This window comes from Amblyraja radiata, chromosome 10 (genome assembly GCF_010909765.2).
Source record: "Amblyraja radiata isolate CabotCenter1 chromosome 10, sAmbRad1.1.pri, whole genome shotgun sequence".
Lineage (NCBI taxonomy): Eukaryota > Metazoa > Chordata > Chondrichthyes > Rajiformes > Rajidae > Amblyraja > Amblyraja radiata.
This window is the reverse complement of record NC_045965.1, coordinates 67,261,766-67,333,854: the sequence shown is the minus strand read 5'-3', so window position 1 is coordinate 67,333,854 and position 72,089 is coordinate 67,261,766. Positions and strand designations below refer to the sequence as shown.

Below are 72,089 nucleotides of genomic sequence, written 5' to 3'. Positions count from 1 at the left end.
AGAGCTAGATAGGGCTCTTAAAGATAGTAGAGTCAGGGGATATGGGGAGAAGGCAGGAACGGGGTACTGATTGGGGATGATCAGCCATGTTCACATTGAATGGCGATGCTGGCTCGAAGGTCCGAATGACCTACTCCTGCACCTAATCTATTGTCTATTGCACTTTCCAACCGAAGATATAAAAGGCTACGCAGTGCTCTCCGCCTCATCATTCACCCCAACTTGGACCTGATGGCTTGAAGAGATGGGTTTGCACAGAGATGGAATCTTACATTTACAATCTTCCTTTTCCGTGACTATGTTTTGCATCCACAGTGTGTTTATGACCAAAGTCAGCACTGATTCCAGTCTCCATCTCATCCTCTCTGTCTGACTCTGCCAGACCTGCTGCAACCAGTGTTTTATGTATGGTAATCCACTGAGAATGAAACCTCCGATGCCTTTCTATCTCTCTCTCTCTCTCTCTGCAAGTGACAGCAATGGAATATTGACGTCAGGTTCACGCAATCAAATGTAACTTTGCAGGAAAAGTGATTTCCTCTCCTCTCCTCTCCTGCAGCCTTGAACAACAGTCAGCACTGACTCCCTCTTTCATCTGACCAATATTCAACTCCAAGCCACTAATCCCCTTCCCTCACAGACTCGGGGGGTGTGGGGGGTGCCATGGAGGGGTTGAACTGTATTGTCCAAGATGCTCCACTGTTCGAGCACCATCCTCCCCTCCAAGACCACGTCCCATGAATCCAACATAAATAGAAACATAGAAAATAGGTGCAGGAGGAGGCCATTCGGCCCTTCGAGAAAGCACCGCCATTCATTATGGCTGATCGTCCCCAATCAATAACCTGTGCCTGCCTTCTCCCAATATCCCTTGATTCCGCTAGCCCCTCGAGCTCTATCTAACTCTCTCTTAAATCCATCCAGTGATTTGACCTCCACTGCCCTCTGTGGCAGGGATTTCCACAAATTCAGAACTATCTGGGTGTAAAAGTTTTTTCTCACCTCTGTCTTAAATGGCCTCCCCTTTATTCTAATTATTCTGGATTTGGATCAAAAGGAGAGACAACAATTGGGCTGCAAGATAAAGACAGGAGGGTATGGAATTGAGGGGGGTGTAACTGGGACATCACGTATCGCCGTTGAGCCCTCTAGAGATGTTGTGGCCTTATTAATGAAACGTCAAAGTAGGAGGGTGCCCACCTGATGACCCCGATGACGTACCTACCCTGCCTTTCACCAATCCCACTGCAAATAGCAAGAGTGCCAACTTATTACAGAGATTGAAACATCAAGTCCTATTACCTCCACTGACCTTCTGGATGAAAAACCAGTGATTACTGCCACATCCCGAAGGGTGCTGATGCTCTGCAGGACTGTGGATTTCTTCCTGCCGCTGAATTTCATCCGACTGATTTGACCATCTCCCCATTGACATTCACTATGGCAATGGAGCTCATTATCAGAGCATCAAAATGGGTTGTGGGAGGAAAACGGCTACAGTGCGGTCAGCGGTTACCACCTATACGAGCCTATATGGACGATATAACAACACTAACAATAACTATCCCCAGCACCAAGAGCCTTCTGGAAAAACTTCATCAAAACATCACATGGGCAAGGATGAAGAAGCATCTGATGAAGGATGAAGAAGCAGGAAGAAGCAAGTGCAGAAGCATCTCCATTGTCAAAGGTCAAGTCATTTAAAGTTAAGTTATTCAGAACATGTTTAAAACTGAGGCTGAAACTGAACTGTAGTGATCCAAATCCCTTCTTGCCTTAACTCTTTCATTTTTTACCAGTTCGATAGGGGATATCACAAGGTCTGGTACGATGATCCTGAGAGTATCTCAATGAAATCAACGTTCATGAAGAAATTTAAACTTCGAGGCATCAGCGTTTGGTTTGGAAACTTTCTGAACTACACTTCTAATGCACTAGCTGTCGTACAAAGCGTGGAAATGTGGAATGCTCTGTGCCCTCCTTGAGTGAAATGCCAACATCTTGTTTTCACTGAATGCCAAGCTTTAGATATACCTTGTAGACTGAACTAACAATTAATATTTTAAAATAAGTTGAGATGCATCTGTTCTCAAGATCTGGCATTTTATCTATCCAAACATATTTTAGCAAATGAAAGGCAGATGTAAAAATAAAAGTTGTTATTGCCAACTTAGTGGGGCAGTGGGTAGAGCTGCTGCCAAACAGCTTGAAGGCTTGAAGAGATGGGTGTGGATTTCTGCCTGTGAGCGTGTGGATTTCCTCCAGGTGCTCCGGTTTCCTCCTACATCCCAAAGACGTGCGGATTTGTAGGTTAATTGGCCGCTCTGTACATTGGTCCTTGTGTGTACAGACTGGATAGGAAAGTGAGATAACATGGAACTAGTGTGAACGGATCATCAAAAGTTGGTGTGGACTCAGTGGGCTGAAGTGCCATTTCCATGCTGTAATGTGGTCTAAAGCATCAAGCTGCATATACATACAATTCAACTTCAAGTTCAAGTTTATTGTCCCCTTCCCCAGTACGGTGAAGTACAGATACAATGAAAATCTTGCTTGCAGCAACATCACAGTCACATAAACATAGATGCACATAAAAACATTACAGATATACATAAATCACACGTTAAAGTGGAAAAGAAAGCTGAGCATAAATAATTTCATTAGTGCCAAATAAAGGTTAGGAAAAAACATGTCGAGGTTGGTGCTGGACCATAGTGTTAGACCATATTGAATGGTTGAATCACAAAAGGACACAAGACACTGGAGTAACTCAGAGTCAGGCAGCATCTGTGGAGAACATGGAAAAGTTACGTTTCGAGTTGGGACCCTTGTTCAGACTGAAGGCTCAGACTAGACTGAATCACACCTTGGTTTGGAAGCTAGAGAGAGTGGTGTACACATCCCGGTCCATCACAGTTGTTGAACCCGTCATTGAAGGGATCCCCAGGAGGAGCTGACTCAAAAAGGCAGCCACTATCATCAAAGATCCAGACGACACTGGCCACGCTCTCACTCGTTGCTACCATGAACAAGTGAAGAATGTTTTATTGTTATACTAGACTCTGGTTTCTGAGCTGTTGTCAGGAATGTGAAGTTGGAGAATGACCTTGAATAACATTATCAACAGCTGGTCTGTAACTGGGATGGAATTCCTTTACCACGGTGTTGAGGGTTGGCGTATTACTTTCAAAGCATATTTGGTCCACGTAGGGAAGTGTGTGGGAGGGAGGAAAGGAGGGAGGGGTGGTGATGATAGAGCGCCGCGCTGTGGGATGGCGCGAGGGAGCGATGGGTGGTGAAGAGGGAGCAGGGCGCTGTGGGAGGGAAGGAGGCAGAGGCCGCAGGCGCCACTCCAAGCTAGGCCGTGGGCGAGCGTGGACCCGAGCGAGGCGGTGGGCTGGCACCGACCCGAGCGAGGCCACGGGCCGACCTGAGCAAGGCCGCATCTTCAGTGCGACTGGGCCAGGCAAAGGGGGGGGGGGGGGGGTTCCCAGAAAATTCCAGCTTGGCTACCCCCCCACCTTGTGAAGAATCAATGCTTTATGAAGTTATAACCGTTGGGGAGGTGGAGAGGGCAGCGACCACTTCCTCTTGTGGGGGCATTGTGACGTCATTCGAAGCTGCTTGAAGAATCTGTGAGTTGTTTGAAAGGCCGTATTGGCTTTTTGAAAAACTTTAATGATGAATAACTTTTGAAATATTGCATGAAATGTGAAGGGAATTTGTTGATTGCCTCGACCGTGTTAATGTGAGTAATAATGAGTAAAAATTTCAACTCAAGTGCGTAGCGTTTTGACGAAGGTAGACAAACACATACACACACATGCATACACGCACACACACGTATACATACATACAAGATGAGACTTTTAATAATACACTAGACCAAGTGTAGATCTATTGGGTTTGCTCCCTCAATGCACCCGTTCCCTACCCATAGCCCCCACGGGATGCGTGGTCATCCAGCCGTTCCCGAACGTAAGATTCCAGCACTCAACTTACCTTACTCAGCAGTGATCTTTAGAAAAAAATTCAATTGCACGTGCCCTGCATGTTGCAATAGCAATTCGCCCTCCCCCTGCTAGTCGAGCCATTGTGACGTCATGAGTTGAATCTGGTCGGTTAAAAATTCAAAGACGTCATCATTTGAAGCTGGTCAGTTTGAAATTCAAGATAATTAATCAGTAATAAGCCGAGAAATAAAGGATAAAATATTCAGTGAAAATGATTTCTGTCTCGAGGGGAAAAATGTGAATCACAATATGTAAAAATCTTGCGAAAGTTGGCATTTTTAAAGCTTTAATCGCGAATAATGTGTCAAATATAGGATGAAATCTTCATTGACGCTGGTCTCCGCTGGCAGAGCCATTGTGACGTCATCATTTGAATCTGGTGGTTTTAATTTCAAAGTCTTTTGACTTTTTAAGACTTTTATTGTGTAATGAGTCGAGAATATGTCGAGAAATAAAGCATGAAATGCTCAAATAAGGTGATCCCGGCCTCGACGGGAAAAATGTCAATCGGAATATGTAAAAACGTAATCATTACTGCGTAGTGCTTTTGTGAAGATGTAAAGACAACCACATATACACAAACATATACACATATACACACTAAAAAGATCAGAGTTTTTTTTAATAAGTATATGATGATAGACAGATGTCCCAAAATGGAACAATGAAATTCTTACTTGCAGCAGCATGTGCAGGAAGGAACTGCAGATGCTGGTTTACACCGAAGACAGACACAAAATGCTGAAGTAACTCAGGCAGCATATTTGGATGGAAGGAATGGGTGATATTTTGGTTCGAGACAATTCATCAGACTTCAGTCTGAAGAAAGGTCTCAACCCGAAATGTCACCCATTCCTTCTATCCAGTGATGCTGCCTGTCCCGAGTTACTCCTGCATTTTCTGTCTATCTATGGATATGTAAACATAGTACACTGTAGACACCATATAATCAACAAAAAAGTCCAGTTTGCTGATTGTCCGCTATAATCAACGACTACATTTTCACTGTACCTTAATTGGTACATATGACGATAAACTGACCTACAGACCTTGACGTATTATCATTGTATAGGTAGCAGAAACAAACAAATGTAGTTGCTGCTCAATATACAAAAGGACACAAAGTGCTGGAGTAATTGAGCAGGTCAGACAGCATATCTGCAGAACATGGATAGATGACGTCACGCGTCAAGACCCTTCTACAAGCTCTCGGTCTGGAACTGGGCCTGGAATCCAGGTGAGTTGCTGGCCGTGGCTGGTGGCCGAGGGAGAGGCAAGAATCGGTGGAGTCAATGTCAGGACGACGGTACAGGAGCCTGAAAAACTGTGCCCTCAAAGTACATGAACAGCTTCTTCCCTGGAACCATCAGGCTCTTGAACACTGCACCAACCTCAGCAACTGTGATCTTCTGTAGACGCTGTCTGTCGTTACACTATAGACTATGAGATTTGCATTATTGTGGTTATCTAGTATTACAGTTAATCATTTATTATATTTTTTATTGTAATATATTTTCTGAAGGTAGCAATATGAGTACTCAGTGTAGCATGAGATAAGTTAAAGATACAATGCACGGTGACCCTATTGTTAAAAATAACGTTATAATAATAGAGGTACATAAGATGTGCAGGAAGGAACTGCAGATGTTGGTTTACACTGAAGATAGACACAATATGCTGGAGTAACTCAGTGGGTCTGGCAACCTTCCTGGAGAAAAGGAATAGGTGACGCTTCGGGTTGTCAGGAGAGAGGGGAACTGGAGGCCCAACTCAGCAGTACAAATATTGTTTCTCTAATTTCAAGTAACCCTTGTATTTCCTCTCTCTCCATCACTCCCCCATCCCAGTTGTGTTGACAGTTTCAGTGTCTACCTTCTTAGTATCACTGTTTGCATCTACTTGTTATCACCTTTTTCAGAGCCAACAATGGACCGTTGTGGGCTCCACCGTTCCTTTATCATCATTGTTGGCTTTGATTTGTTCTTTTCAGTCCTTTGTCTCATTCTTACATGGTACCTTTTCATCCCTCTAGTTTTTCTCTCCCCTGAGTCTCAGTCTGAAGAAGGGTTTCTACCCAAAATGTCATCAGTTCCTTTTCTCCTGAGATGCTGCCTGACCCACTGAGTTACTCCAGCATTTTTTGTCTATCTGAGGTATATAAGATCGTGAGGGGGGTAGTTAGGGAAGTTGCACAGACTTTTACTCAGAGTAGGGGAATAAAGAACCAGAGGACATCGGTTGAAGATGAGAGGGGAATGATTTAATAGGAAGCTGAGGGGCAACTTTTCCACAGAGGGTTGCGGGTATCTGGAGCCAGCGTCAAGGAGGTGGTTGAGGAAGGTACGATATCAATATTTGGACAGGTACTGGGATAGGAAAGGTTGAGAAGAATATGGGCCTAATGCAGACAGGTGGGACTAGTGCAGATGGGGCACCTTGGTCGCCACAGTCACGTTAGGCCGAAGGGCCTGTTTTTGTGCTGAATTACTCTGTGATTCTCTATGACTCCAAATGTGGGGAAGGAAAGATGCAGTAGTGCGCTTACATTTGAACATTAAGATGTTCAGAAAATAGGTGAAGAACATGTTGAATGTAAAATAAATGTAATAATGAAGGAAAAAAAGTACATTTGCTGGTTAGCAGGTCAGGCAGCATTTGTGGGGAGAAATGGCCCAGCAACATGTCATATCAGGGCCCTTGATCATAAACAGTGCATTTCCCTCCGCAGATGCTGCCTGACCTGCTGAGTTCCTACAGCAATTTGATTTTTGCTCCAGATTCGAGCATCTGCGGTCTCTTGTGTCTTTAATAATTATAGCATACAGTTCTGGTCGCCCCATTATCAGAAGGATGTGAAACCTTTGGAGAGGATGCACAAGAGTTTTAACAGGATGCTGCTGGTATTAGTTTAAAGAAATGTTGAACAAACTTGAATTGTCCAGCTGGTGCTGACCCCTTCAAGTCAAGTCAAGTCATGTTTATTTGTCACATACACATACGAGATGTGCAGTGAAATGAAAGTGGCAATGCTCGCGGACTTCATTGAAGCGATCCACAGGAGGAGCTGCCTCCTGGTGAGGCCGCATTTGGTGTATTGTGAGCAATTTTGGGCACAATGTCTGCGGAAGGATGTGTTGGCCCTGGAGAGGGTCCAGAAGAGGTTTACAAGAATGATCCCAGAAATTAGTGGGTTAACAAATGATGAGCATTTGACAACACTGGGCCTCTACCCATTGAAATTCAGAAGAATGAGGGAGGACCTAGAAACATAGAAAATAGGTGCAGGAGGAGGCCATTCGGCCCTTCGAGCCAGCACCGCCATTCATTGTGATCATGGCTGATCGTCCCCAATCAATAACCCGTGCCTGCCTTCTCCCCATATCCTTTGACTCCACTAGCCCCTAGAAATCTATCAACTCTCACTCAAATCCATCCAGTGATTTGGCCTCCACTGCCCTCTGTGGCAGGGAATTCCACAAATTCACAACTCTATGTTTCTATAAGATCCCCCCTCATCCTAAATTCCAGTCAATACAAGCCTAGTCTTTTCAATCTTTCCTCATATGACAGTCCCGCCATCCCAGGGATCAACTCGTGAATCTACGCTGCACTGCCTCAATCACAAGGATGTCCTTCCTCAAATTAGGAGACCAAAACTGTACACAATACTCCAGATGTGCTCTTACCAGAGCCCTATACAACTGCAGAAGAACCTCTTTACTCCTATACTGAAATCCTCTTGTTGTGAAGGCCAACATTCCATTCGCTTTCTTCACTGCCTGCTGTACCTGCACGCCAGCTTTCAATGACCGGTGTACATGGACGCCCAGGTCTCGCTGCACCTCCCCCTTAACCTAACCTAACCCCATTGATATAATAATCTGCACCCTTGTTTTTACCGCCAAAGTGGATAACTTCACATTTATCTATATTATACTGCATCTGCCACGTATCTTCCCACTCACTCAACCTGTCCAGATCACCCTGCAACCTCCTAAGATCCTCTTCACAGTTCACACTGCCACCCAGCTTTGTGTAATCCGCAAAGTTGCTAGTGTTGCTCCTAATTCCCTCTTCCAAATCATTAATATATATGGTAAACAGTTGCGTCCCCAACACTGAGCCTTGCGGCACTCCACTTGCCACTGCCTGTCATTCACTCCTATTCTTTGCTTCTTGTCTGCCAACCAATTTTCTATCCATGTCAATACCCTACCCCCAATTCCATGTGCTCTAATTTTAGTCACAAGCCTCCCGTGCAAGATACAGGATACACTTATTTGTCACATGTGCCAGTTGGCACAATGAAATGTGATCACCATACAGCCATACAATAAAATAAAGAAAACAACATACGATAGAGTTCAACATAAAACATCCCCACACAGCAGAATCAAAAGTCTCCCACTGTGAGGGAAGGCACCAAAGTCAGTCATCTTCCTCTGAAGTTCACCCATGATCGGGGCCTCCGGAACCCTCCGTAGTCACCGCTACGGGCAGCCCGCTGCTCAGGCCCGCTCGCCAGGATGTTGGCACTCCGAAGTCGGAACGGGAGGCCAACCTCAGCAGCTTGGACCTCCAAAACGGTCGCTTCCCACCGGAGTCCGCAGCTCCCGACATCCCCAGGCCGCGCCTGGCGGAAATTCAACGCTGGCGGCCCTCGGCAAAGGGCCCCAGGACTCCACGATGTCTGTCAGCGTCGCCCGCGCTGGGAGCTCCGCGAACCACAGCCCCGCAATGTTGGAGCAGTGGGCCCAACGCTCCGGAGCTGCAAACGACGAACCAGGTAGGTATCGCCCGCTCCACGGTGAATCCAGTGCTGCGCTGCCGCTGCCAAAGCTCTGGTCCGGTCCCCGGTAGGAAAGGCCGCGCCAATCCATATGGTAGGCCGCGAGGTGGGGGGCGAGGACTCGACTCGGAGAAATAGTCGCATCCTCAGCAGGAAGCGACTGGGAAGCGGTTTCCCCCTTACCCTACTCCCCTCCCACACATAGAAAAATTAAAGAATCCCCAAAACAAAACTGTTGATACAAACTAAAATGAAAAAAAGATAGGAAAAAAACAGACAGGCTGCATGCAGGACCTTATCAAAGGCATTCTGAAAGTCAAGATACACTACATCTACTGGCTCCCCAAGATACACTACATCCATTTTATTTGTCACTTCCTCAAAAAATACCAGAAGATTAGTCAAGCATGATTTCCCTTTCATAAATCCATGTTGACTTGGACTAATCCTTTTACTGCTATCCAAATGCCCTATTATTACCTCTTTAATAATTGACTCCAGCATCTTTCCCACCACTGAAGTCAGGCTAACTGGTCTGTAATTCCCCGTTTTCACTCTCGCTCCTTTCTTGAAAAGTGGGATAAAACATTAGCTATCCTCCAATCCACAGGAACTGATCCTGAATCTATTGAACATTGGAAAATGATCACCAATGCGTCCATTATTTCTAGAGCCACCTCCCTGTGGACCCTGGGATGCAGACCATCCGGCCCAGGGGATTTATCATCCTTTAGTCCCATTAGCCTACCCAATACTATTTCTCGCCTAATGAAAATTTATTTCAGTTCCTCTACCCCCTTAGATCCTCTGTCCTCCAGTACATCTGGGAGATTGTTTGTGTCTTCCTTAGGGAAGACAGATCCGAAGTACCTGTTCAACTCTTCTGCCATTTCCTTGTTACCTCATTGAAACATACCGAATAGTGAAAGGCTTGGATTGAGTGGATGTGGAGACTGTGTTTCCGCTAGTGGGTGAGTCTAGGACTAGAGGTCATAGCGTCAGAATTAAAGGCTGTTTCTTAAAGGACGGTTGAGGGGAGACCTGATAGAAGTATATAAAATTATGAGAAGCTTTCAAAGGGTGGACAGTCATTATCTATCTTGCAGGGTGGACAAGTCAAAGACTAGTGAGCCTATCTTTCAGCTGATAGGAGCAAAGTTTAAAGGGGAGGTATGGGACAAGTGTTTTACACACAAAGTGGTGAATGCCTGGAACGTGCTGTCAGGGATGGTGGAGGAGGCAGATACATTAGTGGTGTTTAAGAGGTTTTTGAATAGTCACGGATGTGCAGGAAATGGAGGGATGTGATTTGTTGGTCTTGGTGTCATTTTCAGCACAGATATTATGCACCAATGGGCCTGTTCCTGTTGTATTGTTCTCCGTTCTATATTCAAGTGAAATAAGAATTGGGGAAAGTGAAGAAGAATGAGACACATAAATCAGAGTCCAAATAATTGATTGAAGCAATCATTTGTGGATGCTGGAAAATCCAAGCAAAAGCATAAAATGCTGGAATTACTCAGCAGATCAGACAGTGTTAGTGAGGGGGAGAAAATTAGTTAATGTTTCAAATTAACCATCCTTCATTGCAATTGGAAAATGAGGAGATGAGCTTGCTAAGTTGCAGAGAGAGCGAGGCGTGGAGGCTCAAAGGTCGTTTTATGCTGAGCTATAATCTTCGTTCAAAACACAAAGTGGTGGAGTAGCTGGGCTGGTCAGGCAGCATCTGTGTCAGTTTATTGTCACGTGTACCGAGGTACAATGAAAAGCTTTTGGTGTGCTAACCAGTCAGTAGCAAGACAATACATATTCTGGTTTACTAAGGAAAGGTACAAAATGCTCGAATAACTCAGCGGGTCAGGCAGCATCCCTGGAGGACATGGATAGGCGATGTTTCGGGTCGAAATCTTTCTTCAGATTGATTGTGATGGGTGGAATAGGGGGACATGGAAGTAACTTGGAAGAGTAAAGAGGGCAGGACAAAGCCTGGCAAGTGACAGGTGGGTACAGGTGAGGCAGGTTTGATTGGTGAGCCTGGGTCAGAACACAGTCAAAGAGCAGGGGAGCTACAGGAATCACAGAGGGGGATGGGAGAGAGAGAGGGTCCCACTGTTCTCCTGCTCGCCCACCATGTTCCATCCATGTACAAATTCATTAGTTCCTCTCTTTGTATTGTGCTACAATTTATTGGATAAAACATTAAGCTGATCCAGATCTTTGTTTATTTCACCTCTGACGCTAGAAAGTAGCTAATTTTTGTACTGTTTCCTTGGTATGCTAAGCGATAGATTATACAGAGATTAAATGTTTGAGCAGAGGATGATCTTCATGGAGGACAGAGGGCATTCCACATTTCCTCAGCGTGTAACGTTGCCCTGGCGGTTCTGCTGGGGTCCATGTCACTGAGATTCATCACACCAATGCCACCGAGCTTGAGTTTCTTCAAGAAAGTTGACTTCATTGAAATGCTCTCTGGATCGTCATACCAGACCTGGTGGTAGGTTTTTCCATCCTGTCATAAAACCAGGGAGAGTTACACAGATAGAAGGCAAGGTTAGGTCCACACAATGCTGAAAACGGTTCACCACATCTGTCTGGACAGCACATTCGTCAACACAGAACACGGAACAGTACAGCACAGAAACTGTAGACCCGATGCTGGTGTCTGAAGAAGGGTCTCAACCCGAAACATCACCTACCCATGTTCTCCAGAGATGCTGCCCGACCCACTGCACACAAAACCTTTGGTCCCCGATGTTCAATCTATTGCATGAGGGAATTTTGTATTTACACTAGACTAAGTGGGGCCCGTTGGGTCCCAGTCAAATGGGATGCCTGGTCCCCAGCGCAACCCATTCCCCAACGCAATATTCCACCACCGTGGTGGGTGTTGGGGGGGTATGTGGTGGGTGTTGGGGGGGTATGTGGGCGGTGGGTTGTGTGAGGGAGGGAGTGTGGGGGGAGTGAGGTGTTTGGGCGGGACATAGTGAGCTAGTGAGCTCATAGAAAAGACAGGGAAAGAACCATGGGGGAGAGAGGGGGCATCATGGGGGAAGGGGGGAGGAGCCAGCGAGGGGGTAGTGGCTGGAATTGGCAGTGCGATGGGGAGTCACAGCGGACGCCGGTCGTTCTCCTCCGCCGGTATCAGAGTCTCCGCTTTCCGTTTGGCGACATCGGCGACATCTCCGACTCCGGGCTGGCTGGGTCTCGGACTCTGGGCTGGGCTGGGTCTCCGACACTGGGCTGCTTGGGGCTGGGCTGCTTGGGGCGGGGCTGCTTGGGGTCCCTCCAAAAATCCGATTGGAAACCTCCGCCGGCCATCCTCAGCACCAGTAAGAACGCGATGGCGCAGGAAGGGGCGGACCGTCCCCGGGAGTGACAGGGTAGAGACTAATCCGCGCTGCGCTGACTGGTAGGAGAAGTGATCGATCTGCGTACGCGCGGTTTTTGAGATTTTTAAACATCGCTAAATTTTATAACACTCAACCGATCGGAATGAAACGGTGCATTCGCAGCACAGGAGAACGATGAGTGAACTGGCGAAAACTGGCGCTGTTGCTGTTTTTACGCAAATAGAAAGACCACCAAACCAGAAGATAACATTAGATTTTTACTTATGTATAGAGAGAAACATAAACATAGAAATAGGTGTAGGAGTAGGCCATTCGGCCCTTCGAGGCAGCACCGTCATGCAAAATGATCATGGCTGATCACTCAAAATCAGTACCCCGTTCCTGCTTTCTCCCCATATCCCTTGATTCTGTTTGCCCAAACAGTTAAATCTAACTTTCTCTTGAAAGCATCCAGTGAATTGGGGTCCACTGCCTTCTGTGGCAGAAAACTCCACAGATTCACAACTCTCGGGTTGAAAAAGATTTTTCTCATCTCAGTCCTACATTGCCTACCCCTTATTCTTAACCTCTGTGACCTTTCATCTTTGCTTTCCCCAGAGATATTTTTAGCCTTCTGTTCCTTGTTAATTACAAAAAAAACGCACTCCCATTTATATAACAAATTGATGCATTTTACTTCGGAGTCACGTAAGTGACTACGTGAAGAACCCCGTACAGCCGCACGTGCGTCATTACGTCAGACGCGTTGGTGAAGGCGACCGGTTGGAGCAGCAGAACTCCTCCAGCGGGTAAGTTTAAACTTCAGGTAAGTTTGTATTTCTTACCTGTTTTGTTTCCTTGCAGGAACCTCTTGTTGCAGAGGTTTCCTGCCGGATGATTCGCGAGGACCGACGAGGGAACCAGCTATGGGCTGTGGGGAAACCCCGGTTCTCGCCGCGGAAGCGGATAGTTGGGGAATATTGGGTTTCGCGAAGTCAGTCGCTGACGGGCTGGTCCGTGACTTTCAGGCGCTCCGGGTGCCGGGAGGGTTTCCCTCCGATAGGCAGGTACACGCTGGGGTTCCCTGGGAGGAGAACTCCAGGTGCCGGGAGGGTTTACCTCCGATATAAATATAGATGCTGGGATTCCCGGGGAGGGGACAGCCAGCAGACCGGGTGTCGGGAGGGTTCCCTCCAGATATGAATATAGATGCTAGGGTTCCCGGGGAGGGGAAATCCAGTAGTAATGCGGCTCTCAGACCGCAGGGGTCCCCAGGATAGGGGTTAAATGGACCGCAACGGTCAGCCCTGGTGCCAGTAGGGGTTTTTCCCTCTGGTAATACATATGGATGCTGGGAAATCCAGCAGCAATGCGGTGTCCAGACCGCAGAGGTCCCCAAGATATGGGGTAAACCGACCAAAATGGTCAGCCCTGATGCCGGGAGGGTTCCCTTCCAGTAATGAGAAAATTTGGAGGTTGGCCAGGATGGAGCCCCTAATGGAGAGGAGGCTCCATCTAGATACACTCCAAGAGCAGGAGTTGTGTCAGTGCGGGACTATGGAAGAGTCCACGCCAGCAGCGCCTTGGACAGGGCTGCTTCAAGGGGATGCCGAGTCTATTGGCAGTGTTGGTCATATGGCAGAGCCCGCACTAGCAGCGCCTTGTAACAGGGCGGCTTAATGGGGATGCCGAAACTATGACAGTGCCGGCCTATGAGAGAGGCTGCGCCAGCAGCCCCTTGTAATAGGGCTGCTTAATGTATGGCAGCAGCACCTGTAGAAGGGCTGCATAATGTCTCCAGTGACTTCGGACTCGGTGCCCATAGAAAGCATCTTGGCTACTCCGAGAGTTGGGAAGGCCAAACAGAAGTCCAACAGGCCAGTTAACTCGGACGAGTCCAGTCGGGATGGTTCGCCTCCTCCAGCGGGGAGCGGCTTCGGACATCTATCCCGAATGGAGCATCTTGTGGAGAAGATGCTCCAGCATGATATACTCCATGCACAGGAGTTATATCAGAGCGGGTCTCGGGGGCCCACGGCAGCGCCTGGTGCAGGGCTGCATTATATCTCCCTGTCTAAGGAAGGTAGGTCAACAATCCTGGGCTGGCTCACACTACAGTGATATGTCGGGGGAATGCTCCATGACACAAGACCTGCGTGAAGCAGAGGTACCCATTGTGGTGTCGAAGTTTGCGATGCTGTCGCAAATCGGCGAGCCATTGGACGAAGAATTGGCGGTCAGCATCAATTAACTGGCTTCTCACCATCTACAGGAGCAGGTAATGATGGAAACGGCCATGAAATACCACAACCCAGCAACTGCGCCTCGCTAACAGTTCCTGCTGTAAATAGCTTCATTTGGAGTTATATAGGTGCAGGCATCAAACTCAGCAGGTTAAACTCCAAAGAATCCTGAACCTGCTAGCGTCCGGGGTCACGGCCTTCGCCAGGTCAGTGGACGGAAGCTCCCTGTCAGAGGTACAACACGACGCATTGGCATTAATGTGCAATGCACATTTTCAGATAAATTGCTTCCGCAAGAATGCCATTCATCCTGTCCTCAATCCCAAATTTGTGGGGTTATGCAGGTTGAGCAATATGCAGCCGCCCAATTATTTATTTGGGGAAGACCTGTCCAAACACGTTAAGGATCTGGATGACAAGTCTAAGGCTGTGGGGCTTCTCAGAGCTCCACCAGCGAACAGACCTTTGTCGTTCCAACGGCAGCACCCTTATTCCTCTACCAGCAGCAGACAATCTGCAGGTGCCAGTGCCAGCTCAAGGATCGAAAGAACCGGCCAAAGTTCTTTTTTAGGACAAGGCTCAGGCTGGCCGACATGGAAGATGCACAACTGGCGCACTGCAGCATCTCTACCCCTCAAACATCGGGGGCGGAAACTCACATCGCAAATCCACCAGTAACCATGGAGGTAGGTGGGTCTGGTTCTCTATGGAACATGCGGTGTGTGGGTCAATCACATGTTGGTGGGAGATTACGTTTCTTTTTGAATGAATGACGTTCGATAACATCGGATTTGTGTATACTGCACAGTATAAATGGGTTCCAAATTGAGTTTTCTGATTTACTTCCACCCACACAGCACACTCCAATCCGAACTTTTGATCGTTCACAACAGGACGGTTTGGATGTACAATTTGAAATTCAGTCATTATATTCAAAAAGGGTAATTGAGAAGTCGAATCATGAATCTCACCAATTCGTGTCCAATATATTTACAAGACAAAAGAAAGATGGGGGATGACGAATCATCCTTGACCTGACCCAACACAACTCCTTTGTGCAGTACAGACATTTCAAAATGGAAAATGTTGTTACTGCCAGACAATTAATTTCCAAAGGATGTTATATGGCATGCAGCGATCTCAAAGATGCATACTATTCGGTGCCCATTCATAAGGATCACCGAAAATACATAAAATTCAACTGGATGGGGCAGCTATGGAAGTTTAAAGCATTGCCTAATAGGTTGACTTCAGCTCCCAGATTATTCACTAAATTATGAAAACCAGTACGCGCTTTTACGAGCTCAAAAACACATAGTAATGGCATACTTGGACGATATCCTTATTATAGGCAAAACGTTTTCAGCGGTCTCAGCCACCAAGCTCTTGTTTGAGTGATTGGGGTTTCTCATCCATCCAGTTAAATGCAAGTTGACACCATCCCGAGTTATGGATTATTTGGGATTCACCATTAACTCTGTTCACATGTCTGTAACTCTGCCTTGGAGCAAGATATTGGAGTTAATAGAAGCCTGTAATTACCTCATAACGAAGCAGCAGCCTTCTATTTGACAAGTGGCCAGTCTAATTGCCAAATTAGTGGCTGCTTTCCCAGCTGCAAAATTTGGGCCTTTATCAACAATTACAACGATCAAAGGTGCAGGCACTTAAACACCATTTAGGTCACTTTGACAGGCCTATGCAATTACCGGCTGAAGCCATTGCCGAGTTACAATGGTGGAAGTCCAATATTCGGCATTGCTTTAGCGATATTTCGGTTGACAGTCCGTCAGTTATTTTACAAACTGATGCCAGTGCTCTGGGATGGGGCGCTACTGACACCATCTCTAGCTGCGGTGGCAGATGGTACATGCATGAGCTATCATTTCTTCAGTTACATGGTGTTAATTATTTGGAGTTGCTGGCAGCTCTCTATGGATTTAGGGCTTATTGCGGGTATATGCACCATCTGCATGTTCAATTACAGATTGATAACACCACAGCAGTGGCATACATAAATCACATGGGTGGAATCAAGTCAGTATCCTGTGATAAATTGGCTAACCTCATTTGGCACTGGTGCATTGCAAGAAATATTTGGGTTTCAGCTACCTACCTGCCAGGTAGGTTTAATGCGGTGGCAGACACCAGGTCACGAAAATTCAATGACAACACAGAATGGATGTTGAATCATAGAGTGTTTAATGATATTATTTCTAGGTATGGAACACCGGATATAGATTTGTTTGCATCCAGACTAAATCATCAGTTACCGAAGTATGTTGCATGGGAACCAGACCATGGGGCAGTAGCGGTAGATGCATTCTCGCTACATTGGGGAGGAATGTTTTTCTATGCATTTCCCCCCTTCTGCCTTGTCAGTCGATGCCTGCTTAAAATTAAGCAAGACTCTGCCTCGGGCATTCTAATAGTCCCTGACGGGCCCACACAGCCATGATATCCACTCATTCTGGGTATGATTATAAAACCCTTCATGGCGGTAACCAAATGCAGGAATCTGCTAGTTCACCCCATCACTGGGGAGGAACATCCTCTACATGATCGGCTAAACTTATTGGCTTGCAGATTCTAAGAAGACCTTTCCTCGGGCTTGGACCATCTGATCGCACTGTGGATGTGCTGACTGCAGCCTGGAGAGACAGCACTAAAAAACAATCCATCTATAAAGAAATGGGAAGTGTTTTGCTTGCAATCTAATATCTCGTATGACACAGCACACATAAACAATATTTTGGAATTCCTCGCAAAACTTCATTTTGATGAGAGATTGAGCTATAGTGCTCTAAATTGTGCCAGAAGTGCGCTGTCGTCATACTTGTTGCCGAGCTCGGGACACCACTCTGTTGGGTCTCATCCGTTAATAACCAGGTTCATGAGGGGTATTTTCAACTCGAACCCTCCCAGGCCCAGATACACGGAAATATGGGATGTAGGTGTGGTTCTAACACTGCTTCGCCAATGGGCTCCAGCAACATCACTGTCCCTACTCCGGCTCACGTACAAGGTAGTGATACTCATGGCACTAGTGTCAGCTTAGTCCAGTTGTGGCAGAAGCTACGTCTGGATAGGATGATCACTTCTGCCAGTGGTATAACCTTTTTTGTTTATGATCCAATCAGAGTAGACCAGGTACTTCCGGCCTTAAGCTACTATTCATGGCATACCGCTTGGACCCCCGGTTATGTGTGGTCTCACACCTCCAGCAATATATTAAGATCACCAAGGACCTTAGGGGGTCAGAACTAGCGTTATTAGTTAGTTACAAGGAACCACATAAAAAGGTTTCAGCTCAGACCATCTCCAGGTGGTTGAAATAGGTTCTGGCTGATGCTGGTGTAGATACTGAAATATTCAAATATCATTCCACCAGGGCTGCAGCTACGTCCGCAGCAAGGGTCATGGACTTCCCGCCGGACCATATCCTTGCGGCCGCAGGATGGTCCTCAGAACGCACGTTTCAGATGTGCTATAACAAACCCTTAGCCAGACCAAGTGTATTTGCAAACTCCATTTTAAGTTCCGTTTTATAGTCTCTTGGGTGAGAGGTTACTATTGTTATTTTGTCCATTAAATCTTCAGAATGTTAAATTTATGTTATATCTGAATACTTCATTTTCCACTTTTCCTTGGTCAACTGTGCAGTGTGTGACGCATGGACTCGTTTCCACGGCATAAAGTCACAGAGCTTTGAAATCTTCATGTAGTCACTCACGTGACTCCGAAGTAAAATAGTAAGATTAAACGAGAACTTACCAGTTTGAAGTTTGATCTTTATTTTATGAGGAGTTACGATGAGGGATTACGTGCCCTCCGCTCCCAACCCCTCCTCATAAAGTTCAGCTGGTAGTTCTAGTTTCTCGTATCTTACTATCTTCAGTTGAACTGTTATCTGTGACTTCACACCGCTGCTTTGAAGGTTGACGCGCATGCGGGTTGGCGGGTTCTTCACGTAATCCCTCATCGTAACTCCTCATAAAATAAAGATCAAACTTCAAGCTGGTAAGTACTCGTTTAATCTTACTATTAAAAATACCCCCCGAAGCACCTGGCTCCTCGCCTTCATTTCGGGATTGTCGCACTACATTGGTGAGCCTTGATGCTCCATTATTGTCATGATGGAGGAAAAAGGCGGAACCGCTCGTCCGCCCACCTCACAGGCCGACCGGGCACTGTCTCTCGACGCGGTCTCGGTTAAATTACCTACCTTCTGGACCGCCCGGCTATGCGGCTCCTTATGCCTGTCACTCCACCTGTCCTTCGTCTGTCCCTCCACCTGTCCCTCCACCAGCCCCTCGGTCGGCCGACTTCCGTACGCAGTCTGGTCAGGTTGTACACCTGCCGGTGCGTTTCGTGCCTCCGGTTCTGGGGGGGGGGGTATACTGTGGCGGCTCCCATCAGTCGGGCCATTCCCACTATCAAACCCCTCGGCACAGGAATGGATGAGTCCGGAGGTGGCCCTTATCTAGAGCGATAAAGGGCAGGGGTTTAGGTGCCATCTTCCTCTAGCAGACTCTTCTGGTAAGGAGAAAGACCGCTATTAAAAATACCACCCAAAGCACCTGGCTCCTCGTCTTTATTTTGGGATTGTCGCTCTACAGGATCATTTTTGTCCAATGGGGAGGGCAGAGTTGGTGTAAATTCTCTTTTTCAAACTGAGGACATTCTCTGTGTCTGCATTTAATTAACACAGCACTTAATAAAATTTGATTAGATTCAGGATGAGATACATTCACTCCCAGATTCTTGGCAGTTCTTATTCTCCACCGTACAGACCCATTGTTCTGAGCTTTGCACAACCCCTTACACAGAACTGATTCAATCTTACAGATGGTAATATTTGTATTGGCTGCCGATGTACGAGCTTACCAAGTAGGAAAAATATGGGACTCTGTGTTCATCGTTCCACAACCTTCCAGTTAGAGATCTCAGCAGGCGTTGTAATACTTCTTTATAAGGAATCCTTCTCGCTACTGGATAACTGCAGGGGTCTTTTTGAAAAGTATTTTCCAATTCACACGTACCGTCCTGAGAAATATAAAAACGTTTATGTGATGTGTGCGTGTAAATAAAGATAATTCACTTCAGTTTAGTTTATTCAGTTTATTATCGTCACATAAGGAGCTACTGAAAATCTTTTGTTTGCATGCTTTCCCAGTCAAAGAAAGGACATTACATGATTATAATCAAGCCGTCCACAGTACATAGACCACACCTGGAGTATTGCGTACAGTTTTGGTCTCCTAATCTGAGGAAAGACATTCTTGCCATAGAACGAGAACAGAGAAGGTTCACCAGACTGATTCTTGGGATGTCAGGACTTTCATATGAAGAAAGACAGGATAGACTCGGCTTGTACTCGCTAGAATTTAGAAGATTGAGGGGGGATCTTATAGAAACGTACAAAATTCTTAAGGGGTTTGACAGGCTAGATGCAGGAAGATTGTTCCCGATGTTGGGGAGGTCCAGAACAAGGGGTCACAGTTTAAGGATAAGGGGGAAATCTTTTAGGACCGAGATGAGAAAAACATTTTTCACACAGAGAGTGGTGAATCTGTGGAATTCTCTACCACAGAAGTTAGTTGAGGCCAGTTCATTGGCTATATTTAAGAGGGAGTTATATGTGGCCCTTGTGGCTAAAGGTATCAGGGGGATTGGAGAGAAGGCATGTACAGGATACTGAGTTGGATGATCAGCCATGATCATATTGAATGGCGGTGCAGGCTCGAAGGTCCAAATGGCCTACTCCTGCACCTATTTTCTATGTTTCTATGAAATGTGATCGCCATACAGCCATACAATAAAATAAAGAACACAACACAATAGAGTTCAACATTTTGTGTGTGTGTGGCTGTGCGTGCGCGTGTGCGTGTGCGTGTGTGGTGTGAGAGGTTTATTTTCATTTACTTTTATTTATATATATATTTATTTATAAATATAAGTAGGGGCCTCCAAACGTTTCAGCATGAGGGCAAATATATATATATATATATACAGGAAGCAAAGAATAGGAATAGAAACATAGAAAATAGGTGCAGGAGTAGGCCATTCGGCCCTTCATGGCTGATCATCCAACTCAGTATCCTGTACCTGCCTTCTCTCCATACCCCCTGATCCCTTTAGCCACAAGGGCCACATCTAACTCCCTCTTAAATATAGCCAATGAACTGGCCTCAACTACCTTCTGCGGGAGAGAATTCCAGAGATTCACCACTCTGTGTGAAAAAAGTTTTCCTCATCTCGGTCCTAAAAGATTTCCCCCTTATCCTTAAACTGTGTCCCCTTGTTCTGGACTTCCCCAACATCGGGAACAATCTTCCTGCATCTAGCCTGTCCAACCCCTTAAGAATTTTGTAAGGTTCTATAAGATCCCCCCTCAATCTTCTAAATTCTAGCGAATACAAACCAAGTCTATCCAGTCTTTCTTCATATGAAAGTCCTGACATCCCAGAAATCAGTCTGGTGAACCTTCTCTGTACTCCCTCTATGGCAAGAATGTCTTTCCTCAGATTAGGAGACCAAAACTGTACGCAATACTCCAGGTGTGGTCTCACCAAGACCCGGCACAACTGCAGTATAACCTCCCTGCTCCTATACTCAAATCCTTTTGCTATGAATGCTAACATACCATTCGCCTTCTTCACTGCCTGCTGCACCTGCATACCTACTTTTAATGACTGGTGTACCATGACACCCAGGTCTCGTTGTATTTCCCCCTGTCCTAATCGGCCACCATTCAGATAATAATCTACTTTCCTGTTTTTGCCACCAAAGTGGATAACCTCACATTTATCCACATTATACTGCATCTGCCATGCATTTGCCCACTCACCCAGCCTATCCAAGTCACCTTGCAGCATCCTAGCATCCTCCTCACAGCTAACACTGCCTCCCAGCTTCGTGTCATCCGCAAACTTGGAGATGTTGCATTCAATTCCCTTGTCCAAATCATTAATATATATCGTAAATAGCTGGGGTCCCAGAACTGAGCCTTGCGGTACCCCACTAGTCACTGCCTGCCATTGTGAAAAGGACCCGTTTACTCCTACTCTTTGCTTCCTGTCTGCCAGCCAGTTCTCTATCCACATCAATACTGAACCGCCAATACCGTGTGCTTTAAGTTTGTAAACTAATCTCTTATGTGGGACCTTGTCGAAAGTCTTCTGAAAGTCCAGATATAACACATCCACTGGTTCTCCCTTATCCACTCTACTAGTTACATCCTCGAAAAATTCTATAAGATTCGTCAGACATGATTTACCCTTCATAAATCCATGCTGACTTTGTCCAATGATTTCACCACTTTCCAAATGTGCTGCTATCCCATCTTTAATAACTGATTCTAGCAGTTCCCCCACTACCGACGTTAGACTAACTGGTCTGTAATTCCCCGTTTTCTCTCTCCCTCCCTTTTTAATAAGTGGTGTTACATTAGTTACCCTCCAAACCTCAGGAACTACTCCAGAATCTAAAGAGTTTTGAAAAATTATCACTAATGCATCCACTATTTCTGGGGCTACTTCCTTAAGTACTCTGGGATGCAGCCTATCTGGCCCTGGGGATTTATCGGCCTTTAATCCATTCAATTTACCTAACACCACTTCCCGGCTAACCTGGATTTCACTCAGTTCCTCCATCTCATTTGACCCCCGGTTCCCTGCTACTTCCGGCAGATTATTTATGTCTTCCTTAGTGAAGACAGAACCAAAGTAGTTATTGAATTGGTCTGCCATGTCCTTGTCCCCCATGATCAATTCACCCGTTTCTGACTGCAAGGGACCTATCATTTGTTTTAACTAATCTTTTTCTCTTCACATATCTATAAAAGCTTTTGCAGTCAGTTTTTATGTTCCCTGCCAGTTTTCTTTCATAATCTATTTTCCCTTTCGTAATTAAGCCCTTTGTCCTCCTCTGCTGGTCTCTGAATTTCTCCCAGTCCTCTGGTAGGCTGCTTTTTCTGGCTAATTTGTACGCTTTGTTTTGATACTATCCCTGATTTCCCTTGTTATCCACGGATGCACTACCTTCCCTGATTTATTCTTTTGCCAAACTGGGATGAACAATTGTTGAAGTTCATCCATGCAGTCTTTAAATGCCTTCCATTGCATGTCCACCGTCAACCCATTAAGAATCAATCGCCAGTCTATCTTGGCCAATTCACGTCTCATACCCTCAAAGTTACCTTTCTTTAAGTTCAGGACCCTTGTTTCTGAATTAACGATGTCACTCTCCATCCTAATGAAGAACTCAACCATATTATGGTCACTCTTGCCCAAGGGGCCACGCACAGCAAGACTGCTAACTAACCCTTCCTCAATACTCAATACCCAGTCTAGAATAGCCTGCTCTCTCGTTGGTTCCTCTACATGTTGGTTTAGAAAACTATCCCGCATACATTCCAAGAAATCCACTTTCTTAGCACCCTTGCCAATTTGATTCACCCAATCTATATGTAGATTGAAGTCACCCATTATAACTGTTTTATCTTTGTTGCACGCATTTCTAATTTCCTGTTTGATGCCATCTCCAACTCCACTACTGTTAAGTGGCCTGTACACAACTCCCACTAGCGTTTTCTGCCCCTTAGTGTTTCGCAGCTCTACCCATATCGATTCCACATCCTCAAAGCTAATGTGCTTCCTTTCTATTGCGTTAATCTCTTCTCCAACCAGCAACGCTACCCCACCTCTTTTTCCTTTCTGTCTATCCTGAATATTGAATATCCCTGGATGTTCAGCTCCCGGCCTTGGTCACCCTGGAGCCATGTCTCCGTGATCCCAACTATATCATAGTCATTAATAGCTATCTGCACATTCAACTCATCCACCTTATTACGAATGCTCCTTGCATTGAGACACAAAGCCTTCAGGCTTGTTTTACAACACTCTTACCCCTTATACTATTATGCTGAAAAGTGGCCCTTTTTGATTTTGGCCCTGGATTTGCCGGCCTGCCACTTTTACTTTTCACCTTGCTACCTATTGCTTCTACCCTCATTTTACACCCCTGTCTCTACGCTCACACATTTAAGAAACCCTTTCCCTTTAACTCCATCCCCAACTATCCCATTCGACACCCCCCCCCCCCCCCCCCCCCTTATTCAGTTTAAAACCACCCGTGTAGCAGTGGCAAACCTGCCTGCCAGAATGCTGGTCCCACACTGTTAAGATGCAATCCGTCCCTTTTGTACAGTTCCCCCTTACTCCAAAACAGATCGCAGTGATCTAAGAATCTAAATCCCTGCTGTGTGCACCAGTTCTTCAGCCACACGTTCAGGTCACATATCTCCCTGTTCCTGCTCTCGCCAGCACGAGGAACTGGAAGCAAACCGGAGATAACAACCCTGGAGGTCCTGCTTTTCAGCATTTTTCCGAGCTCTCTAAAGTCACGCTGCAGAATATTCATCCCCTTCTTTCCGACATCGTTTGTGCCGACATACGATATTCACTGGAATTTAAAAGGATGAGAGGATATCTTATTGAAGCAAAAATATTCTTAAAGGATTGCACAATCTAGATGCAGGAAATATTTTCCTGATGATGGGGGAGTCCAGAACCAGGGGTCACAGTTTAAGAATAAGGAGTGGGCTTTTGGAGTACACAGAGTTGTGAATCTGTGGAATTCTCTGACAATTGACTGGCTGTTTTCAAGAGAGAGTTTGATTTAGTTCATAGGCCTGAAGTAGGGGCCTCCAAACGTTTCAGCATGAGGGCAAATATATAAACATATATATAAATATTTATTTATTTATTTATTCATTTATCTATATATATATATAATTATATAATAGATATATATATATATATATATCTGTTTTATATTTATATATTTATATATATTTTATATATAATATATATTTATATTATATATATATTTATCAATATATCTTTATTGTCATTTTCCTGAGTACTCACATACCCAGAGATTATATATATTTTTTTATTTATATATATATATTTATTAAAATATATTTATATTTATATATATATTTGTATATATTTATGTACATTTGTTGGATGTATATATATATATTTGTGTATATATATATATTTGTGTATATATATATATATACATATATACACAAATATATATATATACACAAATATATATATATACATCCAACAAATGTACATAAATATATACAAATATATATATAAATATAAATATATTTTAATAAAGATATATATATATATATATATATATATATCCACACATTTATCTATTTATTTATTTATTTATTTATCTATTTATATATATAAATATATATCTATAAATATATAAATATATATCTATAAATATAGATAAATAAATATATATTTATATTTATATGTATATATATTTATATATTTGCCCTCATGCTGAAACGTTTGGAGGCCCCTACTTCAGTCCTATGAACTAAATCAAACTCTCTCTTGAAAACATCCAGTCAATTATCAGAGAATCCACAGATTCACAACTCTCTGGGTGAAAAGGTTTTTCCTCGTCTTAGTCCTAAATGGCCCACTCCTTATTCTTAAACTGTGACCCCTGGTTCTGGAACTCCTCAACATAGCAGGAAAATATTTCCTGCATCTAGATTGTGCAATCCTTAAGAATATTTTTGCTTCAATAAGATACCCTCTCATCCTTTTAAATTCCAGTGAATACAAGCCCAGTTGACCCATCCTATGAATTAACCTGGTGAACCTCTGCTACAGTCCCTCAATAGCAAGAATGTCCTTCCTCAAATTAGGAGACCAAAACTGCACACAATATTCCACGTGCGGTCTCACCAGGGCCCTATACAACTGCAGAAGGAACCCCCTTGCTCGAAACTCAAATCCTCTCACAATGAAGGCCAACATGCCATTTGTTTTCTTCGCTGGCCTGCTGAACCTGCATGCTTACTTTCAGTGACTGAAGTACAAGGACACCCAGGTCTCGTTGCAGCTCCCCTTTTCCTAATCTGACTCCATTCAGATAATAATCTGCCTTCCTGTTCTTGCCACCAAAGTGGATAACCTCACATTTATCCACATTATACTGCATCTGCCATGCATCTGCCCACTCACCCACGATATCCAAATCACCTTGCAGCCTCATAGCGTCCTCCTTGCAGCTCACACTGCCACCCAGCTTTGTGTCATCCGCAAACTTGAAGATGTTACATTTAATTCCCTCGTTTGAATCGTTAATATATATTGTAAATAACAGCGGTCGCAGCACTGTGCCTTGCGGCACCTCATTAGTCACTGCCTACCATTCTGAAAAGGACCCATTTATTCCTACTCTTTGCTTCCTGTCTGCCAACCAGCTCTCTATCCATGTCAATACCCCACCCTCAATACCTTGTGCTCTAATTTTGCACACTAATCTCTCATGTGGGACCTTGTCAAAGGCTTTTTGAAAGTCCAGATACACCACATCCACTGGCTCTTCCTTATCCAAGCAACTTGTTACATCCTCAAACAATTCCAGAAGTTTAGTCAAGCATGATTTCCATTTCATAAATCCATGCTGACTTTGACAAATCCTGTCACTGCTTTCCAAATGCGCTGCTATTACATCTTTAATAATCGAAAAGTTTGTTTACGTGGCCACAATCAAATAAGGAGCAAAATCTCATTGAAAGTGGTGAGGACAGAGAAGACACCCTACCTCAAAGATACGCTTGCAAGTGTAGTCATAACCATACCATGGAACGCCCATCACAAGCTTCCTGGGGTCAACGCCCAGTTTGACGTAGTCGGAGAGACCTGAAAGTACAGATTGGTGAGGTTGGGTCCCAGTTATTTCAGTGTTACGCGGCCACTGATGTGTCATCGGACGTACCTGTTAACACGTGCTGGTAGGAAGAGCTTGATGTTGCAACACAACCTTCCCGCATGTCATTGCGAATGTTGAAGGATTCAACAAATATCAAGTCAAGCGCATATGAAAGCGCCAAAAAGTCGAAGCATTTTTCATTCTTGCAGTTCGGAGTCCATGGCACATTAAAGGAGATCTAAAGAGAGCAAGTGAAACAAGAATCCAATTGCACCTTGTCATTTACATTGGCTCCCATCACTGTAAATATTTAGTTTGGAGATGCAACATGGAAACAGGCTCTTCAGTCCAACGAGTCAATGCCGACCATCGATCAACCATTCACACTAGTTTAGTTTAGTTTATTATTATTATGTGTAGCGAGGTACAGCAAAAAGCTTTTTTATTGCTCGCTATCCATTCAACGAAAATACTTTTTGTGATTACATGTATTATTGCAACATTTAAGAAATATTTAGACAGGTACATGGATAGGGTAGGTTTAGAAGGATATGGGCCAAACGTTAGCAGGTGGGACTAGTGTAGATGGGGCATGTTGGTCGCTATGCGCAATTTGGGCTGAAGGGTCTGTTCCACACTTTATGACTGTGACTAAAACTATTGCCGAATAGGAGAGGGGGGAAGAAGGTGTGATTTTGGTGAAACTGGTCCGTGATTATACTGGCGGCCTTGCTGAGGCAGCATGAAGTGCAGGTGAAGACCATGGAAGGGAGGTTGGCTTGCACGATAGTTTGGGCTACGTCCAGCAATTCTCTTGAATTTCTCGTGGTCTTTGATTGATGCTGTTCCCGAAACCTGCTGTGATACATTCTTATAAAATGCTTTTTCTGGCGCATCTGCAGAAGTTGGTGAGGGTTGTTGGGGAAATGCCAAATTTCCTAAGCTTTCTAAGGAAGTAGAGGCGTAGGTGTGCATTCTTGGCCTTTGTTTGATGTTCTATGTTATCCCAGTTTTGCGTCCACTCCCTACACATTAGGGGCAATTCACAGAGACCAATTGAACTACAAACAATAGACAAGGGACAATAGACGATAGATGCTGGAGTAGGCCAATTCGGCCCTTCGAGCCAGCACCACCATTCACAGTGATCATGGCTGACAATCCACAATCAGTGGTACCCCGTTCCTGCCTTCTCCGCATATCCCCTGACTCCGCTATCTTTAAGAGCTCTATTTAACTCTCTTTTGAAAGGATCTAGACAATTGATCTCCACTGCCTTCTGAGGCAGAGAATTCCACAGATTCACAATCTTCTGTGTGAAAAGGTTTTTCTTCATCTCTGTTCTAAATGGCTTACCCCTTATTTTTAAACTGTGACCCCTAGTTCTGGACTCCATCATCGCGATCTTGTTTCCTGCCTCTAGCGTGTCCAAACCCATAATAATTTTATATTTTTCAATAAGATACGCTCTCATCCTTCTAAATTGCAGAGTATACAAGCCCAGCTGCTCCATTCTATAAACATATGACTGTCTTGCCATCCCGGTAATTAACTTCATGAACCTATGCTGCACTCCCTCAATAGCAAGAATGTCCTTCCTCAAATTTGGAGACCAAAACTGCACCCAATACTACAGCTCCTATACTCAACTCCTCTTGTTATGAAGACCAACATGCCATTCACTTTCTTCACTGCCTGCTGTACCTGCATGCTGGCTTTCAGTGATTGCTGCACAAGGACCCCCAGATCTCGTACTTTCCCTTTTCCCAACTAGACACCATTCAGATAAAAATCTGCCTTCCTGTTTTTGCCACCAAAGTGGATAACATCACATTTTACTTCGGAGTCACATGAGTGACCACGTGAAGAAGCCCGTCAGCCCGCATGCGTGTCAAAACGTTTAACGCATTGGCGCACGACTGGCTGTGCGGAGCGTCGCTCCTCCAGCGGTAAGTTTCAAACCCTGCAGGTAAGTTTTAAACTTATTCTCATGTTGTATTTTTGGTTGGAGGAAAATCTTTTTTACAGAGTTTTCTGCGGATAAGGATATCCAGGGTGAAACCCAGACGGGCCGCGGCGGGAAACCGGCTACGGAGGACCGCGGGGGTGCGGGTAGCCGGCGGCCGTCGGGTTTGCCACCCGAGTCGCTGACAGTGCGGTCAGCGACTTCAGTCTTTGGCAACCCCGAAAGGGGGTAAAGCCAAACGGAGTCTGAGAGGCCTGTGGACTCGGACGCGTCAGGCCAGGAGGGTTCCCCTCCGACATACATGGGTAGCGTCCTCGGGCATTTATCCCAAATGGAGCACCTCATGGAGAGGATGCTCCATCATAATATGCTCCATGATACGGAGACATATCAGCACAGGTTTCCTTTGGTACCTGTGGCAGCGCCTGTTTCAGGGCTGCTTAAAAATCACACTCTCTGTGGAGGGGAGTGTCATGGGTCAGTGTATCACTGACTCCGAATTCAGAGGTGTGTCCGTGGAACATACTGGAATGCATGCGTGAGGTTCAAGAATTGTCTGCCATGACATCAAGGTTTGTGATACACTCGCAAACAAAGGAGCTGCTGCAAGAAGAGATGACTTCCAGCAGCAACTACCTCACGTCACATCATTACTGGAACAGGTGATGGCTGCAAAATACTATACACCTGTAAATTGTGCATCCCTGAAAGTGCCGGCAGTGAACAGGTCTATTTGGGGAAATATTGGAGGGGGCATCAAAGCCCAGGAAATGAAACACCAACAAATTTTTAAATTACTGTCCTCAGGCACAGATTTGCCAGATCTGTGGATGGCGGGCCCTTATCGGACGTCCAGCAGGATGCCTGTCGGGCTAATCAAGGTACCAACGACGAGCAAAGCTTCACCGTTTCTGCGACAACACCCCTACGCCTCCATCAGCAGTAAGCGGTTTACTGAAGCTGGTGGCAGCTCAAAAGGTGATTTTCTGGGCAGAGGTCTTTTAGGCTAAGGCCCAAGCCAGCCCTCATGGAAAATGTGCAATACACGCACCCCAGCAGTCCTACCCTCCAAATCTCGAGGACGGAAATAGAACCCGCATCAGGGGCCTTTGGGCCTACCATAAGACCACTGATAACCATGGAGGTAGGTGGGTCTGGTTCTTTCCGGAACATGGGGTGTGTGGATCAGTTACAAATTGGTGGTAGATTACACTTGTTTTTGCACAAATGACGGTGGATAACATCAGATCAGATCAGATCAGTTGCACAATATGCACAATATACAAGGGTTCCAAATTGAATTTTCTCTTAACTCTTTGCCACCCATACAATATACACCAAGTCGGGCATTTATTCATTCCAAACAAGGTTTGGATATACAAGCAGAAATTCATAAATTACACACAAAGGGGGTAATCGAGAACTCAAGTCAATGTCCAGCCATCTAATCTTCTGTTTGGGTGAGACCTATCCAAACGAGGGCTGTTGGGTTAATTAAAGCACCTACGCCGAGCAAAGCTTCACCTTTTCGGCGACGACACCCCTGCGCCTCCAGAAAAGAATGATGGAGGATGTCGGATCATCCTTGATTTAATTCATACTTAGCTCACATGTGCAGTATAGACATTTTTAAATGGAAAACTGCCGAACAAGTGATTGCCAAAGGATGCTTTATGGCATGCATCGATCTCAAAGATGCATACTATTCAGTTCCCATTCACAGGGGTCACCGGAGATGTTTGAAATTTAGCTGGATGGGGAAACTATGGCAGTTTTAAAGCGTTGCCTAATGGTCTAACTTCAGATCCCAGGTTATTTACCAAATTACTAAAGCCGGTGCTTGGGCTGCTCAGAGCTCAAAAACATTGTTATGGCCTATCTGGATGATATTCTAAAATGCTATATTTGGCTAAATTAGCTGTTCAGCCACAAAACATATTTCAGAAATTGGGGTTTCTCATCCATCCAGTTAAATCTAAGTTGATACTGACTAGAATTACTGATTATTTTGGATTTACCTTTAACTCTATTAATATGTCTGTGACTCTGCCCTGGGGCAAGAGATTAGAATTAATAGACCTGCAACAACCTTGTTGTTATGAAGCAGCCTTCTATTCGCCAGGTGGCTAGGGTAATTGGCAATATTATGGCTGGTTTTTCAGGCTGCGCAAATTTGGACATTTGCATTATCAGAATGTTTACGTGCAAAGGAGCAAGCTCTCAAGTACCATTTAGGTCATCTTAAAAGACCTATGCTATTACCAGCTGAAGCTATCAGAATTGCAATGGTAGACGACCATATTCAGCATTGCTCCAGTAACATCTTGTTCAGTTAACCTTCAGTCATATTACAAACTGATGCTAGTGCTCAAGGATGAGGAACTACTAATACCATCTCTAGTTGCGGAGGCAGATGGGATGTGCATGAGTTTCCAATTCTTCAGTTATATGGTATCAACTACCTGGAGACACTGGGGGCATTCTATGGGTTAAAGGCTTATTGTGGGAATATGCATAATCTGCATGTTCAACTACAAGTTGATAACACTACGGCGGTGGCATATGTCAATCACATTGGTGGAATCAAGTTAGATTCCTGTGATAGCTTACCTAACCTCATTTGGTGCTGGTGTATTGTCACGTAAATTTAATGACAACACAGAATGGATGTTGGATCACAAAGTATTTAATGATATTCTTGCTCAGTATGGAACACCGAATATCGATTTGTTTGCATCTAGGCTCAATCACCAGTTGCACAAATATGTGGCATGGGAGCCAAACCCAGGGGCAGTGGCGATAGATGCATTCTCGCTACACTGGGGAGGAATGTTCTTTTATGTCTTTCCTCCATTTTGCCTCATCAGTCGGGTCTTGCAAAAAATCCAGCAAGATTCCGCTTCAGGCATTTTCGTAGTGCCTGACTGGCCTATGCAGCCACGGTTACTGCTGATATTGGGAATGATAATAGAACCTTATATAGTTATTTCTAAACACAAATAATTTGCTGATTCATCCCGTGACTCGGGAAGCCACCCTCTGCATGATAGAATCAATTTATTGATTTGCAGACTCTAAGTAGATCGTTCCTGGGGCTCGGGTTGTCAGACCGAAACGTGATCATTGCAGCTTGGAGAGATAGCACCAAACGCCGTACATTTCCTGATCAAGAGATGGGAAGTGTTTGTTTAAATGCTAATATAACATATAATACGGCACGGATAACTGACGTTTTGTAGTTCCTTTCAAATGGTTCTTTGACAAAAAATTAAGTTATAGTGCCATTAACTGTGCCAAAAGTACCTGTCATCATATTTGCTGCTGGGATCGGGACCCATTCTGTTGGGTCTCACCCTCTGATATCCAGATTTATGAAGGATATCTTTAACACAAATCCTCCCAGGCCCAGGTACATGGTACCAGGTATTACGTCCTTATCTTTGGCCCGGGTCTCATATAAGGTAGTTATGCTCATGATGCTGGTTGCAGCGCAACACATCCAGTCGTTGCATAAGTTATGGCTGAACAGAATGGTTATATCTACCAACAAAATATCGTTCTATGTAAATGAGTTAATTATCTAAGCAGAACGGGGGCGTTGAGTCTAAAGATGGAATTTCTGGCATATCCTATGAACCATAGATTGTGTGTTGTCACACATACTCATCAATATTTTAAGGCTACAAAGAACCTTAGAGACACTGAGCTGGCAATGTTTGTTAGACACAAAAAAACACACAACAGGTTTTCAGTACAGACCATCCCAAGATGGTTTAGATATGTATTGGCTTGTGCAGGAGTGAACACTGATGTTTTTAGATCTCACTCCACCAGGGCTGAGATAACATCAGCAGCAAGGTACATGGAGGTTCCGCTGGGCCGCATCCTAGCGACAGTAGGATGGTCAAATGAGCGGACTTTCCAAAACCTTTTACAATAAACCGATTGCCAGGTCGGGTTCGTTTGCCAACTAAATTTTAAGTTCTATTCAATAATTTTCAGAGGACCTCACATGGTCCACCAACACCGCTGCGCTGGTCAAGAAGGCACAGCAAGGACTGTTCTTCCTGAGGACATTAAAAAAGACTGGTCTGCCCCAACAGCTGCTGACAACCTTCTACCGCTGCACCACAGAGAGCATATTAACGTATGGCATCTGTGTGGTATCTCAGCTGCACAGAGACGGAGAGGAGAGCTCTTCAGCGCGTCGTCCACAGAGCGCAGAGGATTATTGGGACACAGCTACCAGCCTTGGAAGGCATCTACCACACGCGGTGCCTCAGGAAGGCCGTCAGCATCCATAAAGACTCCTCACACCCTTGTAACGGACTGTTCAAACTACTTCCCTCCAGCAGACGTTACAAGGCCTTCTACACCCGAACCTCCTGACTCAGAAACAGATTCATTCCCAGAGCTATAGCGGGATGGCGGCGCTGGCTTAACAGCTGCGGCCCACCTGCAGTCCGTCTGTTTTTTTTTTCTTTCGTTTTGTTCATTGTCATGTTTTAGTTAATTTTGTTTTATTAAGTTGTGTATGTGTGTGGGTGGGGTGGGAGAAACATGTTTTGGTCTCTTCCTTCGGGGAATGCGACTTTTTCTTCGGTCGTATTCCCCGTCTCCGTCTGCGCCGAGGCCTAATGGCGGAGCTGGCGGCATCGGAGCTGTAGCAGCAACAGCAGCAGCAGCGGAGACCTGACTCGGCACCGAAGCTGTAGCGGCGGCAGCAGCAGCAGCGGAGATCCGGCTCGGCCCTGGAGCTGTGGCGGCGGCAGCAGCAGCAGCGGAGACCCGACTCGGCCCTGGAGCTGTGGCGGTGGCAGCAGCAGCAGCGGAGACCTGACTCGGCCCCGAAGCTGTAGCGGCGGCAGCAGCAGCAGCGGAGACCCGGCTCGGCGCTGGAGCTGTGGCGGCGGCAGCAGCAGCAGCGGTTACTTGACTCGGCCCCGAAGCTGTAGCGGCGGCAGCAGCAGCAGCGGAGACCCGGCTCGGCCCTGGAGCTGTAGCAGCAACAGCAGCAGCAGCGGAGACCTGACTCGGCCCCGAAGCAGTAGCGGCAGCAGCAGCAGCAGCGGAGACCCGGCTCGGCACAGAAGCTGTGGCGGCGGCAGCAGCAGCGGCGGAGACCCGACTCGGCCCTGGAGTTGTGGCGGAGGCAGCAACCACCCGCGGAGTTTGAACCGTCGCCTCGGCGCAGAGGGAGAACAAAGGGGGAAGAGACAGAGACTTTAAGATTTTGCCTTCCACCACAGTGAGGAGGTGTTTGGTGAACTCACTGTGGTGGATGTTAAATTTGTGTTGATGTGTGTTTTTGCCATTTTTTAAAATTATATGTATGACTGCAGGGAAACAAAATTTCGTTCAGACCGAAAGGTCTGAATGACAATAAAACAAATCTAATCTGAACCGGCCCTGCTGAGTGCCCCCCATCCCCCCTGGACTGTCTCCCTCAGATGGCCACGTCGCACAGTATATTTTTTATTTTTTTATTTTTTTGACATCGGTTGGAAGCTGCATACTAAATCTCGTTGCACTGATGTGCAATGACAACAAAAGATATTATTATTATTATTATTATTATTATTATTATTATTATTATTATTATTATTATTATTATTATTATTATTATTATTATTATTATTATTATTGTTATTATTATTATTATTATTGTTATTATTATTAATTTGCTTAATATTTGCTTATTATTAGCATCAGCATGTTTTAAATCTATGTCATGTCTGAATGCATTATTTTTTCAATCATTTCTGGTCAACTAATGCAGTGCGTTGCATGGACTCATGTTCGCAGCATGAAATCACAGAGCTTTGAAATCTTCAGGTAGTCATTCACGTGACTCCGAAGTAAAATAGGAAGATTAAACAAGAACTTACCAGTTTGAAGTTTGATCTTTATTTTATGAGGAGTTACATAGAAACATAGAAAATAGGTGCAGGAGTAGGCCATTCGGCCCTTCGAGCCTGCACCGCCATTCGATATGATCATGGCGGATCATCCAAATCGGTATCCCATCCCTGCCTTCACTCCATACCCCCGATCCCTTTAGCCACAAGGGCCACATCTAACTCCCTCTTAAATATAGCCAATGAACTGGCCTCAACTACCTTCTGTGGCAGACAATTCCACAGATTCACCACTCTCTGTGTAAAAAATGATTTTCTCATCTCGGTCCTACAAGACGTCCCTCTTATCCTTAAACTGTGACCCCTAGTTCTGGACTTCCCCAACATCGGGAATAATCTTCCTGCATCTAGCCTGTCCAACCCCTTAAGAATTTTGTAAGTTTCTATAAGAACCTCCCCTCAATCTTCTAAATTCTAGCGTGTACAAGCCGATTCTATCCAGTCTTTCTTCATATGAAAGTCCTGCCATCCCAGGAATCAGTCTGGTGAACCTTCTCTGTCCTCCCTTTATGGCAAGAATGTCTTTCCTCAGATTAGGAGACCAAACCTGTACGCAATACTCCAGGTGTGGTCTCACCAAGACCCTGTACAACTGCAGTAGAACCTCCCTGCTCTTATACTCAAATCCTTTTGCTATGAATGCTAACATACCATTTGCTGTCTTCACTGCCTGCAGCACCTGCATGCCTACTTTCAATGACTGGTGTACCATGACACCCAGGTCTCGTTGCATCTCCCCTTTTCCAAATCGGCCACCATTCAGATAAAAGTCTACTTTCCTGTTTTTGCCACAAAAGTGGATAACCTCACATTTATCCACATTATACTGCATCTGCCATGAATTTGCCCACTCACCCAACCTATTCAAGTCACCTTGCAACCTCCTAGCATCCTCCTCACAGCTAACACTGCCCCCCAGCTGTGTCATTCGCAAACATGGAGATGTTGCATTCAATTCCCTCATCCAGATAATTAATATATATTGTAAATAGCTGGGGTCCCAGTACTGAGCCTTGCGGTACCCCACTAGTCACTGCCAGCCATTCTGAAACGGACCCGTTTACTCCTACTCTTTGCTTCCTGTCTGCCAGGCACTTCTCTATCCACATCAATACTGAACCCCCAATACCATGTGCTTTAAGTTTGCATACTAATCTCTTATGTGGGACCTTGTCGAAAGCCTTCTGAAAGTCCAGATATAATACATCCACTGGTTCTCCCTTATCCACTCTACTAGTTACATCCTCGAAAAATTCTATAAGATTCGTCAGGCATGATTTACCTTTCATAAATCCATGCTGACTTTGTCCAATGAATTCACCACTTTCCAAATGTGCTGCTATCCCATCTTTAATAACTGACTCCAGAATTTTTCCCACCACCGATGTTAGACTAACTGATCTGTAATTCCCCGTTTTCTCTCTCCCTCCCTTTTTAAAAAGTGGGGTTACATTAGCTACCCTCCAGTCCTCAGGAACTACTCCAGAATCTAAAGAGTTTTGAAAAATTATCACTAATGCATCCACTATTTCTGCGGCTACTTCCTTAAGTACTCTGGGATGCAACTTATCTGGTCCTGGGGATTTATCGGCATTTAATCCATTCAATTTAACTAACACCACTTCCCGGCTAACCTGGCTTTCACTCAGTTCCTCCATCTCATTTAACCTCCGGTCCCTTGCTATTTCCGGCAGATTATTTATGTCTTCCTTAGTGAAGACAGAACCAAAGTAGTTATTCAATTGGTCTGCCATGTCCTTGTTCCCCATGATCAATTCGCCTGTTTCTGACTGCCATGGACCTACATTTGTTTTTACCTATCTTTTCCTCTTCACATATCTATAAAAACTTTTGCAGTCAGATTTTATGTTCCCTGCCAGTTTTCTTTCATAGTCTATTTTCCCTTTCCTAATTAAGCCTTTTTGTCCTCCTCTGCTGGACTCTGAAATTCTCCCAGTCCTCTGGTAGGCTGCCTTTTCTGGCTAATTTGTATGCTTCATCTTTTGTTTTGATACTATCCCTGATTTCCCTTGTTATCCACGGATGCACTACCTTCCCTGATTTATTCTTTTGCCAAACTGGGATGAACAATTGTTGTAGTTCATCCATGCAGTTTATAAATGCCTTCCATTGCATATCCACCGCCAACCCTTTAAGAATCATTTGCCAGTCTATCTTGGCCAATTCACGTCTCATACCCTCAAAGTCACCTTTCTTTAAGTTCAGGACCCTTGTTTCTGAATTAACAATGTCACTCTCCATCCTAATGAAGAACTCAACCATATTATGGTCACTTTTGCCCAAGGGGCCACGCACAACAAGACTGCTAACTAACCCTTCCTCATTACTCAATACCCAGTCTAGAATAGCCTGCTCTCTCGTTGGTTCCCCTACATGTTGGTATAGAAAACTATCCCACATACATTCCAAGAAATCCTCTTCCTCAGCACCCCTGCCAATTTGATTCACCCAATCTATATGTAGACTAAAGTCACCCTTTATAATTGTTTTACCTTTGTTGCATGCATTTCTAAATTCCTGTTTGATGCCATCCCCAACTCCACTACTACTGATAGGTGGCCTGTACACAACTCCCACTAGCGTTTTCTGCCCCATAGTGTTTCGTAGCTCTACCCATATCGATTCCACATCCTCCAAGCTAATGTCCTTCCTTTCTATTGCGTTAATCTCCTCTCTAACCAGCAACGCTACCCCGGCTCCTTTTCCTTTCTGTCTATCCCTCCTGAATATTGCATATCCCTGGATGTTCAGCTCCCAGCCTTAGTCACGCTGGAGCCATGTCTCCGTGATCCCAACTATATCATATTCATTAATAATTATCTGCACATTCAACTCATCCACCTTATTACATATGCTCCTTGCATTAAGATACAAAGCCTTCAGGCTTGTTTTTACAACACTCTTACCCCTTATACAATTATGTTAGAGTGGCCCTTTTTGATTTTTGCCCTGGATTTGTCTGCCTGCCACTTTTACTTTTCACCTTGCTACCTATTGCTTCTACCCTCATTTTACACCCCTCTGCTCTTGTACCCATCCCACTGCCACATTAGTTTAAATCCTCCCCGACAACACTAGCAAACATTCCCCCAAGGACATTGTTTCCATTCCAGCCCAGGTGCATACCGTCCTGTTTGTACTGGTCCCACCTCCCCCAGAACTGGTTCCAATGCCCTAGAAATTTGAATCCCTCCCCCTTGCACCATTTTTCAAGCCACGTATTCATCTGCAATATCCTCCTATTTCTACTCTGACTAGCCTGTGGCACTGGTAGTAATCCAGAGATTATTACCTTTGAGGTCCTACTTTTAAATTTATCTCCCAGCTCCCTAAATTCACCTTCTAGGACCTCATCCCTTTTGTTACCTATATCGTTAGTGCCAATGTGCACCACGACAACTGGCTGTTCACCCTCCCCCTCCGGAATATTCTGCAGCCGTTCAGTGACATCCCTGACCCTTGCACCAGGAAGGCAACATACCATCCTGGAGTCTCGTTTGCGGCCGCAGATACGCCTTACAGTTGAATCCCCTATTACTATTGCCCTTCCAGTCTTTTTTCTCCCCTCCTGTGCCGCAGAGCCACCCATAGTGCCATGAGGGATTACGTGCCCTCCGCTCCCAACCCTCTTCTCATAAAGGTCATGTGGTAGTTCTAATTTCTCGAATCTTCCTATAATCAGTTCAGCAACTGTTTCTGTGATTTCACACCGTTGCTTTGAAGGTTGACGTTCATGCGGGCTGGCGGGCTTCTTCACGTAATCCCTCATCGTAACTCCTCATAAAATAAAGATCAAACTTCAAACTGGTAAGTTCTCGTTTAATCTTCCTATTTATCCACATTATACTGCATCTGTCATGCATCTGCCCACACACCCAACCTGTCCAAGCCATCCTGCATCCTCACAGCATCCTCTTCAGTTCACACAGCCATCCAGCTTTGCGTCATCTGCAAATTTGCTGTCACTTTTAATCCCTTGATCTAAATCATTAATGTATATTGCAAATAGCTGCTGTCCCTACACCGAGGCTTGCAGTATCCCACTAGCCACTCTAATTTCAGATAGTCCTTGCTTTCTCCCTCCTTCCCCTCCCCCTTCCCAGCTCTCCCACAAGCCTACACCCTCCACCTCTTCCTTTTTCCCACCCGCTCCCCCCGTCATCAGTCTGAAGAACGTTGCCTATTCCTTCTCTCCATAGATACTACTGCTGAGTTTCTTCAGCATTTTTGTCTACCGTTATTCCCAACTCTTTGTTTCCTGTCTGCCAACCAATTTTCTATCCATGTCAGTACCCTACCCCCAATACCATGTGCTCTAATTTTGCCCACTAATCTCCTATGTAGGTCCTGCATTCTGAAAGTCCAGGTACACTACATTCACTGGCTCTCCCTTGTCCATTTTCCTGGTTATATCCTCAAAAAATTCCAGAAATTTAGCCAAGCATGATTTCCCCTTCGTAAATCTATGCTTACTCAGACCAATCCTGTTCTTACATGCCAAACCCGCACATCTTTGGCATGTGGGAGGAAACTGGAGCGTCCGGAGGAAACCCATGTGGTTACTGGGAGAACGTGCACACTCCACGAAGACAGCACCCGAGGTTAGGATGGAACCCCGGTCTCTGGTGCTGTGAGGCAGCAGCTCTACCAGCTGTGCAGTTGGGCTGCCCTATATGTTTTTTATAAGAAACTAGACTAAGTGGGACCCATTGGGTCCCAGTCAAACGGGAGGCCAGTCACCCGTTGGGTCCCGCAACGCAACCCATTCCCAACGCAATATTCCACTACTCAATCATAGCCCATAACTGTGCTGGCGTGGTTCATTTCTCCTCATCCCCAAGCACTCCATCCCCCTCCTCTTCATTTGTGGGAGGGGAGGAGGGGAGGGAAGTGGGGTGTGTGGGGTGGGAGGGGAGGACGGGCATGTGTGGACGGGGACGTGTAGGAGATGTGTGGGCAGGGGGTTTGTGGGGGAGGGAGGTGTGGCAGGGGGGTGTGTATGTGGGCGGGAGGGGTGTGGGAGGGGGGTGGAGGGATGTGGGAGGGGGAGGAGGGATATGTGGAGGAGGTGTGTGTGTGTGGGAGAGAGGGGTGTGTGTGTGTGGGCGGGGCGGTGGGGGTGGGGAGGTTAGTGGGGGCAGGGGGTATTGTAGGGGGTGGGAGGGATTGTGGTGCTGGGGGGATTGTGGGGGTTGAGGTGTTGTGGTGGCGGGAGGGTGTTGTGGGGGTCAGGGGGGTAGTGGGGGCAGGGGGGGGATGTTGAGACGGGGGATTGTGGATGCGGGGGGTTGTTGGGGCGGGGGTGGTGGTTAGTGGGGGCGGAGGGCGTTGTGGGGGTGGGGGTGTGTATGTGGGTGGGAGTGTTGTGGGAGGGGGAAGGAGAGATTTGTGGGGGTGGGATGTGTATGTGGGAGGGGGGTGTGTGTGTGGGCGAGGTGGTGTGTGTGGGTTGGGTGGATGTCTGTGTGGGGGGGTTGTGGGGGGCGGGGGGATTGTGTGGGTGGTGTTGTAGGGGCAGGGGGTTTGTGGGGGTGGGGTTGTGGTGGTGGGATTGTGGAGGTGGGGTTGTGGAGGCGGGGTTGTGGGGTCTGGGGGAATTGTGGGGGCGGGGGAGTTGTGGGGGCGGGGGATTGTGGGTGCGGGGGGATTGTGGGGGCAGGGGAGTGGTTGTGGGGCTGGGGGAGTTTGTGGGGGTGGGGGGGTATTGTGGCAGTGGGAGGTGTGTGTGGTGGGGGTGTATGTGGGTGGGAGGGGTGTGGGAGGGGAGAGCAGGGTGTGGGAGTGGTGGAGGAGGGATGTGATGGCGGGGAGTAGTGGGTGGAGAGGGGTGTGTGGCGGGGGATAAGTGAGCTCGGAGAAAAGACGGGAGAAGAGCCATGGTGGAGAGGGGGGTAACATGGGGGAGGAGCCAGCGAGGGGGACCAGAGGGGTAGTGGCTGGAATTGGCGGTGCGATGGGGACTCACAGCAGGTGCCAGTCGCTGGTCGTTCTCCTCCGCTGGGATCAGAGTCTCCACTTTCCGTTTGGTGACATCAGCAACATTTCCGACTCTGGGCTGGGCTAGGTCTCCAACTCTGGGCTGGGCTGGGTCTCCCAGGTTGGACTGAGCTGCGTCTCCCACGCTGGCCAGGGCTGGGTCTCCCATGCTGGGCTGGGCTGTGTCAAGTCTCCAATGCTGGGCTGAGTATCCGAGGCTGGGCTCCATGGGGCTGGGCTGCATGGGGCTGGGCTGCATGGGGCTGTGTTGCATGGGGCTGTGTTGCATGGGGCTGGGTTGCAAGGGGCTGGGCTGCATGGAACTGGGCTGCTTGGGGCTGGGCTGCTTGGGGCTGGGCGGCTTGGGGCTGGGCGGCTTGGGGCTGGGCGGCTTGGGGCTGGGCGGCTTGGGGCTGGGTGGCTTGGGGCTGGGCTGTTTGGGGCTGGGCTGTTTGGGGCTGGGCTGCATGGGGCTGGGCTGCTTGGGGCTGGGCTGCTTGGGGTCCCTCCGAAAATTGTGTAGAGTTGGAAACCTCCACTGGCCATCCTCAGCTCCAGTAAAGACGCGATGGCGCAGGAAGGGGAGGACCGTCCCGGTGAGTGACAGGGGAAGAGTCTAATCCATGCGACGCTGAATGGCAGGAGAAGAGATCGATCTGCGCACGAGCAGTTTTTAAGATTTTTAAAACCTCGCTAACATTTACGACATTTAACCGATCGGAACAAAACTTGGTAGACTCGCAGCACAGGAGAACGGTGAGTGAACTGCCAAAATATCGTAGGGCTATCTCAAACCATTTCTGTACAAATAGAAAGATGGCTCAAACCAGAAGATAACAAGTTCAGAGTTTTAGTTATGTAAAATGTATATATGTATGTATATATAATGTATGTTTAATGTATATTTGTAAATAGATAGATAGAATAGCAGATAGATAGATAGATATAGCAGATAGATAGATAGATATAGCAGATAGATAGATAGATATAGCGGATAGATAGATAGACAGATAGATAGATAGTAGATAGATAGTAGATAGATCTCAGTATTTGTTAAGAAGAGTAACTCAGCAGGTCAGGCAGCATCTCTGGTGACATTTCTGGTCAGGACCCTACAGACAGATTGTTGAAGGGGCAAAGTTGGATGAGAGGTGGGGGACGAACAATGCAGGGCGATTGGTACAGAAAAAGACACAAAGTGCTGAAGTAACTCAGCTGGTCAGGCAACATCTCCGTCGATAGAAGACGTTCAGGTCGAGATCCATCTTCAGACAGGTTGGAGTGGGAGGAAGAGGTGGGTGAAAACTGAAAAGGAGAGAAGCGGTGGGGCCATTCTAGACAAGTGATAGGTGTATATATACAGATGGGCTGGGAGGATGGGGATCATTAGTGGATGGATGGACAAATACCATAGATGAAATAAGATAAGGTGAGATGCATGAATTGTGAGGCTAGAGGAAGGGATGTAGTTGGAAGGGGACAAGAGGAAAGGAGGGCAGGTTAGTGGGAGAAATGGGTACGCATCCAGTCAGGGCACAGGGAACAGAATGAAGATGGGGGGTAGTTGGTTAATTCCTAAAATTATACCTAATATTGTAGAATTCAATGTTCATACTATAGAGAGACAAATAACCATAGATGCTGGTTTACAAAAAGGCACGAAGTGCTGGAGTAACTCAACAGGTCAGACAGCAAATCTGGAAAACATGGAAAGGTGACGTTTCAGGTCTGAAAAGGCGAACTAGAAACCTCACCTATCCATGTCCTCTATAGAATCTGCCTAACCCGCTGAGCTACTCCAGCACATTGAGTTCGTACCGTTGGATTGTAAGGTACCTGGAAGGAATATGAGGTGCTGTTCCTCCAGTTTGCAAACAAAAAACATATATTTGCTTATTTTACGCAGTGAGCATCATATTGGAACACAAGGCTTGAACCTTTGGCTTTTTTACCTGACATCCAGGTAATTCATTACGGAAATAAGACGTAATTTCTATCACGATCTTGGTAAATCTATGATAATTCTGAGATCCTTTTTTTAATTTTTCCATGAAATTCATGTTGATTCCATCCACATGATAAGTTTTCACAAGTTCTACTGTGAATTCCATCCAAAATACCCTCAATCTCTTGTCTGTCAAGTGAGCGAACTCTATTTCTGCTGAAGAAAGGTAAAGAAAAGACAGAGTTTAGACAGCTCTAAGGTCAGAATGGGCATGTTACAAGGCACAATTGCAGGACAGAACTGACATCAACAACAAGGAAAGAGGATTTAGATGGAGTTTGCTCCTCAGCGTTGCTTTTTAGGGTATGATGAGAGGCTGTGGTGGAGGCAGGGAGGATAGTGGGTTTAAGAGGCTTCTAGATGGCCACATGGATGTGCAGAGAATGCAGGGAGATGGATCACGTGCAGCCAGAGGAGATTAGTTTAACTTGGCATCATGTTCCTCCCAGACATTGTGGGCCAAAGGGACTGTTCCTGTGCTGTACTGTCCAGCATTCTGTGTAAGCAGTTTCTAGACCATCCCAGAATGCTGCATCGATAAATTGTGTGCCTCTTACTCAGAGAACATAGAAGAACATAGAACAGTACAGTACAAGATGTTTGTGCCGAACACAATGCCAAGTTCAACTGATCTCATCTGCGTGCAATTGATACATATCCCTCTATTCCCTGCACCTCTTATCTAAAATCCTCTAAAGCGCCACTATTGTATCTGCCTCCACCACCACTTCTGGCAATGCGTTCCAGGCTCTCACCACTCTCAATATAAAAAACTTGCACCAGACATCTTCATTGAACCTTTTCCATGTCACTTGATAGCTGTGACTTTAATCTACATTTAGATTGGGCCAACCATATTGGTTACAATGCTGAGGAAGAGGATTTTCTGGTATATATACAGGATGGGTTTTTAAACCAATATCTAGAGGAACCGACAGGAGGGCAGGCCATCCTAGACTGGGTATTGTGTAATGAGGAAGGATTAGTTAGCGATCTTGTTGTGCAAAGGGGTTAATTAAGAGGGGGGACAAAAGAGCATGAAAGAAAGCTTGCAGGGAATATAAAAACTCACAGTAAAAGTTTCTTTAGGTATGTAAAAAGGAAAAGATTAGTGAAGACGAATGTTGGTCCCTTACAGTCAAAGACAGGTGAGTTTATATTAGGAAGTAAGGAAATGGCAGAACAGTTGAACGCGTATGTTGGTACTGTCTTCACTAAGGAAGACACAAACAATATCCCGGAAATACTAGGGGACCGAGGATCTCGTGGGACAGAGGAACTGAAGAGAAGGCATGTTTGTCAGAAAATGGTGTGGTAAACTGTTGGGACTGCAGGCAGATCAATTCTCAGGGCCTGATGGTCTGCACCCCAGAGTACTCAAGGAGATGGCGCTAGAAATTGTGAATGCATTGGTGATCATTTTCCAATGTTTTCTCAACTCTGGATCAGTTCCTGTGGACTGGAATGTAACCACTTTTTAAGGAAGGAGGGAGAGAGAAAATGGTTAATTTTATTTCGGAGTCACGTGAGTGACTACGTGAAGAACCCCGCCAGGACGCATGCGTGTCATTATCGCCTCACGCTATGCAACGAGTCAGCACGGGAGAGGACGTCTCCCTCAAGCGGCAGTATTTTAAAAGCCGACAACAGCAGGTAAGGGACTCTGCGTTTTTCGACTTATTTTTAGGTGAAAAATGGCCAGAGTAACGAGGAGAAAGGCTGCGAAGAAGCTGGAGGGGGAGAACCGCGGAGTTGCGGACAGCCAGCAGAAACAGCAGCAGCCGACGGCACGGGAATCTTCTGAATTGGAGTCAGCTGTGCCCGACTTCGCTCCTGCTACGGCGAAATCCACTTTTCGGCCGGGCGGGAAAGCGAAGAGAAAGACCCCACGAATGCCGGACTCAGATGAGTCGGACTTTGAGGAGCCGCGAGCGGCCAGTGCCCGTGAGCACCGGGGCCGGTTCGAGCGGACGGGGCAGTACGAGCAGCCGCGAGCGGCCAGTGCCCGTGAGCACGGGGGCCGGTTAGAGCGGTTGCTCCAGGAGATCCTCCAAAGTGGCAGACTCTGGGAGAGGGAGGCTAGCCACAGTGGGCACCCAATAAGCCCCACAGCGGTACTTCTTGCGGGACTGCATAGTGTCTCCTCCTCGTCAGAGGAGAACACGGAGGATCTGTTCTGGGTAGACTCTGAACGGGTCACAGAACCACATACCCCCAGTAGCCCTGGGGTGAAAGAAGGCATGCTGGATATGGTGAACCAATTCTTCCAGCCAGACCTAACCGGGGAAGACCTGGAGCCCAAAATTGCAGCCAGTGTGGAGAGCTGAAGGCACAAGCCCCGTAAGGGATCAGCTGTGCCGACTTTTGGTCCCGCGCCGGCCAGAACACCACGGCCGGGCGGGAGACTATTTAAATGGGGCCGTTGACTTTTGGACAAGTCAATAACGGCAGCAGACGGGGTGGAATGATGTTCACCCGTAGCGACAATTTTAACCTGGACCTGCAGGTAAGAGCTGCGGTCTTTTTGTGTTTTTACCATACTGATTGCAGGTGGAGAAACCAACGGGCTGCGACAAATCTGGTGGGCTAGATGGGATCAGCTGTGCCCGATGTCGCCTCCACACCGGCCATATCCGCTCCACGGAAGGGCAGTAAGGACAAAGCTGGAGAGGAGGACCGCGGAGCAGCGGGCAGCCAGCGGCACTCGGATCACCGATAGTGGGATCAGCTGTGCCCGATGTCGCCTCCGCACCGGCCAGATCCACGCGGCCGGGCGGAAAGGCAGACACAAAACAAACAAGGTCGTGGACTCATGAACAACCGCGGGCGGCCAGCGACCGAGAGCGCTGGAGCCGGATGGAGCGGTGTGTGGAGCATTTGCTCCAATGTGACAGACTCCGGGAGATGGAGTCGGGTCACTGTGGGCCCTATGATAAACCCACAGCAGTACCTCTTGAAGGGCTGCACAGTGTTTCTACCTCATCAGAGGGGAGCACTGCGGGTCAGTTCTGGGCTGACCTGGAAGAGGGGTCCGCAGAAGGAAAGACAAGTGTGCAGGGGGTGCAGGAACAAGATAGGGACCTCCAACGCTATCCAAACCGAAAATCCAGACCCAGCGCGACAACAGCAGCGAAGACCCTACAAAAAGTAAACCTGCCACTGGTAACTATGGAGTTAGGTGGGTCTGGTTCCCTACAATATACAGGGAGCACGGAGATTGGGTGGAGATTACACTCCTTTCTGAGTGCATGGAGCATGATAACAACCGATACTTACCTCTAAAGCAGTATCCAGGGATATACAATAGAGTTTATACACAAGTACAGCCCTCCAGTTCAACATATACTGAACCGAATGTTCGTGCCTTCTGATAAAGGAAAATCAAAGCGCAAGCTGAACTGAAGCGGCTTTACATAAAAGGTGTAATTGAGAAAACTCAACACGAACCATTAGAATTCGTGTCCAATATATTTATCAAAAAATAAAAATAAATTAAAAAAATTGATGGTTATCGCATCATCATAGATCTGACAAAATAGATACCTTTGTTACTGCTTAACAATTAATTTCCAAAGGTTACTTCAATGGCCAGCATCGATTTAATTCAGTGCCTATACGAGGTGACCACAGATGTTACTTAAAATTCAACTGGATGGGACAACTCTGACAGTATAAAGCACTGCCAAATGGGTTATCATCAGCCCCATTTATTTACGCATTCCATTCCTTTCCCTGCCTCATCAGTCGGGTATTAAGGAAATACAACAAGACTCTGCATCTGGTATTAGTAGTACCCGATTGGCCTACACAACCATGGTTCCCAGTGGTACCAAACATGGTATCAGAGACATGAACATCCCATCTGTTCTGGAATATCTGGCAGGCCTCCACTATGACGAGGGGCTCAGTTACAGTGCCATCAACTGCGCCAGAAGTGCCCTATCGACTTACTTATGGCAGGGGACAGAGCATTATACTGTTGGGACTCACCCACTGGTACAAAACGTATGAGGGGAATTTTTAATACTATCCCCAAGAACCAGATACTCCCAAATATGGGATGTAAGAATAATCCTGAAGATGCTCAGGAATTGGTCTCCAGCAACAGTTCTGTCCCTACACAGACTGACATTAAAACAGTCATGATAATGGTATTGGTCACGGCACAGAGGATACAGTCACTGCAAAAACTAGACTGGACAACATGACTTCCTCAACAGAAAATATTACGTTTCATATTTATGAGTTAGTAAGCAGAACAGAAAGGGATCAGCAGGCCTCAATATACAATTAGGTCATACCCAACAGATGACCGTCTGTGTATAGTAAGACATCTGTCATAATACATTGAGACAACGAATATCCTAAGAGGCAATGAAAAGGCACATTTTGGTCAGCCACTAGCAACCACACCAAGAGTGACGGTCCAGACCATCTCAAGATGGCTGAAACAGGTGCTAACACAGGCTGGGGTGGATACTAATATTTTAAAATCTCTTTCCACCAGGGCTGCAGCTACATCGGCAGCAATACAGTTGGATGTACCAATGGACCAAATCCTCATGGCAGCAGGATGGTCTGGAGGGGAAAACATTCCAATTATTTTATAATAAACCAGTAATGAAACCTGGAACATTTGCAGAAACAATTTTAAGTTCTGTAAATTAATTTAAACCCATAAAAAAATTATGATTTCAATGTTGAATTCATGTCCAAATTATGTTAACACAATTCCTTCCACAGTCAAGGTAGACGTGATGCATGGACTCGTTTCCACTGCATGAAATCACAGAGCTTTAAAATCTTCACGTAGTCACTCACGTGACTCCGAAATAAAATAGTAAGATTAAACGAGAACTTACCAGTTTGAAGTTTGATCTGTATTTTATGAGGAGTTACGATGAGGGATTACGTGCCCTCCGCTCCCACCCTGATCATATACTTAACTGGTATCTCTTCTCTAATCTTACTATGTTTAGTCATTACAGTTATCTGTGATTTCACACCGCTGCTTTGAAGAATGACACGCATGCGTCCTGGCGGGGTTCTTCACGTAATCCCTCATCGTAACTCCTCATAAAATACAGATCAAACTTCAAACTGGTAAGTTCTCATTTAATCTTACTATTATAGATCAGTTAGCCTTACATCGGAAGTGGGGAAGATGCTGGAGTCGATTATTAAAGATGTTATAGCAGCCCATTTAGAAAGCAGTGATGGGATCGGACAAACTCAGCATGGATTTATGAAGAGGATCTGGACTTTCAAAAAGCCTTTGACAAGGTCCCACACAATAGATTAGTGTGCAAAATTAGAGGCACATGGTATTGGGGGTAGGGTATTGACGGATAGAGAACTGGTTGGCAGACAGGAAGCAAAGAGTTGGAATTAAGAGGTCCTTTACAGAATGGAAGGCAGTGACTTGTGGGGTGCCGCAAGGCTCGGTGCTGGGACCCCAGTTGTGTACAATACATATTAATGATTTAGATGAGGGAATTAAATGTCACAACTCTAAATTTGCAGATGACACAAAGTTGGGTGGCAGTGTAAGCTGCGAGGAAGATGCTATGAGGCTGCAGGGTAACTTGGATAAGTTGGGTAAGTCGACAGATGCATGGCAGATGCAGTATAATGTGGATAAATGTGAGGTTATACACTTTGGCGGCAAGAACAGGAAGGCAGATTATTATCTGAATGGTGCCTGATTTCGGAGAAGGGGAGGTGCAACGAGACCTGGGTGCACTTGTACATCAGTCACTCAATGTAAGCGTGCAGGTACAGCGGGCAGTGAATAGAGTAGGTTCACCAAGTTAATTCCAGGGATGACGGGACTGACGTATGATGAAAGAATGGGTCGATTGTGCTTGCATTCGCTAGAATTTAGAAGGATGAGAGGAGATCTAACAGAAACACAAACAATTCTTACAGGATTAGACATGCTAGATAAAAGAAAAATATTCCCTATGTTGGGGGGGGGTCCAAAACCAGGGGTCACAGTTTAAGAATAAGGGATAGGCCATGTAGGACTGAGACGAGGAAATACTTTTTCACCTAGAGAGTTGTGATTGTGTGGAAATCTCTGCCACAGAAGACAGTGGAGGCCAATTCCTTGGATGTTTTCAGGAGCAGAGTTAGAATTAGCTCTTTGGGCGCAGGGACTCAAGGCTATGAGGAAAAAGCTGGAACGGGGTACTGAATTTGGAAGATCAGCCATGATCATATTGAATGGCGGTGCTTGGACAAATGACCTACTCCTGCACCTATGTTCTAAGTTTGTATGTTTCAATGGCCATTAATATTAGACATTTTCAGCCTGGGAAAAAGGTTCTGACAGTCTACCCTATCTACGCCGCTCATAATTTTAGATATTTCTATCATCTCCCATCAACTTCTGGAGTTCCAGAGAAAGCAATCCAAGATTATCTAACCTACCCCATACCTCTTTGGTCACCCTTGGGCCATCCTTGATCGGACTTTGCTGGATTTACCTTGCACTAAACGTTGTTCCCTTATCATGCATCTATACACTGTAAATGGATCAATTATAATCATGTATTACCTTTCTGCTGACTGGTTAGCACGCAACAAAAGCTTTATACTGAACCTCAGAACATGTGTAACTAAACTAAACTGAAATGAGATGAAAAATTAAACAAGAACTTACCAGTTTAAAGTTTGATCTTTATTTTATGAGGAGTTACGATGAGAGATTACATGAAGAGCCCGCCAGCCCGCATGTGCGTCAAACTTCAAAGCAGCGGTGTGAAGTCACAGATAACAGTTGTTGAACTGAACATAGTAAGATTGGAGAGAACTAGAACTACCAAGTGATCTTTATGAGAGAGGGTTGGGAGTGGAGGGCACGTGATCCCTCATCATAACTCCTCATAAAATAACGATCAAACTTCAAACTGGTAAGTTCTTGTTTAATCTTACTATTTTACTTCGGAGTCACGTGAGTGTCTACGTGAAGAACCCCGCCAGGACGCATGCATGTCATATCGCTACACGCATTGCAACGAGTCACAGCAGGGGGAACAACGTTCCCTTAGCGGCAGAATTTGAAAGCCGGGAACAGCAGGTAAGGAGACTCTGCGTTCCTTCCACTTACCTTACAGGTGGAGACATGGACCAGATCCACGAAGGCTGCGAAAAATCTGGCGGGGGAGAACCGCGGAGTAGCAGGCAGCCGGCAGCAGCAGCCAACGGCACGCCAATCTCCTGAAATGGGAACAGCTGTGCCCGACTTCGCTCCCGCACTGGCCACGGCCGGGCTAGAGCGAAGCAAAAAACTAACAGAGTCGTTGACTCCGATGAGTCCGACTCTGAATAGCCGCGAGCGGCCAGTGCCCGTGAGCATTGGGGCCGGTTGGAGCGGCTTCAGGAGCAGCCGCGAGCGGCCAGTGCCCGTGCGCATTGGAGCCGGTTGGAGCGGCTGGGAGCGGGGAACAAGAGCAGCCGCGACGGCCAGTGCCCGTGAGCATTGGAGCCGGTTGGAGCGGCTGCAGGATCAGGAGCAGCCGCAACGGCCAGTGCCCGTGAGCAGGAACTGTGTAAAAGAGCTTCCTGCAAGTAAAGCGCAACCTGAAAATAAGTTTGAAACTTACCTGCAGGGTTTGAAAACTTACCGCTGGAGGAGCAGCGCGCCTGCCAGCCAATCGTTGCACCATGCATTAGATGATAATGAAGCGCATGTGGGCTGGCGGGTTCTTTACGTGGTCACTCACGTGACTCAGAAGTAAAATATCTAATCCAGCAACATTCTGGTAAATCTCCTCAGCCCCCACTTCAAAACCTCCAAATTATTCTTGTAATAAGACACCAGAACTGCAAGTAATACTCCAAATGTGGCATTTTCAAAGCCTCTTCAAATCTCTCAGCCCTTGTGTTGCTCCACCTGCCGACCAGCCACCTGCCGTGCCTGTTCCACCGCTGAAGTCTTCTTCTTGGGTTGTGCTTTGTCAGGAACATCCCCCTCGACTTGCCTGCTGTGGGTGACCCTGACTGGACCAGAGCTCCACATGGTTTAGCTTTCGAGATCAGAGGCATACATATGCAAGACATGGCCACCATTCCTCGACCCTCAGAGAAACCAGGTGTATACTCGAGCAGACACTACAACATGGTGTGGAGCAGTTATTCTGTTCAGATATGCTTTTTAAGGTGTAGCCAGCAGTTTGACTGCAGCCAGGAAGGAGAAGTTCTCTTCAGCCAGGGAAATAAATTCTCTGCCACAGAGGGCAGTAGAGACCGAATCACTGGATGGATTTAAGAGAGAGTTAGATAGAGCTCGGGGCTAGTGGAATCAAGGGATATGGGTAGAAGGCAGGCACGGGTTATTGATTGGGGACGATCAGCCATGATCACAATGAATGGCGGTGCTGGCTCGAAGGGCCGAATGGCCTCCTCCTGCACTTATTTTCTTTGTCTATGTCTACATTAGTTCAGATGGAGAATGACACAAGCCAAGAGTGAGAAATCAGAGGGTGGTAGCTATGAGAGATTGGACAAAGTTAGATTATTTTCTCAGGAGTTTCAAAGAATGGAGATGGAAATGGGGATGGGGATGGAGATGAGGATGGGGAGATGATGACGATAGACATCATTTTTTGATTAGTACGTGTGTCAGAGGTAATGGGGAGAAGGCAGGAGAAATGGATTGAGAGGGAGAGATAGATCAGCCATGATTGAATAGCAGAGAAGACTTGATGGGCCAAATGGCCAAATTTTTCTTCTATTCCTTATGACCTTATGCCATGGAGATGGTTATGGAGATGGAGATAAAGATATAGATGCAGATGGTGATAGCGATGAAAACAGATGTAGATGGAATGGCACAAACCAGTAGTGAGAGAAAAATACATTTTTACACAGTGGGTGGTGAGTGCCTGGAACACGCTGCTTGGGGGGTGGTAGAAGCAGATACGATAGTGGGATTTGAGAGGCTTTTGGATAGGCACATGGCTATGTGGGGAATGGAGGGATTGGATCACATGCAGGAAGAGGAGATTGGTTTAACCTGGCATCATAGTCAGTCCAGATATTGTGGGCTGAAGGGCCTGTTCCTGTGCTGCCGTCTGTGTACTATGGTTGGTTTAACTTCTGTTATATTGTGGAAAAGAACAAAGAGCGATGAAAACTAAAATTATGCAATAGTTATGTGAGAGAGATAATTTATCTGAGAAGGTGTCTAAGGATCGGCCACAGAAGGAGACCCTCCAGGAGGACATTCACACTTGACTTTGTGTGATAGAATGTTGAGCATAGCAGAGAACAGCACAGGAATAGACCATTTGGCAAACAATGTCTGCGCTGAACTTGATGCCAATACAAACTCTGATCTGTCTGCACATAATCCATATCCATCCATTCCCTGAATATTCATGTAACTATCCCAAAGCTTGTCACATCAGGTCCACAACCAACTCCCTGAAATGGCCGAACAAGCCATTTGGAAAACCTGGAGAAACAAAGAACTGCAATTATAGGCAGCATGGAGTAAATGAGGTGCTTGAGGAGTATAAAGAATGTAAAAAGAATCTTAAGAAAGAAATTAGAAAAGCTAAAAGAAGATATGAGGTTGCTTTGGGTAAGGTGAAAGTAAATCCAAAGGGTTTCTACAGCTATATTAATAGCAAAAGGATAACGAGGAATAACATTGGTCCATTAGAGAGACAGAGTGGACAGCTATCTGCAGAGCCAAAAGAAATGGGGGAGATATTGAACAATTTATTTTCTTCGGTATTCACCAAGGAGAAGGATATTGAATTATGTGAGGTAAGGGAAACAAGTAGAGTAGCTATGGAAACTATGAGATTCAAAGAAGAAGTACTGACTTTTGAAAAATATAAAAGTGGATAAGTCTCCAGGTCCTGACAGGATATTCCCTAGGACATTGAGGGAAGTTAGTGTAGAAATAGCAGGGGCTATGACAGAAATATTTCAAATGTCATTAGAAACGGGAATAGTGCCGGTGGATTGGCGTACTGCGCATTTGTTCCATTGTTTAAAACGGGTCCTAAGAGTAAACCTAGCAATTATAGACCTGTTAGTTTGACTTCAGTGGTGGGCAAATTAATGGAAAGGATACTTAGAGATAATATATATAAGCAACTGGATAAACAGGGTCTGATTAGGAACAGTCAACATGGATTTGTGCCTGGGAGGTCATGTTTGACTAATCTTCTTGAATTTTTTGAAGAGGTTACTAGGGAAATTGATGAGGATAAAGCAGTGGATGTTGTCTATATGGACTTTAGTAAGGCCTTTGACAAGGTTCCTCATGGAATGTTGGTTAAGAAGGTTAAATTGTTGGGTATTAATGCTGGAGTAGCAAGATGGATTCAACAGTGGCTGAATGGGAGATGCCAGAGAGTAATGGCGGATGGCTGTTTGTCAGGTTGGAGGACAGTGACTAGTTGGGTGCCTCAGGGATCTGTGTTGGGTCCAATGTTGTTTGTCATGTACATCAATGATCTGGATGATGGTGTGGTAAATTGGATTAGTAAGTATGCAGATGATACTAAGATAGGTGGGGTTGTGGATAATGAAGTAGATTTCCAAAGTCTACAGAGAGATTTAGGCCATTTGGAAGAATGGGCTGAAAGATGGCAGATGGAGTTTAATGCTGATAAGTGTGAGGTGCTACATCTTGGCAGGACAATTCAAAATAGGACGTACATGATAAATGGTAGCGAATTGAGGAATGAAGTTGAACAGAGGGATCTAGGAATAACTGTGCATAGTTCTCTGAAGGTGGAATCTCATGTAGATAGGGTGGTAAAGAAAGCTTTTGGTGTGCTAGCCTTTATAAAACAGAGGATTGAGTATAGAAGTTGGGATGTAATGTTAATATTGTACAAGGCATTGGTGAGACCAATTCTGGAGTATGGTGTACAATTTTGGGCGCCCAATTATAGGAAGGATGTCAACAAAATAGAGAGAGTACAGAGGAGATTTACTAGAATGTTGCCTGGGTTTCAGCAACTAAGTTACAGAGAAAGGTTGAATAAGTTACGTCTTTATTCTTTGGAGCACAGAAGTTTAAGGGGGGACCTTGATAGAGGTCTTTAAAATGATGAGAGGGATAGACAGAGTTGACGTGGATAAGCTTTTCCCATTGAGAGTGGGGAAGATTCAAACAAGAGGACATGACTTCAGAATTAAGGGAAAGAAGTTTAGGGGTAACATGAGGGGGAACTTCTTTACTCAGAGAGTGGTAGCTGTGTGGAATGAGCTTCCAGTGGAAGTGGTGGAGGCAGGTTCGATTTTATCATTTAAAAATAAATTGGATGGGTATATGGATGGGAAAGGAATGGAGGGTTATGGTAGATGGGACTAGGGGAAAATAAGTGTTCGGCACGGACTTGTAGGGCCGAGATGGCCTGTTTCCATGCTGTAATTGTTATATGGTTATATGGTTAAATGCAGGTTTACCAAAAAGAAAGGCGCAAAGTGCTGGGGTAACTCAACGGGCCTGGCAGCATCGCTGAAGTGCATGAATAATTGACGCTTCGGGTTGTGACCTTTCTTCAGACTGATTGTGGTGGGTGAAATCTGGCCCAGAGGATGGGCAGGACAAACCATAGTGAGTAGATGTGTGTGTGAGGGGTTGTGATCGGCAGATGGCCGAACAATGGGCAGAGATGCAAAAAAACAAAAAGAGTTAGATAAGAACGGAAGTGTGAATTGTGAATCCAAAGCAAGTAATATAGGTGGGAGGGTTGGGGGAAGAGAGAAATGAATGTGCAATCAGGTGGGACATGGGGAAGAGAGAGGGGAGAGACTGGAGGGGAAAAGGGCGGGGGGGGGGAGAATTTGTGGATTTGTGTGTGGTCTTACTCAAGAAATAGAGGAAGCCCATGCTAGAAAGGTCAGCAAGGGAATGGGAAGGCAACTTAAAATAGTTAGCTACTAGGAGATCCTGTAGGCCTAGGCGGAGAGAGTACAAGTGTTTGGCGAAATGGTCACCGAGTCTATGCTCGTAGAGCAGATGGTTGTACAGTAGATGGAATAAAACATGCAGCGATGCTGACTAAACTCAGCTCTACACCGGTCTAAATGAACCCTTGGATCTTTGATGGTATTCACTCAATCATCTGTGGTAAAATGAGTTACCTTCTTCTTCTGGCGTGCACAGCGTAAAGTTGTAGGACAACTTTTTTTATTTGATCTTATTTGATTGTGCACACCAAGTTGATTGCATTCGACGAAACAAGGCGGAACGCGTGAAGGTTGCAATCTCCCACCCCAATGAGTTACCTTTCCAGACAAGTCTAATGTTAAATGAATGGGCGATACAGTAGAGCTCATCTTCCATCTCATCAGTCACTACAATCGTTGTAATCTTCGACCAGTGATATTGCGCCCAGTCATTTTTGTCAAGGTGATATGCAAAGACCTGGAACAAATATAAAATTGTCATCCAAAGTAATTAAGAAATTAACATTTCCTGCAATATCATAGAATTATATGAATATCTGCTCTCAGACCCTGAAGAAAATTCCCCATATCCCTTGATTCCCTTAGCCCTGAGAGGTAAATCTAACTCTCTCTTGAAAACATCCAGTGAATTGGCCTACATTGCCTTCTGTGACGGAGCATTCTACAAATTCATAATTCTCTGGGGGAAAAGGTTTTTCCTTATTTCAGTACTAAATGGCCTACACCTTATTCTTGGCCCTGATTCTGGACTTCTCCAACATCGGTAACATTTTTCCTGCATCTACCCTGTCCAATCCTTTAAGAATATTATATGTTCCCAGAAGGTCTCCTCTCATCCTTCTAAATTCCAGTGAATATAAGCCCAGTCGACCCATTTTTTCATCATATGTCAGTCCCGTCATCCCGGGAATTAACCTGGTGAACCTACACTGCACTCCCTCAAGAGCAAGAATGTCCTTCCTTAAATTAGGAGACCAAATTTACACACAATACTTCGTTGCGGTTTCACCAGGGCACTGTACATCTTCAGTTCGACCTCCTTGCTCCTAAACTAAAAAATCCTCTCGCATTGAAGGCCAACATTTTTCTTGCATCTGCCCTGTCCAATCCTTTAAGAATATTATATGTTCCCAGAAGATCTCCTCTCATCCTTCTAAATTCCAGTGAATATAAGCCCAGTCAACCCATTCTTTCATCATATGTCAGTCCCGTCATCCCGGGAATTAACCTGGTGAATCTACACTGCACTCCCTCAAGAGCAAGTATGTCCTTCCTTAAATTAGGAGACCAAAATTGCACACAATACTTCGTTGCGGTTTCACCAGGGCACTGTACATCTTCAGTTCGACCTCCTTGCTCCTAAACTCAAATCCTCTCGCATTGAAGGCCAACATGCCATTAGCTTTCTTCACTGCCTTCTCTACCTGCATGCTTACTTTCAGTGAGTGATTTACAAGCACACCCAGGTTTCGTTGCACCTCCTCTTCTCCTAATCTGACACCATTCAGATAATAATGTGCCTTCCTGTTCTTGCCACCAAAATGGATAACCTCACATTTATCCACAATATACAGCATCTGCCCACTCACCCAACCTATCCAAGTAACTCTGCAGCCGCATAGCATCCTCCTCGCAGCTCACACTGCCACCCAGCTTTGTGCCATCTGCAATCTTGGAGATGTTACATTGAATTCACTCGTCTAAATCGATAATATATATTGTAAACAGCGGGGGTTCCAGCACAGAGCCTTGCAGCACCCCATTAGTCACTGACTGTCATTCTGAAAAAGACCCGTTAATTCCTACTCTTTGCTTCCCGTTTGCCAACCAGTTGTCTATCTATGTCAATACCCTACTCCCAATACCAAGTGCTCTAATTTTGCACAATAATCTCCTGCGTAGAACCTTGTTAAAGGCTTTCTGAAAGCCCAGATACACCACATCCACTGGCTCTCCCTTATCCACTCTACTTGTTACATCCACAAAAATTTCAAAATATTAGTCAAACATGATTTCCCTTTCATAAATCCATGCTGACTTTGACCGATCCTGTCACTGCTTTCCAATGGATAGTTTGCATGTTCACCCAGTGGATGTATGGGTAGTACAGTACAGTACAGCAGAAGAACAGTCCCGTCCGTACAATGTGATCTCAATAAGCTCACGCCTCATACTTCTGAGTCTTCTTCTACAAAAGACACAAATTGCATTTATTTGGCCTATAATGATAGGACAACCATCTCCCCCAATGAATTAGCCTAGGTAATCTCTTTTAGATCCCTTTTATACTTTTAGGCACCTATGCTCTCAAATGTAACTTGACAACATGTTTCACACTGATATTGTGTGCCGGTGGATCTGTTGCTGTACTGTACTATTACATGTGTAAGAAGGAACTGCAGATACTGTTTAAAATCGAGGATAGACATAAAAAGCTGGAAGTAACTCAGTTATTTTTCATCACTCACCTCAACGTGGACGTGGCTTATAGAGATCGGTTTGCACAGCATTTGATTCTCACACTGACAATGTTCATTGTCCGTGACCATGATTTGCATCCACAGTGTGTTTATGACCAAAGTCAGCACTGATTTCAGTCTCCATCTCATCCTCTCTGTTTGACTCTGCCAGACCTGCTGCAACCAGTGTTTTATGTATGGTAATCCACTGAGAATGAAACCTCCGATGCCTTTCTATCTCTTTCTCTCTCTGCAAGTGGCAACAATGAAATATTGACGTAATGTTTACGCAATCAAATGTAACTTTGCAGGAACAGTGATTTCCTCTCCTCTCCTTCAGCCTTGAACAACAGTCAGCACTGACTCCACACCAACTGAGCCAATAATAATTATCGATGACCAATAAGTATCTGAGGTGGATTGGTTAATGAATGAATAATTTACGTTTATTAGCCAAGTATGTAAACATACAAGGAATTTGCCTTGGTGCTCTGCTCGCAAGTAACGACACGATATACAGTAAATAATTAAGAATAAAACATAAACATTAAAACATTAACAATTAAACATTATAGTTTAAACATGTGAATGAAATAAAATACCAGAGCAAAAGGAGTCTAAAGATTTTTGGTTATTGAGTAGTACTAGTGGTAAAAAAGCTGTTTTCATATCTGGCTGTAGTGGCTTTGACAGTCCGGAGTCGCCTTCCAGAGGGAAGTGCTTCAGTTTGTGGCCAGGGTGAGAGGGATCAGAGATGATCTTACCCGCTTGCTACCTGGCCCTTGCAGTGTACAATTCCTCAATGTAGAGAAGTTTGCAGCCAATAACGATTCCCTGCAGCCTCTGGATGTTGTGCTTGGTGGCTGAGCCAAACCAGACAATGATGGAGAAAGTGATGGACCAAGTTGGAGAAAGTGAGGACAGACTCTACGATGGCAGTATAGAATTGGACCATCATTGTAGTAGCTAATTAGCTTAACTCAGTATGTTATAACTATAACCAGTTACTTTAAAATTTATCCTCATGTAATTATGTGGGTGGGATTTTTACGTAGTTGGAGGCATGTTTGCGGCTTGGACTCTTGTGCAGTCGCGAGGAGTTTTTCCTGCATTTGCAGTTCCTCTTAATCATTTTGTTTACTCCTCTGCAAAATTCCCTCAAGGTATGCCTGCTTTGAAGAAGTTCTCCTCCCTCCGAAGACAGTTTAACAACCTCCTATCTCACTGCCCCCCCACCCCCACCCCCATCTGTGATTCCCCCTTCCCTCTAACTATACGACCACATCCTAACCCAGACCGGCTACCACAGCCACATTTGCTTTCTCGGGATTTGCCTACGTTCCACCTTGTACCTCATGGTTTCCAGCTCCAGTTCCCTACCTCCCTGTTTGGATCGAACCCGGACTGTGGATACCAACTGGCTATCTGTCGCCATACACAGCAGTTCTCCTTCCGTGCTCTGCGATCTACTCTGGCTGCGATGTGCCGGCACCAGCAGGACCTCGCTTTGACTCTCCCGAAACTTCGGGCCTCACTCACCCAGACCTGCAATGCAGCCCAACTCTAATTCATCCTACGGCAGATCCACACCTTCAACAAACAATTGCTGGCTCACCTGGGCTCCACCAAGGACCTTAAACTAGCCCGCCTCCAGGCCACTCCTGCCACTGACACTTCGCGACTCGGCCGTCTGCAGGCCCTGGGCCCCTACACTGGCCCGCACTGCCTGCCCGAACACCACCAAGCCGAGTGCCGCAACGCCATCTTGGCCAAGTGAAGCAGCACTAGCACTGTCGAGGACGCCACCGATGCCGACCTCCACGTCGATGCCGCCACCCACCTTCGCGTGCTTATTTATGATGCCGATCCTCGCTGCCTCATCGGTAACTCTGACTATCGCCCCCTCATCGATTACGCCGACTCTCGCTACCTCCCCGATTCCTCCGACTATCACCACCATAACGTGACCGCCGAACCTCGCCGCCTCACCGGGCTCGCCGAACCACTCCGCCTCACCGGGGCCTCCTCACCGGCCATCCGCTGACCGGAACCTCAGATGCTTCGCCCGTTGACCCTTGACTCCACTCCCTGCAGGCCTCCACCATTGACTCCACTGACTCTTGCCAATTCACCGCCCTCCAGCACACCTCAGCCGTCGCCTTACCTGAGCCTGAAGTCTCCACGCTGCAGACTTTGACATCACGGGATCTGACTGTGCTGGGTCCTAGTGCTAGTCCCCCTAACCCAGGGAACGTCAGCGGTTGTTCCACTGGGTCTTCCTCTTCCCCCTCAAACCATGTTACCCCAGCTCTTCCCCACCCACACTTTAGTCCTCATACCACCCACCACCCCCCCCCCCCACCAGACATTGCCTCAACCTCAGCCCACTCACCTGCCTTCCTCCGGCCCCAACCCTCAACCTTGCCATATGTTCACCATCCCCTCTGACCTCCCCCTCTCAGATACCGAACGGGCTGTCCACAGCAGAGGAATCACCTTTGTTCCCCTCCGTGCCCACATAGAAACATAGAAAATAGGTGCAGGAGTAGGCCATTCGGCCCTTCGAGCCTGCACCGCCATTCAATATGATCATGGCTGATCATCCAACTCAGTATCCTGTACCTGCCTTCTCTCCATACCCCCTGATACATTTAGCCACAAGGGACACATCTAACTCCCTCTTAAATATAGCCAATCAACTACTTTCTGTGGCAGAGAATTCCAGAGATTCACCAATCTGTGTGTGAAAAATATTTTTCTCATCTCGGTCCTAAAAGATTTCCCTCTTATCCTTAAACTGTGACCCTTTGTTCTGGACTTCCCCAACATCGGGAACAATCTTCCTGCGTCTAGCCTGTCCAACCCCTTAAGAATTTTGTAAGTTTCTATAAGATCCTCCCTCAATCTTCTAAATTCTAGCGAGTACAAGCCGAGTCTATCCAGTCTTTCTTCATATGAAAGTCCTGCCATCCCAGGAATCAGTCTGGTGAACCTTCTCTGTACTCCCTCTATGGCAAGAATGTCTTTCCTCAGATTAGGAGACCAAAACTGTATGCAATACTCCAGGTGTGGTCTCACCAAGATCCTGTACAACTGCAGTAGAACCTCCCTGCTCCTATACTCAAATCCTTTTGCTATGAATGCTAACATACCATTCGCTTTCTTCATTGCCTGCTGCACCTGCATGCCTACTTTCAATGACTGGTGTACCATGACACCCAGGTCTCGTTGCCTCCCCTTTTCCTAATCGGCCAACATTCAGATAACAGTCTACTTTCCTGTTTTTGCCACCAAAGTGGATAACCTCACATTGATCCACATTATACTGCATCTGCCATGAATTTGCCCAACCACCCAGCCTATCCAAGTCAGCTGCAGCCTCCTAGCATCCTCCTCACAGCTAACACTGCCCCCCAGCTTCGTGTCATCCGCAAACTTGGAGATGTTGCATTCAATTCCCTCGTCCAAATCATTAATATATATTGTAAATAGCTGGGGTCCCAGCACTGAGCCTTGCGGTACCTCACTAGTCACTGCCTGCCATTCTGAAAAGGACACGTTTACTCCTACTCGTTGCTTCCTGTCTGCCAGCCAGTTCTCTATCCACATCAATACTGAACCCCCAATACCGTGTGCTTTAATGTTTGTATACTAATCTCTTATGTGGGACCTTGTGGAAAGCCTTCTGAAAGTCCAGATAATACACATCCACTGGTTCTCCCTTATCCACTCTACTAGTTACATCCTCAAAAAATTCTATAAGATTCGTCAGACATGATTTACCTTTCATAAATCCATGCTGACTTTGTCCAATGATTTCATCACTTTCCAAATGTGCTGCTATCCCATCTTTAATAACTGACTCTAGCATTTTCCCCACTACCGATGTTAGACTAACTGATCTGTAATTCCCCGTTTTCTCTTTCCCTCCCTTTTTAAAAAGTGGGGTTACATTAGCTATCCTCCAATCCTCTGGAACTACTCCAGAATCTAAAGAGTATTGAAAAATTATCACTAATGCATCCACTATTTCTAGGGCTACTTCCTTAAGTACTCTGGGATGCAGCCTATCTGGCCCTGGGGATTTATCGGCCTTTAATCCATTCAATTTACCTAATACCACTTCCTGGCTAACCTGGATTTCGCTCAGTTCCTCCATCTCATTTGACCCTCGGTCCCCTGCTATTTCCGGCAGATGATTTATGTCTTCCTTCGTGAAGACAGAACCAAAGTAGTTATTCAATTGGTCTGTCATGTCCTTGTTCCCCATGATCAATTCATCTCTTTCTGACTGCAAGGGACCTACATTTGTTTTAACTAATCTTTTTCTCTTCACATATCTATAAAAACTTTTGCAGTCAGTTTTTATGTTCCCTGCCAGTTTTCTTTCATAATCTATTTTCCCTTTCCCAATTAAGCCCTTTGTCCTCCTCTGCTGGACTCTGAATTTCTCCCAGTCCTCTGGTAGGCTGCTTTTTCTGGCTAATTTATATGCTTCATCTTTTGTTTTGATACTATCCCTGATTTCCCTTGTAATCCACAGATGCACTACCTTCCCTGATTTATTATTTTGCCAAACTGGGATGACCAATTGTTGTAGTTCATCCATGCAGTCTTTAAATGCCTTCCATTGCACATGCACCGTCAACCCTTTAAGAATCAATTGCCAGTCTATCTTGGCCAATTCATGTAAATTCCCTTGTTTCTGAATTAATTATGTCACTCTCCATCCTAATGAAGGACTCAACCATATTATGGTCACTCTTTCCCAAGGGGCCATGTACAACAAGTATGCTAACTAACCCTTCCTCATTACTCAATACCCAGTCTAGAATAGCCTGCTCTCTCGTTGGTTCCTCTACATGTTGGTTTAGAAAACTATCCCGCATATATTCCAAGAAATCAACTTGCTCAGCACCCCTGCCAATTTGTTTCACCCAATCTATATGTAGATTGAAGTCACCCATTATAACTGTTTTACCTTTGTTGCACGCATTTCTAATTTCCTGTTTGATGCCATCCCCAACTCCACTACTACTGTTAGGTGGCCTGTACACAACTCCCACTAGCGTTTTCTGCCCCTTAGTGTTTTGCAGCTCTACCCATATCAATTCCACATCCTCCAAGCTAATCTCCTTCCTTTCTATTGCGTTAATCTCCTCTCTAACCAGCAACGCTACCCTACCTCTTTTTCCTTTCTGTCTATCCTGAATATTGAATATCCCTGGATGTTCAGCTCCCGGCCTTGGTCACCCTGGAGCCATGTCTCCGTGATCCCAACTATATCATAGTCATTAATAGCTATCTGCACATTCAACTCATCCACCTTATTACGAATGCTCCTTGCATTGAGACACAAAGCCTTCAGGCTTGTTTTTATAACACTCTTACCCCTTATACAATTATGTTGAAAAGTGGCCCTTTTTTACTTTTCCTTGGATTTGACTGCCTGCCACTTTTACTTTCCACCTTGCTATCTATTGCTTCTACCCTCATTTTATACCCCTCTGTCTCTCCGCTCACACATTTAAGAAAGCCTTTCCCTTTAACTCCATCCTCGACTATCCCATTTGACACCCCACCCCCCTTATTCAGTTTAAAACCACCCGTGTAGCAGTGTCAAACCTGTCTGCCAGAATGCTGGTCCCCCACCTGTTAAAATGCAATCCGTCCCTTTTGTACAGTTCCCCCTTACTCCAAAACAGATCCCAGTGACCTAAGAATCTAAATCCCTGCCCCGTGCACCAGTTCCTCAGCCACACATTCAGGTCCCGTATCTCCCTGTTCCTGCTCTCGCCAGCACGAGGAACTGGAAGCAAACCGGAGATAACAACTCTGGAGGTCCTGCTTTTCAGCATTTTTCCGAGCTCTCTAAAGTCACGCTGCAGAATATTCATCCCCTTCTTTCCGACATAGTTTGTGCCAACATCCACAACTACTTCCGGCTGTTCACCTTCGCCCTTGAGGATGTTCTGCACTCAGTCCATGACATCCTGGATCCTGGCACCAGGAAGGCAGCACACCATCCTCGAATCCCGTCTGTTGCCGCAGAAACCCCTGTCCGTACCTCTCACAATGGAGTCTCCCACTACAATGGCGTTGCCTGACGTTGGCCTTTTTGGTTTTGGCTCAACAGCCCTTTTTGCTTCGCAAGCCAGTCCCCCGCTCAGTGTAATAACGCCTTCTGTCCTGACAGCTTCTAAGTGGGTTAACCTGTTCACAAGAGGTACAACACCCAGGGATGTTTGCATTCCATGCTTACCTCCCTTTCTCACCGTCACACACCTTCTCTCTTCTAGTACCTTAGGTGTAACAATCTTACTGTAGGACCTGTCGAGGAACGACTCAGTTTCTCGGACGAACCTGAGGTCATCCACTTGCTTCTCCAGTTCCCCAACACGTTCCTTCAGGAGCTGTACCTGGATGCACTTCTCACATTTGTAGCAGCCAGAGGCACCAGCAGTGTTCTTGACCTCCCACATACCACAAGTATCACACTGAATCAGCTTGCCTGACATCTTCTTCTTTCGTCTCTCCCTCTCCAGCGTTTTGCGTAGCCTCCTCTCCTCAGCCTCCTCGCCAAAGACTCTCGAGCCAAAGACTCACACTTTTCTCACAGGGCACTTCCCTCACAAGGCCGCTCCCTCACTGCTGCTCCCTAAGAGCCGTCTTGTTATATTTACTGATAAATTGCCTAATTTACCAATTCACAAACTGAATTCCTCGGTTTTAAACTGTTTTCCCCCTCTTACTCACTTCTCACTCTCCTCCCACTCGGGCTAGAGCCAATCAGTGTTTTCTCCTGCTTCTCTTTGTTGCTGTTGGAGAACCACGTGAACCTCAGGTTGCAATAAGCCGTTGGCCACCCTTTTGTATTTGCCCTCGACGAAGCGAATGGAGGTGTTGTACTCGGACACATACGCCAACTGTCGCTGCTGCCGGGCAGACCACGGGTGTGAAATCTTGGCGAACGTGAAAGTTAGCGGCTTGTGATCCGTAAATGCAGTAAAAGGCCTCCCCTTCAGGAAGTAGCGGAAATGGCGTACGGCGAGATTCAGGGCAAGGAGCTCATGGTCGAAAGTGCTGTAACGGGGCTGAGCACCACTGAGATGCCTGCTGAAGAAGGCGAGTGGCCGCCAGCATCCGTCAACGAGCTGCTCTAACACTGCCCCAACTGCAACCTCAGAAGCATCCACCGTCAAGGCGGTCGGGGCGTCCTCTCGTGGGTTGACGAACCTCGTGACCCCCGTCAGTGCCTCCTTAGCACTATCGAATGTCGCTGTTGCTTCGTCGGACCACTCAACCTCCCTGCAATGACAAGCAATCAGGTGGAAAAGCGGTCGCATGATTGCGGCTTCTGCCGGCAAGAAACGATGATTAAAAGGCGACCATCCCTACGAATTCCTGTAGGCCTTTAACTGTGTTGGACAGGGGATCCTGTGGACAATGTCCACCCTGGCCAGCAGAGGCACCACCCCCTGTGGAGTTACGCGGTTGCTGGGGAAGTCGATGGCTGTCACCCGAAAACGGCACTTGGACGAGTTGATGGACAAACCAAAATCGCTGCTGCGCTGACACAGCTGACGGAGATGAATGCAGTGCTCCTGCCGCGAACAACTGGCCACGAGGCTGGCATCCAAGTACACGAATATGAAGTCCAGGCCACGGCACACACAGTCCATAAGCCGCTGAAAGGCCTGCGCAGCATACTTCAACCCAAACAGCATCCGCACAAATTCAAACAATGCAAATGGCGTTATAATGGCTGTCTTAGGGATATCGTCGGGGTGGGCCGGAATCTGGTTGTACCCTCGCACAAGATCCATCTTGGAGAACACCGATGCTCCGGACAGATGGGCATTGAAGTCCTAAATGTGGGGGACTGGGTAGTTGTCGGTGACAGTCGCATCATTCAGGCGACAGTAATCCCCACACGGGTGCCAGCCCACTCCAGCTTTGGGGACCATGTGGAGCGGTGACGCCCATGGGCTATCGGAGGGTCACACGATGGCCATCGCTTCCATCAGGCAGAACTCCTCCCAAGCCAGACGAAGCGCGAGACGACATGCCCGGGCGCGCACAGGCGGGCCGGTAGTAGGAATATGGTGCTCCACCCCGTGTTTGGAGGCGGAGGAGCGGAAGTGGGGTTCGAGGATGTCAGGAAAATCCGCCAGGATGCGCGCGAAAGTCGCACCCACGGACGACAGGTGGCCATCAGGGCGTGATACGGGATCACCAACGCGGAGGAAGACCGGCTCCAGCGTGACGGGGTGTACCAGGCGCCGCCGCTTGACATCCACGAGCAGGGAATGACCTCAAAGGAAGTCGGCGCCCAGCAGTGGCTGGGAAATGTCAGCGATGGTGAACTGCCACAAAAAGCAGCTGCGGTCAAAGTTGAGGGAGATGGTGCAAACTCCGTGGGTGCGAATAGCACTCCCGTTCACCGCGGTGTGGAGGGGAGCCGCGTTTTCCCGCACGGATGTCAGCGATGGAGGGAGGCAAAACACTCACTTCCACTCCAGTGTCCACGAGGAAACGACCCCCAATGCAGCGATGCCAGGCGAAGACGCGATGAATATGATTGGCCGCCAAAAGAATCACTGACGACCGGCCCCTTAGTTTCCCGGGAACGAACAGGGTGGGCGAGATTTCCTGGCTGCAGCTCCCAGCAACGATGATAACAGCACCGACCCTCTCTGCCGGCATCTGGTGGACCTGCAGGTGAAGTTGGCTGGGTTGAACACCAGCGACCTCTGCTGGCGTTGGGTGGAACAGCAGGCAGGGCATGCTGGAAAGACGTGCCTGGACTGGAAAGCCCAATGGCAGCTGGATTTCGCCATGGGGGCCGACTGGGAGCAGCGGAGACGCAGTCGATAGCGGCCCCAATCAGCTCCGAGCTTCCCGATGTCGCAGGAAGGACAGCCAGCGCTTCCAGGTCCTGCTGGCAGGACATCTACAGCTGGTCGGCGCGCTCGGCCAGCGCCTGCATGTCGGCAAGGTATCGGTGGCGAGCTGCAGGCAGATGTCGGGCGGGAGCTGCTGCAGGTAAGCAAATTTAAATAGGAAACAAGGCCGGTGGTCGCCCATAAGGGCGAGAATGTCCTCCAGGCCGGTTGACGGCCGGCGGTCACCCAGGCCGTCCATTCGGAGAATCCGAGCTGCCCGCTCAGATTCGCAAACCACCTGATAAGGAGGTCCTTAAGGCCCCTATATTTGTTAGCTACCGGGGGTTTGCTGATGTAAGGCTTAGCCCGCCTCTCAGTCGCTTGGTCAAGCGCCCTGACCACATAAAAGTATTTTGTTTTGTCAACAGTTACCCCTCGCAGAGCAAATCAGATATCAGGCTCTTCGGGCCACAAAGTCGGGAGTTTAACTGCAACGGCATTGGTATCCATCACGACGTGTGATGAACGACGGGGTCACCAGTTGTAGCGACATGGACAGTGTCAGGAAAAGGCCACATGTCAGGCAGGTTCAACAGTAGTTTAATGTCACAGCGAGAACACACACCCCCGAGCGGGACCTCGGGAAACCCCGTGGCAGACCTGTCACTCAACAGCCGAGGGGGATGAACCAAGGAGTGGCCTAACCCCCCAGGACCGCCACAATCCCACCACTTGCCACATCTTCCCATCTCCTCCCCTGTCTGCTTTCCGCAGAGACGGCTCCCTCCGTAACTCCCTGGTCATTTCGTCCCTTCCTACTCGAACCACCCCCTCTCCGGGCACTTTCCCTAGCAACCGCAGGAAATGCTACATTTGCCGATTTACCTCCTCCCTTGACTCCATTCAAGGACCCAAGCAGTCTTTCCAGCTGTGGCAGAGGTTCACCTGCATCTCCTCCAACCTCATCTATTGCATCCGCTGCTCGAGTGTCAGCTGCTCTACACTGGTGAGACCAAGCGTAGGCTTGGCGATCGCTTCGCCCAACACCTCTGCTCGGTTCGCAATAAACAACCTGATCTCCCGGTGGCTCCCATTCTGAATCCGACCTTTCTGTCCTGGGCCTCCTCCATGACCAGAGTGAGAACCGCCGTAAATTGGAGGAGCAGCACCTCATATTTCGCTTGGGCAGTCTGCACCCCAGCGGAATGAACATTGACTTCTATAATTTCAGGTAGTCCAAACTTTCTCCTCCCCTTCTCAGCTCTCCCTCCGCCCACTGTCTCCACCTCTTCCTTTCTTGTCCCGCCCGCCCTCACATCAGTCTGAAGGTCTCGTCCCAAAACATTGCCTATTTCCTTCGCTCTATAGAGCACCTCCACTCCGCCCTGGACCACTAGGACAACAAAAACTCATATATCAGGCTGTTATTCATCGATTACAGATCGGCATTTAACACAATCATCCCTTCCAAGCTGGTTAATAAACTCGCAGAACTGGGTCTCTGCGCATCCCTCTGCAATTGGATCCTCGACTTCCTCATTCACAGACCACAGTCTGTTCGTATTGGTGGAAATGTGTCAGCCTGGATAACAATCAGCACGGGAGCACTTCAAGGCTAGAATTACCTTGTCATTCAGACCTTACGGTCTGAACAAAATTTCGTGCCTGCAGTCATACATACAATAATACAATAATAAACAACAATAAACACAAATTAACATCCACCACAGTGAGTCCTCCAAGCACCTCATCACTGTGGTGGAGGAAAAGATCTTAGGGCTGCAGTTTCTTCCCTCCTCTTCTCCCTCTGCGCTGAGGCGATACCCCACCGGGCGATGGCACAGACAGTCCCGCGGCTCACCGAACCCCGCAAACGGGGCGGCTCAAACACCGCGGCCCGGGGTGGTTGAAGCTGCTGCCCTCCAGTCCAGCGGACGCAGCCGCTGGCCCGCGGCTGAACCCCGGACTCAGGTCACCGCCGCCAGAACGCCGTCGCAGCCACCGGAGCACCGTTCCAGCCCCGAGCCGGATCGCCCTCACGTGAGTGCTGTTCCACCCTCGAGCTGGGCCGCTCCGACGGGAGCGCCATTCTACACTCGGGCTGGGCCGCCCCGACGGGAGCGCCATTCCACCCTCGAGCTGGGCCGCTCCGACGGGAGCGTCATTCCACCCTCGAGCTGGGCCGCTCCGACGGGAGCGCCATTCCACCCTCGAGTTGGGCCGCTCTGACGGGAGCGCCATTCCACCCTCGGGCTGGGCCGCCCCGACGGGAGTGCCACAGCCCTTCACGGGAGTCTCAGCCCCGCGCCAGGCCGCCCTCACGGGAGCGTCACAGCCCCTCACGGGAGCGCCGTTCCAGCCCCGAGCCGGACTGCCCTCACGGGAGCGAGCCCAGGGCAAGTCCTGACTGGCTCTGCCTCCGGAGTCTTGAGGTCGCCAGCTCCGCCATTAGGCCTCAGCGCAGACGGAGGCAGAGAAGGGGGATACGACAAAAAAGTCGCATTCCCCCGAAGGGAGAGACGGCAAGCCCCGTTTCAACCCACCCCCACATAAACACAACCTAAAAACCAAAAACTTAACTAGACAAAACGAAAAAAACAACACAATAAAAGTAAAAACGAACGGACTGCAGGCGAGCCGCTGCTGCTAGGGCAGCGCCACCACTTCCGGAACTTCCGGCTGCGTGCTCAGCCCCCTGCTGTACTCACTCTATACTCATGACTGCGTAGCCGGTCACAGTGCGAACTCCATCATCAAGTTCGCTGACGACACCACTGTTGTGGGACGTATCATTGATGGGAGTGAGTCAGAGTATAGAAGAGAGATCGAGCAACTGTCCATATGGTGCCGGCACAATAACCTGGCCCTCAACAACAGCAAAACCAAGGAACTGATTGTGGACTTTGGAAGGAGTAGGATGGGGACCCACAGCCCCGTTTATACCAACGGGTCGATGGTTGAAAAGGTCATGAACTTCAAATTCCTGGGCGTGCACATCTCTGAAGATCTTTCCTGGTCCGAGAACACTAATGCAATTATCAAGAAAGCTCATCAGCGCCTATACTTCCTGAGAAAATTACGGAGAGTCGGTTTGTCAAGGAGGACTCTCTCTAACTTCTACAGGTGCACAGTAAAGAGCATGCTGACCGGTTGCATCGTGGCTTGGTTCGGCAACTTGAGCACCCTGGAAAGGAAAAGACCACAAAGTTTTGGCGAAAAATGAGCCACTAATGCCTCCTTTCCTCATACATTTAATCTGTGGGCTTTGCTGGCTGCAGTAACATACGTAAGGTCTGATAACCCTCTCTTCCTAAGCCTAATATGAACCATGCTCTCTTTCTCCTCTGCAGCGATATAATTGGAAATGAAACAAGCCTCCAAGTCTTCGGTCCATTTCTCAAAATTACAGCCAGAATCTAACTGGGGCACGTTTCCTACAATTTGAAAAGCCATGCTACCTGTTGCTATTCTGTTCTCTCACTGTGTATTCTGCACTAGACTTAATCCTTTTACACACTAAGAAGTGATCCAGCCCTCTGACTATTACTAATTCTTATAATAATAGTTTTATACTATTAACCAACATTTCATGTTAATAGACATTTAGAACATTTTAACCATATTCCTGCTATGCACACAGATTTACTATTAATAACAGTGACCAATGCATTACATCCAAACAGTCCTGCTTTTACTGTGAAGGAATAGTGAACAATGCATTACATTCAACAGTCCTGCTTTTACTTTGAAGGATTTCACCGGTCCAGCTTGTCAGCCTATGGACTCCGGTGCCTTCTCGACCTCTCGAGCTGTCCCCACTGGTACGTTTGCTGCTGGCCTCACCGGACCTCCGCTGCTGCTTTCGCTGGCTCCCCCGGGCTTCACCGTTACTTTTACTGCCGCTGGCTCACTGCCAAGTTGACTCCCGCTGCTCCGCCGACTTGCCTGCCCGCTGTCTCCACAGCCCTCCTGGCTGCTACTGGACCCGCTGCTCGGCTCGTCGCTGTCTCCCGTGGACATCCTACGGAAGGCGAGTCGCTGCCAGTTACTGCTGCTAGTCCCCGCTGTTCCAAGCGTCAGGACTGTGCTCCGCCGTCGGGGACTGGCTAAGCGCTGTGTCCCGCTTCTCTTGCGCGGACCCGCTTCTCCCTCGGCCAGCTTTCTCTCGCGACCGGGATTTCTCCACGTTCTCCCCCGACCGGGCTGTCTCTGCTCCCGACCGGGTTGAAGTGCTTGAGTGCTGTGTCCTGCTTCTCTCACGCGGACCCACTCTTTGCTCGGGGCCAGATTTCCTCTCACGTCCGGGCTTTCCCACTCGGCCGGTCCGCCTCTCTTGCGCGGCCGGACCCTCTTTTCTGCTCACGGTCGGGCTGACTCTGCTCCCGACCGGGCTTTCTCTCACGACCGGTCCGCTTCTCTCGCGGCCGGCTTTCTCCCTCGACCGGGCTGACTCTTCTTCCGGCTGGGATTCGCCGTTTCGTCGGTGGCTTCACCGGACCTGTCCATGGCCTGCCCGGTACTAGGCCCTCACACGACGTCGTTGGCGGCTCCTGGACCTGGCTATGGGCTACACAGCCCTGGAAAACGTCCGAAGTCGATGGCGGCTGCTCGGCCTCTTCTGCCCCTTTGCCATACCTGCACAGCCCTGGAAAACATTCCAGGTAAGTTGACACCGTCGCTGTCCTGCTGGTTAGGCTTCCAGCTTTCGGCTGCGTTCTTCGGTGACACTTACTTACTGCCCCACTTGTTTTTCTTGCTACCTGTTCCGACCTTTCTTTCTTTGGCGCCAATTAAAAACCATTTGGCGCCAAATCTTTTGGCATGGTGCCGTTCCACTTTGTTTCCAAACACAACCTTTTTCTGACAGCCCTTCTTCTTTCCTTTTCTGTTCTTTTATCCTCGTTGTGCTGTTGTTGTGTGTTTTGGTGTAACAATTCACCTAAAACTTGTACAAAGACTATTCAGATTGAAGAATTTGACAAAAAAAAACTCAGTCTAAAATGAGTAACAAGCCGTAGGACGACATCTTGCCACGTAGACACAACATAGAGATAGCCTGATAAAACTCGCCGACTTGTCCCTGGCATAGAGGGATCTGCAGGCCTCTCATGTCCAGCTCGCAAACAACTGTGACACAACTCCGTATCTACTGTTTAAACAATCCTGCGTGTTGCCAAACAGTCCTGCGGGTGAGTTCACAAACTCTATCCCATCCTCGTCCCCAATTGTAGTGTATTTGGGTGCTTGGAACTGACTTAAGAGAACTCTCAGATACAGGTGTAAACTAACAAGCTACTTTATTGTAGGACGCCACCTTGAGTCTCCCCTAGCACATGCGTCCCCTCACACAAGACATGACATATGCTAATTATATTACATACATCACAGGTACATGGACACATTGATCTGATTTGTAGTAAATGCCTACTATGTTCTGTGTGCTGAAGCAAAGCAAGAATTGCATTGTCCTATCAGGGACACATGACAATAAACTCACTTGAACTTGAACTTGAACTATAGATGCTGCCTCACCATCTGAGTTTTTCCAGCATTTCTACCTTCGATTTTCCAGCATCTGCAGTTCCTTCTTAAACAACTAGTAGTTTTTAGTTTAGTTTGAAGAAGCATGGGGGAGAGGTCACAGCTTTCAATCATGCACGAGTTCCACCATGCACAAGTTAGACTACAAGTAAGATCAAAATGTACTTAAACAAGAAGAAGTTTGGATAAATATCTTAGTTTTTACTACGACAATTAAACAAAACTATTAATTAAAAGAATGTGTTTTGAAGATTTATCTTTGGACAACATTGAATGTCTCATGGAGAGCTCATGAATGTGTATCGATTATTATCTCCTAACCCCTGTCTTCAAACATAGTGGCTAGAGGAAAGATTCCTTGAACGATATGAAAATCTGTCACTACATCTAATCGAAAGCTACCCTACAGCCAGGAGGTAGAAACATAGAAATTAGGTGCAGGAGTAGGCCATTCGGTCCTTCGAGCCTGCACCGCCATTCAATATGATCATGGCTGATCATCCAACTCAGTATCCTGTACCTGCCTTCTCTCCATACCCCCTGATCCCTTTAGCCACAAGGGCCACATCTAACTCCCTCTTAAATATAGCCAATGAACTGGCCTCAACTACCTTCTGTGGCAGAGAATTCCAGAGATTCACCACTCCTGTGTGAAAAATGCTTTTCTCATCTCAGTCCAAAAAGATTTCCCCCTTATCCTTAAACTGTGACCCCTTGTTCTGGACTTCCCCAACATCGGGAACAATCTTCCTGCATCTAGCCTGTCCAACCCCTTAAGAATTTTGTAAGTTTCTATAAGATCCCCCCTCAATCTCCTCAATTCTAGCGAGTACAAGCCGAGTCTATCCAGTCTTTCTTCATATGAAAGTCCTGACATCCCAGGAATCAGTCTGGTGAACCTTCTCTGTACTCCCTCTATGGCAAGAATGTATTTTCTCAGATTAGGAGACCAAAACTGTACGCAATACTCCAGGTGTAGTCTCACCAAGATCCTGTACACCTGCAGTAGAACCTCCCTGCTCCTATACTCAAATCCTTTTGCTATGAATGCTAACATACCATTCGCTTTCTTCACTGCCTGATGCACCTGCATGCCTACTTTCAATGACTGGTGTACCATGACACCCAGGTCTTGTTGCATCTCCCTTTTCTTAATCGGCCACCATTCAGATAATAGGCTACTTTCCTGTTTTTGCCACCAAAGTGGATAACCTCACATTTATCCATATTATACT

General features: G+C 46.7%; 1 long non-coding RNA gene across 1 annotated transcript; it reads right to left on the bottom strand.

The window, feature by feature from the left end:
* Positions 1-38,405: 38,405 nt before the first annotated feature.
* LOC116978065 lies at positions 38,406-60,281 on the bottom strand. The gene is made up of 3 exons (XR_004413367.1): positions 60,254-60,281; positions 57,899-57,903; positions 38,406-38,534 (listed from the first exon to the last, which is right to left on the bottom strand). It is a non-coding gene; the product is annotated as an uncharacterized LOC116978065 (long non-coding RNA).
* Positions 60,282-72,089: the final 11,808 nt, after the last annotated feature.